The following is a 70857-nucleotide window of genomic DNA, read 5'->3' as shown; positions in this document are numbered from 1 at the left end:
ATACTATCAGGCCAATAAAAGCCTACATGAGAAATTTTTTGCATTTGGGTCACACAAGAAACTTTGAGCAACACTGTGGGGAGATACGGCATAGTAAATTTAAATATTTAATGGCTTTTATTATTGCATATATTGCATAACAATAAACTGCATCAAATTAAACAATTCTCTGAGCAAAATGACTAGAAGGAAAACCTCACCTCAAAAGAAAGAATCAGAAACAGTCCTCTCGCCCACAGAGTTACAAAATCTGGATTACAATTCAATGTCAGAAAGCCAATTCAGAAGCACTATTATACAGCTACTGGTGGCTCTAGAAAAAAGCATAAAGGACTCAAGAGATTTCATGACTGCAGATTTAGAGCTAATCAGGCAGAAATTAAAAATCAATTGAAAAAAAAAAATAAAAATCAATTGAATGAGATGCAATCCAAACTAGAAGTCCTAACAATGAGGGTGGAAGAACGAGTGAGTGACATAGAAGACAAGTTGATAGCAAAGAGAGAAACTGAGGAAAAAAGAGACAAACAATTAAAAGACCATGAAGATAGATTAAGGGAAATAAACGACAGCCTGAGGAAGAAAAACTTACGTTCAATTGGTGTTCCCGAGGGTGCCGAAAGGGCCAGAGGGCCAGAATATGTATTTGAACAAATTCTAGCTGAAAACTTTCCTAATCTGGGAAGGGAAACAGGCATTCAGATCCAGGAAATAGAGAGATCCCCCCCTAAAATCAATATAAACCGTTCAACACCTCGACATTTAATAGTGAAGCTTGCAAATTCCAAAGATAAAGAGAAGATCCCTAAAGCAGCAAGAGACAAGAAATCCCTGACTTTTATGGGGAGGAGCATTAGGGTAACAGCAGACCTCTCCACAGAGACCTGGCCGGTCAGAAAAGGCTGGCAGGATATATTCAGGGTCCTAAATGAGAAGAAAATGCAACCAAGAATACTTTATCCAGCAAGGCTCTCATTCAAAATGGAAGGAGAGATAAAGAGCTTCCAAGACAGGCAGCAACTGAAAGAATATGTGACCTCCAAACCAGCTCTGCAAGAAATTTTAAGGGGGATTCTTAAAATTCCTCTTTAAGAAGAAGTTCAGTGGACAATCCACAAAAACAAGGACTGAATAGATATCATGATGACACTAAACTCATATCTCTCAATAGTAACTCTGAATGTGAATGGGCTTAATGACCCCATCAAAAGGCGCAGGGTTTCAGACTGGATAAAAAAGCAGGACCCATCTATTTGCTGTCTACAAGAGACTCATTTTAGACAGAAGGACTCCTACAGCCTGAAAATAAAAGGTTGGAAAACCATTTACCATTCGAATGGTCCTCAAAAGAAAGCAGGGGTAGCCATCTTTATATCAGATAAACTAAAATATACCCCGAAGACTGTAGTGAGAGGTGAAGAGGGACACTATATCATACTTAAATGATCTATTCAACAAGAGAACTTAACAATCATCAATATATATGCCCCGAATGTGGGAGCTGCCAAATGTATCAATCAATTATTAACCAAAGTGAAGAAATACTTAGATAATAATACACTTATACTTGGTGACTTCAATCTAGCTCTTTCTATACTCGATAGGTCTTCTAAGCACAACATCTCCAAAGAAACGAGAGCTTTAAATGATACACTGGACCAGATGGATTTCACAGATATCTACAGAACTTTACATCCAAACTCAACTGAATACACATTCTTCTCAAGTGCACATGGAACTTTCTCTGGAATAGACCACATATTGGGTCACAAATCGGGTCTGAACTGATACCAAAAGATTGGGATCATCCCCTGCATATTCTCAGACCATAATGCCTTGAATTAGAACTAAATCACAACAAGAAGTTTGGAAGGACCTGAAACACGTGGAGGTTAAGGACCATCCTGCTAAAAGATGAAAGGGTCAACCAGGAAATTAAGGAAGAATTTAAAAGATTCATGGAAACTAATGAGAATGAAGATACAACCGTTCAAAATCTTTGGGATGCAGCAAAAGCAGTCCTAATGGGGAAATACATCGCAATACAAGCATCCATTCAAAAACTGGAAAGAACTCAAATACAAAAGCTAACCTTACACATAATGGAGCTAGAGAAAAAAACAGCAAATAGATCCTACACCCAGGAGAGAAGGGAGTTAATAAAGATTCGAGCAGAACTCAACGTAATCGAGACCAGAAGAACTGTGGAACACATCAACAGAACCAGGAGTTGGTTCTTTGAAATAATTAATAAGGTAGATAAACCATTAGCCAGCCTTATTAAAAAGAAGAGAGGGAAGACTCAAATTAATAAAATCATGAATGAGAAAGGAGAGATCATTACCAACACCAAGGAAATACAAACGATTTTAAAAACATATTATGAACAGCTATACGCCAATAAATTAGGCAATCTAGAAGAAATGGACGCATTCCTGGAAAGCCACAAACTACCAAAACTGGAACAGGAAGAAATAGAAAACCTTAACAGGCCAATAACCAGGGAGGAAATTGAAACAGTCATCAAAAACCTCCCAAGACACAAAAGTCCAGGGCCAGATGGCTTCCCTGGGGAATTTTATCAAACGTTTAAAGAAGAAACCATACCTATTCTACGAAAGCTGTTTGGAAAGATAGAAAGAGATGGAGTACTTCCAAACTCGTTCTATGAGGCCAGCATCACCTTAATTCCAAAACCAGACAAAGACCCCACCAAAAAGGAGAATTACAGACCAATATCCCTGATGAACATGGATGCAAAAATTCTCAACAAGATACTAGCCAATAGGATCCAACAGTACATTAAGAAAATTATTCACCATGACCAAGTAGGATTTATCCCCGGGACACAAGGCTGGTTCAACACCCGTAAAACAATCAATGTGATTCATCATATCAGCAAGAGAAAAACCAAGAACCATATGATCCTCTCATTAGATGCAGAGAAAGCATTTGACAAAATACAGCATCCATTCCTGATCAAAACTCTTCAGAGTGTAGGGATGGAGGGAACATTCCTCAACATCTTAAAAGGCATCTATGAAAAGCCCACAGCAAATATCATTCTCAATGGGGAAGCACTGGGAGCCTTTCCCCTAAGATCAGGAACAAGACAGGGATGTCCACTCTCACCACTGCTCTTCAACATAGTACTGGAAGTCCTAGCCTTAGCAATCAGACAACAAAAAGACATTAAACACCTGCACCCCGATGTTTCTAGCAGCAATGTCCACAATAGCCAAACTGTGGGAGGAGCCTCGGTGTCCATCAAAAGATGAATGGATAAAGAAGATGTGGTTTATGTATACAATGGAATATTACTCAGCCATTAGAAACGACAAATACCCACCATTTGCTTCAACGTGGATGGAACTGGAGGGTATTATGCTGAGTGAAGTAAGTCAATCAGAGAAGGACAAACATTATATGGTCTCATTCATTTGGGGAATATAAATAATAGTAATAGGGAATAAAAGGGAAGGGAGAAGAAGTGTGTGGGTAATATCAGAGAGGGAGACAGAACATAAAGACTCCTAACTCTGGGAAATGAAGTAGGGGTGGTGGTAGGGGAGGAGGGTGGGGGGTGGGGGTGAATGGGTGACGGGCACTGAGGGGGGCACTTGACGGGATGAGCACTGGGTGTTATTCTGTATGTTGGCAAATTGAACACCAATAAAAAATAAATTTATTATAAAAAAATAATGATAGCTACAGTGAAGAATATCAACTCAATACATAAAATATGTGTATATATGAATTGTGTTTTTAAATATGGAAAATGTCTTGATTCCGAGAACCTTCCATTCTCTCACCCATTCCCCATGAAACAAGAATTCTCAAACTCTACTCTGGGCTAGTTTTCCTCTTCTCAGAGGAAGGTATTATTTTCACTTTTGAGGCTTGACACTCAAAACTGAAAGTAATTGTGTGAATGTGACCATTTTTATGAATTACTTTCTTCCATGTGTTAACTGTTGCACAGATAAGGCCACAGCTTGGGCAAAATTCCTGGCTTTACAATGATTTCATAGAATACTGTTTTACTTATGGTCAAAGTTTGGCCTAGAAAACCTTCATCTACCTTCTTCATAGACTGTCAGCTCATGAGTCTTGCAACTCCAATGATCCTTTTTGCAAACAATGTGTGATTTATGACATTACACTCGTCCTTCAAGGGACGTCCACCTGGGATAATAAATATGTATGCTATTTGGGGGAAACTCCTTAGAAATACTTGTAGGTATTCACATGACACCATTACCTTTGCTTAATCCTACAGAAAAAGAGTGTGATGGATGAGTTTGTTGGTAGGATAACAGTGGCACAATCTGAGGCTCCTTTCCTGCCCAAGTTGTCAGACATTTACACATGTTGGAAGTCTCCATTCAGGCATTCAAACTGTTTAGACTAAGGCTTTCTCAGACCCAAATGGCAGAGAGATGATCAGGCTTGCGCTAGGCACTTTCTCTTTACCCTGCAGGATGGTCCTATAGCAAGGAGGCAGAGGTAAGAATGCTAAAGAGGAAGTGTGGAAACCCACTGTCTTTTTCTGTCTTTCTCACCCAGCTCACTCACTAGTAGTTCCACTTATGTCATCTGTATACAGTCTCTGTTTTGTAAAATGAAGTTGGGCTCTAGGATTTCTAAGGGCCATTCCAACTCTAAATTTCTTTTACGCTATATAACAAAGCAAATGTTAACTTTCTGGTTGTGTGCACTGTGGATGGGTGTCAGAGTGGGGTGAAATTGTCTGTATCATGGAACCCCAAGACCATACTCACAACTACATATGATCTAGTGGGTTGATCTTAACCAACCCTCAGGCTTATTCAGAAGCAGAGAAATGGTCCTGAAGATGAGAACCTATCTGGGATTTTAGTTTTCCTGTGAGATCTATAATATATCAAAGGAACTAAATCCATATTAACATGGAATAAATTGGGACTCTCTTCGCTGAGTGTAAAGTCTTTCATGGACCATGAGACCAGGAGATTCCATGGCTGAACCATGTGTAAGCAGGATGTTCTTCTGGAGATGCATTTCTTTTATATTTCTATTATATATAATATATATATTATACAATAAAAAGAAGGGCTCTTCATAGTTGAGACACATAGACAAGGCAAAAGAGCCTACTAATATGGAAAGCAAGATGCACTTTTTAAAACAGCTTAAAAGCTTACTAGATTCCAGCTTTCTCCTTGAAACTTCAGTTTGGAGGTTCAAAATTTCCAGTCAGAGGTATCTATACAATTTTTTATATCATTTCAAAATGAAAAATTGGATACTTTATTCAAAAAGAGGAGAAATGGTATCACTAGGTAATGTTTCTAGGGGAGTCATTTTTCTTTTTTTCTTCTTTTTCTAAAGATTTTATTTTATTTATTCATGACAGACACACACACACACACAGAGAGAGAGAGAGAGAGAGAGAGAGAGGCAGAGGGAGAAGCAGGATCCATGCAGGGAGCCCAAGGCAGGACTCGATTCCAGGACTCCAGGATCACGCCCTGAGCCAAAGGCAGGTGCTAAACTGCTGAGCCACCCAGGGATCCCAAGGGAGTCATTTTTCTAAAATGCTTTAACTCTCCAAGCGTATTAGTTTCATGTCTCTGAATTTAATTTTTTAAAGACTTTCTTCTTTTCAATCATTTCAACCATTTTCAAAGAAAAATAAGGCAGATGTACTGAGGCTTCCAGTGCAACTCCTGTCCCCAGACAGGCATGGCCTCTCCCATTCCCCAGGACACCTTTCACAATGGTGGAGCCTATACTGCCACATGATAGCACCCAAGCCCCACAATTTAATTAGGTTTCACTCTTGTACATTCTAATGGCATGAACAAATGTATGAGGCCTGTATCCACCACTGTAGTATCATCGAGAATAGGTCACTACACTCAACATCTCTGTGTTCTATTTATTCTTCCCACTCCACTCAACCTTTGGCAACCACAATCTTTTACTCCTTCCAGTGTTTTGCCTTTTCCAAAAGTCATAGAATCAGAATCATACCACAAGTAGCCATTTCAGATTGGCTGTTTGGACTTAATAAAATGCATACGAGATTCCCTTATTTCTTCATGGCTTGATAGGTCCTTTCTTTTTAGTAGTAAATCTTGTTCCATTGTTTGGATGCACCAAAATTTATTTATTCATTCCCTTATTGAAGGACTTACTGCTACTTCCAAGTTTTGGCAATTATGAATAAAATTGCTATAAAACACCTGTGTACAAGTCTGTGTTTGGACATATGTTTTTAACTCCTTTGAGTAAATACTCAGGAAGGCCACTGCTGGATCATACGGTAGAGTATGTTTAGTTGTGCGAGGAACTGCCAAACTGCTTTATTGAAATGCCCACGTATACACTTTCTTTTTGTACTAATTTCCCAACAAAATTTACTGCATTTCTTTGTTGCATGTCAGAGCCCCAAACAGACCAAAGCAGGCAGAGGCACAGCAGGTGGCCCTGCCCACAGCTCACCTTGCACACAGCCTGCTGTGACCCAGAACCTGAGACTGCATGTGTTTCTGCCTGTGTCCTGCTGCCCCAGGAACATGTGCTCAGGATCCTCCCACTTATGAGACTTGACTTATAAAAGACAAGTACAAAGCTAAAATTATTATGAATTTCAACCCAGTGATAGCATAGCATTAAACCAAGGCTGGGGTCCTTGGAAAGGGTGGGGGCTCTGTAACTGCACAGGTCACATACTCAGGAAGCTGCCTTTGCTCCCAGCTCCTGGAAATCTGCCCACTTACCTCCATCTGTTTTTTCTCCAGATGCCAGTCCTTCCTATCAATACCCTTTCCTTGGGAGAGGTGGGGCAAGTTGGCAGAAGAGTAAGAGTCCTCAAATCACCTGACCCCACCAACTTACCTGGATAACTTTCAAAACACCCTGAACACCTATGAACTTGACCTAAGATTTAAAGAGAGAACAGCCAGCATAGGAAAATGCTCTGCATCACTTGCCATCAGGGAAATAAAGAAAAGATCTTGAACCATGGCCACTTTTTAGTCTTTTGTCATATATATTTTTTATTCTGATGCTCTTGAAAAATGTGTTTCCTGATCAAAACTTCACAGCGTAGGGATAGAGTGAATATTCCTCAGTATCTTAAAAGCCATCTATGAAAAGCCAATAGCAAATATCATTCTCAATGGGGAACACTGGGAGCCTTTCCCTTAAGATCAGGAACATGACAGGGATGTCCATTCTCACCATTGTTATTCAATATAGTACTACAAGTCCTAGCCTCAGCAATCAGGCAACAAAAAGAAATAAAATGCATTCAAATTGGCAAAGAGATTTCAAACTCTCCCTCTTCGCAGATGATATGCTACTGTACACAGAAAACCCAAAAGATTCCACCCCAAGATTTCCAGAACTCATACAGCAATTCAGCAATATGGCAGGATGCAAAATCAATGCACAGAAATCAGGTCCTTTCTTATACAGTAACGGTGCGACTGAAGAAAGAGAAATTAAGGAATCAATCCCATTTACAATGCACTAAAAAGAAGATACCTAGGAATAAACCTAACCAAAGAGGTAAAGGATCTATACCCTAAAAACTACAGGACACTTCTGAAAGAAATTAAGGAAGACACAAAGAGATAGAAAAATATTCCATGCTCATGGATTGAAAGAATTAATATTGTGAAAATGTCAATGTTACCCAGGGCAATTTACACGTTTAATGCAATCCCTATCAAAATTCCATGGACTTTCTTCAGAGAGTTGGAACAACTTATTTTAAGATTTGTGTGGGATCAGAAAAGACCCTGAATTGTCAGTGGAATATTGAAAAAGAAAACCGGAGCTGGGGGCATCACGATGCCGGATTTCAAGTTGTACTACAAAGCTGCGGTCATCAAGACAGTGTGGTACTGGCACAAAACCAGACACACAGATCATTGGAACAGAATAGGGAACCCAGAAATGTGCCCTCAACTCTATGGTCAATTAATATTCAACAGAACAGGAAAGACTATCCACTGGAAAAAGGACAGTCTCTTCAATAAATGGTGCTGGGAAACTTGGACAGCCACGTGCAGAAGAATGAAACTAGACCGTTCTCTTACACCAGGCACAAAGATCAACTCAAAATATGTGAAAGATCTAAATGTGAGACAAGAATCCATGAAACTCCTAGAGCAGAACACAGGCAACACACACCCTTTTTGAACTTGGCCACAGCAACTTCTTGCAAGATACATCCACAAAGGCAAAAGAAACAAAAGCAAAAATGAACTATTGGGACTTCATCAAGATACAAAGCTTCTGCACAGCAAAAGAAACAGTCAACAAAACTAAAGACAACCTACAGAATGGGAGAAGATATTCGCAAATGACGTATCAGATAAAGGGCTAGTATCCAAGATCTATAAAGAATTTATTAAACCAATAGCAAAGAAACAAACAATCCAATCATGAAATGGGCAAAAGACATGAACAGAAATTTTACCAAAGAAGACATTCACATGGTCAACAAGCACATGAGAAAATACTCTGCATCACTTGCCATCGGGGAGATACAAATCAAAACCACAATGAGATACACCTCACCCCAGTGAGATTGGTGAAAATTAACAAGACAGGAAACTACAAATGTTGGAGAAGATGTGGAGAAAGGAGAACCCTCTTGCACTGTTGGTGGGAATGTGAACTGGTGCAGCCACTCTGGAAAACTGTGTGGAGGTTCCTCAAAGTGTTAAAAAATAGACCTGCCCTACGCCCCAGCAATTGCACTGCTGGGGATTTTCCCCAAAGCTACAGATGCAGTGAAAAGCTAGGACACCTGCACCCCAGTGTTATAGCAGCAATGTCCACAATAGCCAAACTGTGGGAGGAGCCTCGGTGTCCATCAAAAGATGAATGGATAGAGTAGATGTCGTCTATATATACACTGGAATATTATTCAGCCCTCAGAAAGGACGGATACCTACAAATTGCTTCGACGTGGATGGAAATGGAGGGTATTATGCTGAGTGAAGTAAGTCAATCAGAGAAGGGTATCATTATATGGTTTCACTCATATGGGGAATATAAGAAATAGTGAAAGGGATTATAGGGGAAAGGAGAGAAAATGAGTGGGAAAAATCAAAGAGGGTGACAAAACATGAGAAACTCCTAACTCTGGGAAATGAAGAAGGGGTAGTGGAAGGGGAGGCAGGCATTGGGATGGGGTGACTGGGTGATGGGCACTGAGGAGGGCACTTGCCAGGATGAGCCCTGGGTGTCATACACTATGTTGGCAAACTGAACTCCAATAAAAAAATATATTTAAAAATACATAACATAATAAAAGATCATGCTAGAATTTAATATGTGCTCTAAATGTGCCATATGCAAGTTTCAACTTTGGGTTTGGGTTCAGAAGGCTTTTTCTCTGGCTACAACAGAGAAGAGTTCCTTTAGGGGGTCCAGGAAGCTTTCTGCCCCCTTTTTCAAACTGGGAATGATCTTATAAAATCATGAGGAATAGATTCATTCAAATGCAAGGAAGAGCAATGTATTTTCGTGGAACAGAATGAAAATATCCATTAGCTCTTCCCCAGAAAGTGCTATTTTTTTATAAATTTATTTTTTATTGGTGTTCAATTTACCAACATACAGAATAACACCCAGTGCTCATCCCGTCAAGTGCCCCCCTCAGTGCCTGTCACCGTCACCCCCCCCACCTCCACTTCCACCACCCCTCATTCTTTTCCCAGAGTTAGGAGTCTCTCATGTTCTGTCTCCCTTTCTGATATTTCCGACTCATTTTTTTCTCCTTTCCCCTTTATTCCTTCACTATTTTTTATATTCCCAAAATGAATGAGACCATATGTTTGTCCTTCTCCGATTCACTTATTTCACTCAGCATAAAACCCTCCAGTTCCATCCACTTTGAAGCAAATGGTGGGTATTTGTCATTTCTAATGCCTGAGGAATATTCCATTGTATACATAAACCACATCTTCTTTATCCATTCATCTTTCCATGGACACCGAGGCTCCTTCCACAGTTTGTCTATTGTGGACATTGCTGCTAGAAACATCGGGGTGCAGGTGTCCCCGCGTTTCATTGAATGTGTACCTTTGGGGTAAATACCCAGCAGTGCAATTGCTGGGTCGACGGGCAGGTCTATTTTTAATTCTTTGAGGAACCTCCACACAGTTTTCCAGAGTGGCTGCACCAGTTCATATTCCCACCAACAGTACAAGAGGATTTCTCTTTCTCCACATCCTCTCCAACATTCCACAAAGTGCTATTTAGAAGTGACTGAAATTGATACTTTTGTCAGTGATACATGTCAACACATTGTATAAAGTGACCAATAGAAGTCATCCTGTCATCTCTGATTCAGTAATATAGGAATAATATGAGCTTATCCAAGTCAGTTATGCTCTAAAATCCTCCCTTTATCAGTGCATAAAATAATAGTATTTATTTACAGAATATTGTCTTACTGAAATAGAACATATATGTGATAAGAAAAGTAGAGTGCTTGATTCTCAATGAAATCATTTTATTATATTTTGCACTTCCAGGAATGATAAAGCTGAATGCAGACTTGAAAAAATATTGCATATATTATCTTTATATTTCTATAAAAACAACTACTCACAGGTGAGTAAAATTTCAGTCATCTCTATTTGTAGATGACCATTTTTTTAGTCTTTTCCATTTTAGTAATTTATACATAATTTGTATGCAGCTTGCCAGGAGGTTGTTTTCCCAGGGCATCGGATATAGGCATCTCTATCACTTGCTCCAATGCTTCCATGGTTGAGCTTTTTACCTGCAAAGAGCTTTCTGGAAAGTAAAAGGGCAAGATATGCAAGTATAATGAAAGTTCTGCTGAGCCTATTTTAGGAGAAAAAAATGCTGTAACATAAATCTGAAAATCTGAAAACGTGCGGCTCTGTGCAAGCACATGCCCTCCCCAGGGAAGTGCTGGTGCTGCAGGCCCAGCGGCAGTTTGGGGGCAAGCTGCAGATCACCAGGGAGCACTGTGCCTCCACCGCACACAGGTAGGTGGCTGAGTCTTCCAGCTGAGAGGCCGCGACGTGGAGGGTGCTGAACCGTTCCTTAGCATTCAGTGTGCAGTTTAGCCTTCCGCTCTGCATCATCCCTGAAGCTATATAAAACAGCCTGGTAAGGCTGCCGCCCCCGGGATTCTGTCGGAACCACTGCACATTGTCCGGAGTACTAGAATAATTGCACTTCAGAGTACAGCTGGCTCCCTCCTGCAGGCTCAGGGCTGAAGGGCTCTGCTCCACCTTCATCCCTGTCACTACTGCTTGAAAGAGAAAAACATACACAGATGATATCACTGGGGAGTTACCGATGCAGATTTTAAACCTGTAAAATATCCCAAGTCACAACCATGATGATGTAGGACCCTCTCAAACCTCAGTGTCAGCTCCACTCCCCACACACTGTGGACTGCAGATCGCTCCCCAGCCCTGGTCCCGATGCCCCCACTCACAGCAACCATGCACCCACAGGAGCCCCAGCACAGCTCCCCAGTATCTCCTCATGATTCCTTGTCCAGTTATTGGGGTGTCTTCACCCCTACTGTGCAGAGTGTAGAGTCTTGGGTCCAGAAAAACTGTGTTCTTACAGTCAATCTGTTCCACCACAATCACTGAGCACCAATCACACCTCAGTCTCCTCATTCACTGAACTCAAAACTCCACCCACAGTGCCTCAGTGACACCACACAGTGATGTCTTCAAAATTGTGCTTGCCAATGGTGCAGGCAGCTAGGGGCGATATTTCCAATATAGGAGGACAAGAGGGTTTTTTTTTTCATAAAACACTTTATGTAAGAAATGTTGGGGCTAGTGTGCGCAGAAAAGTGAATGATATTTCTAGAAGAGTTACACAGAACCTTGAAGAATCACAGGGAAGAATGACTCCATTCCCCAAATTGCAAAATTGACAGACAATGTGTGAACTCAATTATATAAAAACACTGATGTCAGGAAAACTATCTGAAAACATGCAGTGCATACTACAGAAATAACTGCAATTTCTCAAAATCAGGAGAGTTCTAGAAACCAAGACAGTCACCATCTGCATTAATAATGATTCAACCAGAATTTGCTGGTGAAAAATAGAATGTCTGCATATGTCCTCTGATTTAACTTCATCTCTCCACCTCTCCTCTGCAACTGGCAGACACCCTGCTCACCCACACAGCTGAGTCTGGACAAGTCACATGTTTCTGGTCAAAGTCATTTTTGTCTTCTCCCTTTCCTTCTATTTTTTGTTCCTCACTTTTTCCTCTTCTTCCCTTCATTCCTGTTCCCTCCACTCTCAGCAGAGATGTATGAAGAGATAGGATATCTGGAGTATTGAAATAGATTCAAGGCCAATATTTGAGGGATTGTTGATTTAAAAAATTGACAACAGGTAATGGGATGCTTTGTGTTGAGTTTTCATGGTCACAATGCCCAGAAAAATTCCTATCCTGGCATCTTTGAAGGATTATCTGCATAGTGGATTTATAGGATCATGGCTTCGAGATATCTGAAGTTGAAATGGCAGAACTAAAACCCTGAGATCAACTTTACACAAACCCTCTTCCCCCACGCCCCCACCTTTGCTATCTATAACTGGACTGGCTCAAATGATTTTTGTCTCTCTATGACTGCTCAACCCTTGCATCATCAAAAAGTCTTTGTATCTTGTAAAGCCTAGAGTGCCCCCTAGAGGACTGAAGTGGTCAGCCAGGAGCACTTCAGACCAAGTAGCAGACACAGAGCCCCTGCCCCATTCATTCCAAGCTTCCTGATGAAGGAAATGAAGATGGTCAGAAAAGAAGATACCTGTTTAGATTGAATGGGAATTAAAAGTGAACTTTATCCTACTTTAAAATGGAGTTGCATGGAAATTGATATCAAAAATAATTCGGTAAATCTCATCTCTTGATACTTGTTTGACTACTTTACCTGAGTGCAAAGTTCAAAGAAATCCTTAAATACTTATTGAGCTTTATTTTCAATGGGGTGTTTTGCTATTTGCTCAGAATATGTAAAAGTGTAATGGACTATTATTCAGCTATAAAAATAGAATGAAATATTGCCATTTGCAATGACATGCATGGAGATAGACTGTATAATGCTGAGAGAAATAAGTAAGTCAGAGAGAGAGAGAGACAAATACCATATATGTCATTCATGTGAAATTTAAGAAACAAACCAAAACATGCAATGCGAAAAAATAAGATAGAGAAATATAATAAAAAGCTTCTTAGTTAAAGAGATCAAACTGTGAGACAAGATTACATCAAAATCCTAGAGGAGAGCACAGGCAACACCCTCTTTGAACTTGGCCACAGTAACTTCTTGCAAGATACATCCACGAAGGCAAGAGAAACAAAAGCAAAAATGAACCATTGGGACTTCATCAAGATAAGAAGCTTTTGCACAGCAAAAGAAACAGTCAACAAAACTAAAAAATAACCTACAGAATGGGAGAAGATACTTACAAATGACGTATCAGATAAAGGACTAGTATCCAAGGTCTATAAAGAACTTATTAAACTCAACAGCAAAGAAACAAACAATCCAATCATGAAATGGGCAAAAGACATGAACAGAAATCTCACAGAGGAAGACATAGACATGGCCAACAAGCACATGAGAAAATGCTCCGCATCACTTGCCGTCAGGGAAATACAAATCAAAACCACAATGAGATACCACCTCACACCAGTGAGAATGGGGAAAATTAACAAGGCAGGAATCCACAAATGTGGGAGAGGATGTGGAGAAAGGGGAACCCTCTTGCACTGTTGTTGGGAATGTGAACTGGTGCAGCCACTCTGAAAAACTGTGTAGAGGTTCCTCAAAGAGTTAAAAATAGACCTGCCCTATGACCCAGCAATTGCACTGCTGGGGATTTACCCCAAAGATACAGATGCAGTGAAACGCCGGGAAACCTGTACCCCGATGTTTCTAGCAGCAATGGCCACAATAGCCAAACTGTGGGAGGAGCCTCGGTGTCCATCGAGACATGAATGGATAAAGAAGATGTGATCTATGTATACAATGGAATATTACTCAGCCATTAGAAGTGACAAGTACCCACCATTTGCTTCGACGTGGATGGAAATGGAGGGTATTATGCTGAGTGAAATAAGTCAATCGGAGAAGGACAAACATTATATGGTCTCATTCTTTTGGGGAATATAAAAAATAGTGAAAGGGAATAAAGGGGAAAGGAGAAAAAATGAGTGGGAAATATCAGAAAAGGAGACAGAACATGAGAGACTCTTAACTCTGGGAAACAAACAAGGGGTGGTGGAAAGGGAGGTGGGCGGGGGGTGGGGAGGACTGGGAGACGGGCACTGAGGGGGGCACTTGATGGGATGAGCACTGGGTGTTATGCTGTACGTTGGCAAATTGAACTCCATAAAATAAATTTAAAAATTAAAAAATGAACATTCTATGAAAAAAAAAGAGATCAAACTGATAGTTACCAGAAGGGACTGGGGTGGGGAGTGGGTTAAATAATGAGGAGATGAAGGCGTGCCCTTGTCTTGATGAGCACCAAGTGTTCTCTAGAAGTGTTGAATCACTATATTGTACACCTGAAATTAATATAACACTGTACGTTAACTAGAATTTAAATAAAAGCTATAAATGGATGTTGGATTTTTAAAAGAATATACAAAAAGTGATAACATACTAGTCTACAGTCTACAAGGGATGACAAAAATATACGTAAGTATAATAGAGTCAATGAGTAGGACCCTAAAAGGAGTGAAAACTAAAAGCCTTCTGATCCTAGAGGAGGGAAGAAAGCTTATACTTTGGATGGCTGGATAAAATCTTATGAAGAAGGTGACCATTCTCTTTTTTCCCTTTTTTGTGACAAGAATAGGAGAGAATATGCATAAACGTTTATGATGGCTTTTATGACTTTTTATTACTTTTAACCATAGGAGGAATTTGTGAATATATGAATTATTAACAGCATTATTACCTATAGACTAAAATCCCTTTTGACTACCACTCTCAATTCTGACCATTTCATCATTTAGTACCCTAATTCTTTCTTCACCTTGACAATTTGGAGTTGAAATTTCTCGGTATTTTACTAGATTTCAATCACCAGAAAATATACAGTATTTTGTTTAGACTTTGTTATAATACAAATACATACTTTGGGCATATTTTTTTCTGTAACTTGCTTTACTACTCAGTAGTAAATCTTGTAGGTCTTATTATTGTGTTAATCCATATATATCCATCTGTTCCATTATATATTGTGGATATACTTCCATTTTTACATCCTTTACTCTACTGAGTAATTGTTAAGATGATGTTTTAAATCTATGAAATACTATGCTACAACAAAAGGTTTCAATCATTCCTCACATGAGCACATTTCTCTAGGAACAGAAAGTAGGAAGAACTGAAGGAATAAGTCATGAGCCTACTAGGTGAAAACTGCTCCACAAAGAGGAAAGTCAGGGACAAAGGATGTGAGGACAAATGGAGACAAATCGTGTTCTGATTATTATATTGGATGTTTTTCCTTTACTATTATTTTTCTTAATGTGCATTGCAACTGTATTTCATCAGCTCTTTTGATGAACTTTTTCTGAAATTACTGTCTTGATATGTACCTAGTGTATAGTTTGCTCCAGTTAGACCTGAGCTTTTCTAGATGTAGTAAATCAGCAAGAGAGAAAGCATACCCAAGGAAAAACGGTGATATATTCAAGGAAAAATATTAGAGGATAAAATTAGACATAGAAAAAATGTACACAACTGCACACATGCAAACACACACAATTTAAGGATACTTGTCATTAGAACAGAAAGAGAATTCTCCAGTGCAACAGAAGACAGTCTAGAGAAGAAAAGAAAGAAACAGAAACGTATGGAGCAAAACTGAAATACTAGAAATCACTCCAAATAGATCAGTAATCAAAAAATTATTGGATCAAATCAAAATTTTAAAACTTGCTACTATTGCTTAAGAGACAAGCCTAAAAGAAAGCAGCCAAGAAAGGTGAGCACATAGGATGGGATTATCCTGCTGCCTCAGTACGCAAAGACTAAAATTTCCCCCTCACCCCACAAACCCACTCCACTCACCTAAGAGAGATTCCAAGGGATTCAGTTCTGCCAAAGAAGCAGTCAAAATGTCTGAGAGAACACCTAGTTAGCAAACTAAGGTAACTCGTACAAAAGGACGATCTAAGAAAGAAAAGATAGTGGTTAAAAAGTAGTATCCAACAGAAAAGAGAGGAGAATGGGGACAGAGGAAATACCAAGAAGAAAATGAGATTTATAGAAAAGAATGATAGTAAAATTAAGCAAATTCCACATCTTGATAAAGGATAAAAACAAGTGTGAATAACAGCTTCTACAGTTTCAACAGTTGTCTCTCAAATCTCCATTCTTTCACAACTGGGAATACTTTATGAACTACTGAAAATGCACATTTCTAACTCCTCTAAAAAGCACATTAAGTTGAGAAACCATCATCAAAATTCCGTATAATCTTTCTCTGCACAAGAAATCAAGCACTGGGTGTTATTCTATATATCAGCAAATTGAACACCAATAAAAAAATAAATTTATAAAAAAAAGAAATCAAGTGCAAATTTAAATCAAGGGATACTTCAACCGTCTTAAGACATCACATTTATTTACTAGGAGGGTCAATTTTAGTATCATATTAAATGAAACGTATCACAAAAAAGCAACCTTGGAGTCATACCTACACATACAAATAACTTAAACATTTTAACAGCCTATCTTTCATATACATGCCTTAGTGCATTATTTACTAAATAAAAGTGTTCTTTTGTCTTATATATTCCCTTAGCAATTATGTATGGAGGTCTAATAACCTAATAAAAGATCCCCAATAAATAACCTAATTTATGGCTCAAGGAACTAGGAAAAGAATAAAATAAGCTCAAGGCCTACCAAAGAAAGGAAATAGCAAAGATTACAGCAGAAAGAGCAAAACAATACAAAAAGTCACAAACTAAGAGTTTTTGTTTGCTTGCTTGTTTAGAAAAACAGGGTACACATAAGCTTTGGAGTGGGGGAGGGCAGAGGGAGAGAGAGCGTCTTAAGCTGGCTCCAACCCGAGCCCAGAACCTGACATGTGGCTCAATTTCATATATACAAATTGAAATCAAGATCTCAAAGAGTGGGATCCCTGGGTGGCGCAGCGGTTTGGCCCTGCCTTTGGCCCAGGGCGCAATCCTGGAGACCCGGGATCGAATCCCACGTCGGGCTCCCGGTGCATGGAGCCTGCTTCTCCCTCTGCCTGTGTCTCTGCCTCTCTCTCTCTATCTGTGACTATCATAAATAAATTTAAAAAAAAGATTTAAAAAAAATTTCAAAGAGTTATTAACTATTCCCGTTTTCATTGCAGCACTGTTCACAACAGCCAGGATGGGAAAACAGCTTGAATGTCCAACAACAGATGAATGGATAAAGAAAATGTGGTATATACGTAAGAGGGTCCTAGTCAGCCTTAAAAAGAAAAAAGAAAATCCTATGATACGCAACCACATGGATGAATCTTGAGGACATTATGTTAACTGAACTAAGCCAGTCACAGGAAGACAAATATTGCATGACTCCACTCTAATGTATCTCAAATAGTCAAATACATAGAATCAAAGAGTGAATCAAAGAAGAGGTTACCATGGGCTCTGGGGACAAGGTAAGGGAAAGTTATTGATCCAGCAAGATGAAAGAATAGAAAGTTGCTGTACAGTATTGTACCCATGGCCAAAAATCATGTATTGTACGCTTAGATTTTAAGAGGCGATATCTCATGGTAAGTGTTCCTTACATGATATAAATTCCTTCCTTTACCCCATGTTCATCTGTTTTGTTTCTTATATTCCATGAATGAGTGAAATCATATGGAATATGTCTTTCTCTGACTGACTTATTTTGCTTAGCATAATACCCTCTAGTTCCATCCACATCACTGCAAATGCCAATTTCATTGTTTTTAATTTCAGTAATATTACATTTTATATATATATATATATATATATATATATATATATATGATAAGGAAGATGTGGTATGTATATATATATACACATACCACATCTTCTTTATCCATTCATCCATCCATGGCTTTTTCCATACTTTAGCTATTGTGCATATTACTGCTATAAACATTGGGGTGCACATGCTCCTTTGAATCACTATTTTGTATCTTTTGGATAAATACTTAGTAGTGCAATTGAGGGTCCTAAGGTAACTCTATTTTTAAATTTTTCAGGAACCTCCATACTGTTTTCCAGAGTGGCTGCACCAATTTGCATTCCCACCAACAGCGTAAGAGGGTACACCTTTCTCTGCATCTTTACCAACATCTGTGGTTTCCTGAATCTTCATTTTAGCCATTCTGACTGGTGTGAGAGGGTATCTCATTGTGGTTCTGTATTGTGTTTCCCTGATGATGAGTGATGTTGAGAGTTTTTCATGTGTCTGTTAGCCATTTGTATATCTTCTTTGGAAAAATGTCTACTTACTCTTCTGCCCATCTCTTGGTCATATTTTTTGGGTTCTTTGGGTGTTGAGTTTGATAAATTGTTTATAGATAAGAGAAAAAAATTTATTCAGTGCTAAAAACAAATGAGCTATCAAGCCATGGGTTGACATGGAGGAAACTTACATACATATTTCTGAGTGAAAGAAGCCAATCTACAAAGGTTGCATTCTGTTTGATACCTAGTATGCGACATTCTGGAAAAGATAAAACTATGGAGAGAGTAAAAAAATCAGTGGTTTCCTGGGGTTATAGAGAGGAACTTAAGAACTTCCTTAAGTAAAGAAAAGTTAAACGGGTGAGCAAAAGTCAAAACACTCAGTATACACAACATTAGGGGAATTTTTTTCTCTTCTCTATTCCTGAAAGATCAATATCCAAATTCCTGCTAGATTTATAAAGTGATCTTTGCTTCTTATAAGGGGCCATGGAATGCATGGATGTTCTGTGACTCAGAAATTTGTCTCACTTTGTTCACTTATTTTACTTCTCTCCACCCCAGTACCTTCAACACATGGACACATGGGCACCTACAGGCATATATATGCACACATCCATGCACCAACGCTAGCAACACTATCACCTCATTTTATCCAAACTTATGTGGTGCTTCTTTTCCCTGACACTTTCCGGAGGGCACAGCACACATTGATGTGTTTCTACACTAGGACTGGTATTCTTCTTTATCTAGACTTTCATGCAAATTTACCTTTCTCCTTCTACAGCTCATTTTCTAAAATTGATTTGTATCACCGTCTGTTGATGGATTCCTTCCTTGTTTCATTTGTGTTTGTGGTTTTCTGCCCTTTGAGAAGTCTTTATTATCTTTTTAATAGTTTCTTTTTATTTTATTATTTTTATTTTTTATCTATGTAATTTTTTATTGGAGTTCGATTTGCCAACATATAGTATAACACCAGTGCTTATCTCATCAAGTGCCCCCATCAGCGCTCGTTAAACTAGTCTCCCCATTCCCCGGCCCACCACCCCTTCCACTACCACTTGCTCATGTCCCAGAGTTAGGAGTCTCTCATGTTCCATCATCCTCTCTGATTCTTCCCACTCATTTACTCTCCTTTCCCTATACTCCCTTTCCCTACTTTTTATATTCCCCGTATGAGTGAAACTGAATAATGATTGTCCTTCTCCGATTTACTTACTTCCCTCAACATAATACCCTCCAGTTCCATCCACATCAAAGCAAATTGTAGGTATTTGTCCTTTCTGAGGGCTGAGTAATATTCCATTATATATATAGATCATGTCTTCTCTATCCATTCATCTTTTGGTGGACACCGAGGCTCCTCCCACAGTTTGGCTATGTGGACATTGCTGCTGTAACTTTGGGTTGCAGGTGTCCTAACATTTCACTGCTTCTGTAGCTTTCGGGAAAATCCCCAGCAGTGCAATTGCTGGGTCATAGGGTAGCTCTATTTTTAACTCTTTGAGGAACCTCCACACAGTTTACCAGATGGCTACACCAGTTCACATTCCCACCAACAGTGCAAGAGCCTTCCCCTTTCTCCACATCTTCTCCAACATTTGTAGTTTCCTGTCTTGTTAATTTTCACCATTCTCACTGGGGTGAGGTGGTATCTCATTGTGGTTTTGATTTGTATCTCCCTGATGGCAAGTGATGCAGAGCATTTTTTCATGTGCTTGTTGGCCATGTGAATGTCTTCTTTGGTAAAATTTCTGTTCATGTCTTTTGCCCATTTCATGATTGGATTGTTTGTTTCTTTGCTATTGGTTTAATAAATTCTTTATAGATCTTGGATACTAGCCCTTTATCTGATACGTCATTTGCGAATATCTTCTCCCATTCTGTAGGTTGTCTTTAGTTTTGTTGACTGTTTCTTTTGCTGTGCAGAAGCTTTGTATCTTGATGAAGTCCCAATAGTTCATTTTTGCTTTTGTTTCTTTTGCCTTTGTGGATGTATCTTGCAAGAAGTTGCTGTGGCCAAGTTCAAAAAGGGTGTGTGTTGCCTGTGTTCTGCTCTAGGAGTTTCATGGATTCTTGTCTCACATTTAGATCTTTCACATATTTTGAGTTGATCTTTGTGCCTGGTGTAAGAGAACGGTCTAGTTTCATTCTTCTGCACGTGGCTGTCCAAGTTTCCCAGCACCATTTATTGAAGAGACTGTCCTTTTTCCAGTGGATAGTCTTTCCTGTTCTGTTGAATATTAATTGACCATAGAGTTGAGGGCACATTTCTGGGTTCCCTATTCTGTTCCAATGATCTGTGTGTCTGGTTTTGTGCCAGTACCACACTGTCTTGATGACCACAGCTTTGTAGTATAACTTGAAATCCGGCATTGTGATGCCCCCAGCTCCGGTTTTCTTTTAAAATATTCCACTGACAATTCGGGGTCTTTTCTGATTCCACACAAATCTTAAGATTATTTGTTCCAACTCTGTGAAGGATGTCCATGTTATTTTGATAGGGATTGCATTGAACGTGTCAATTGCCCTGGGAAGCATAGACATTTTCATAATATTAATTCCTCCAATCCATGAGCATGGAATATTTTTCCATCTCTTTTGTGTTCCCCCACTTCTTTCCGAAGTGTTTTGTAGTTTTTAGGGTATAGATTCTTTACCTCGTTGGTTAGGTGTATTCATAGTTATCTTATGCTTTTGGGTGCATAAAGTAAATGGGATTCACTCCTTAATTTCTCTTTCTTCAGTCTCTATGTTAGAATATGAAACTCAAACACTTGGAGGTTAAAGTGCATCCTACTAAAAGATGAATGGGTCAACAAGGAAATTAGAGAAGAATTAAAAAGATTCATGGAAACTAATGAAAATGAAGATGCAACCATTCAAAATCTTTGGGATACAGCAAAAGTGGCCCTAAGCGGGAAATACATCACAATACAAGCATCCCTCAAAAATTTGGAAAAAACTCAAATACACAAGTTAACCTCGTACCTAAAGGAACTGGAGAAAGAACAGCAAATAAAACCTACACCAAGCAGAAGAAGAGATATAATAAAGATTCAAACAGATCTCAGTGAAATACAGACCAGAAGACCTGTAGAACAGATCAACAAAACCAGGAGTTGTTCTTTGAAAGAATTAAGATAGATAAACCATTAGCCAACCTTATTAAAAAGAAAAAAGACTCAAATTAATAAAGTCATGAATGAAAGAGGAGAAATCACAGCCAATACAAAGGAAACACAAATGATTTTTTAAATGTATGAGCAGCTATATGCAATAAATTAGGCAATATAGAAGAAATGGATGCATTTCTGGAAAACCAGAAATTACAAAAGCTGGAACAGGAAGAAATAGGAAATCTGAACTGGCGAATAACCAGCGAGGAAATTGAAGCAGTCATCAAAACCACACAAGACACAAAAGTCCAGGGTCAGATGCCTTCCCAGGAAAATTCTATCAAACGTTTAAAGAAGAAATAATACCTATTCTACTAAAGCTGTTCCAAAGGATGGAAAACTTCCAAACTCATTTAATGAGGCCAGAATCACCTTGATTTCAAAACCAGACAAAGACCCCACCAAAAAGCAGAATTATAGACCAATATCCCTGATGAACACAGATGCAAAAATTCTCAACAAGATACTAGCCAATAGGACCCAACAATACATTAAGAAAATTATTTACCATGACCAAGTGGGATTTATCCCCGGGATGCAAGGCTGGTTCAACACTCGTAAAGCAATCAATGTGATTGATCATATCACCAAGAGAAAAAACAAGAACCATATGATCCTCTCAATAGATGCAGAGAAAGCATTTGACAAAATACAGCATCCATTCCTGATCCAAACTCTTCACAGGTAGGGATAGAGCAAATATTCCTCAGTATCTTAAAAGCCATCTATGAAAAGCCCACAGCAAATATCGTTCTCAATGGGGAAACACTGGGAGCCTTTCCCCTAAGATAAGGAACACGACAGGGATGTCTGCTCTCACCACTGTTATTCAACAGAGTACTAGAAGTCCTAGCCTCAGCAATCAGACAACAATAAGAAATAAAAGGCATTCCAATTGGCAAAGAAGAAGTCAAACTCTCTCTCTTTGCAGATGACGTGATACTGTACTTAGAAAACCCAAAAGACTCCACCCCAAGATTGCTAGAACTCATACAGCAATTCGGCAATGTGGCAGGATAGAAAATCAATGCACAGAAATCAGTGGCATTTTTAATAGAGTTTTAAACAAATCAATAGATAAGCATTAATCTCCCGTAGATATTTTTAAAGATTTTACTTCAAGTCATCTCATTACCCACCAAGGGACTGGAATTTACAAACCCGAGATTAAGAATTTCAGTTCTATTGACTGAGCCAGCCAGGCACGCTTAGTCTACCATTTTACCCAAATGTCTGAGAAAAATTCTTAATATATGTCCTTTGAATTATTTATAGTATATTTTCACATGCATTTTGGAAAAAAAATATATTTTAAACCAATTGAATAAAAAATTACTTGAAATCCAGAATATATAACTAATATATAAGGAAATGTATTAAGAGTCTGATCATAGCTCGTTCATAAAATCTACTGATAAGGAGAAAATAATTAAAAAGATCAAAGGGTACTTGGGTGGCAAGGTTGGCCAAGCACCTGACTCTTGATTTTGGCTCAAGTCATGATATCAGAGTGGTGAAATTGGTCTGGCTCGTGGCTGAGCTGAATGTGCTTTAGATCTCTTTCTCCCTCTGTCCCTCCCCATCCCACCACCCTCCCCCAGCTCCACTCTCTCACTCTCCATAGCTCTCTAAGATAAATAAATCTTTAAAAATATTTTTAAAATAAGATTGCAACAGTATTGGCAAAGCCTGGTAGTGCAATACATACATTGCTTTTTCTATTATTCCTTCCCAATCTTCACTTACTTCCATGCATTCTCCCAATCCCATGATTTGTGGCCCTCTGCGAGAGGTTGTAAAACAGGACTTAGAGAAATCTATAGGGTTTCCTTCCCACTGCAACCTGTCTATCTATATTGTTAAGAAGCATCAGCACAAGAGCATTTTCTCTCACCACATTTCCTGGGCACTGAAAAGTATCTCACCCGAGTACTTACTGCTAGAAAGTCAACTGGCCAGGACATAAGCCACTTCCTTCATTCTGTTTCTGCTCCCACCTCTTCATTTTGAATATCAGACTATGTCTATTACCTGGTTTCCTACAAAACAAAGCAGGGCAAAGGTCCATGGCCTCTCATTTTCATTGCTTGGGTATATGTGTTCCTCCTGCATTCTGCCCTTACCTTCTTTCTCTACTAAAACCTGCTTTAGGGACACCTGGGTGGCTCAGTGGTTGAGCATCTGCCTTCGGCTCAGGGCATGATCCCAGGGTCCTGGGATCAAATCTCACATCGGGCTTCCTGTGAGGAGCCTGCTTCTCCCTCTGCTTGTGTCTCTGCCTCTCTCTCTCTGTGTGTGTCTCTCATGAATAAATAAAGTCATTAAAAACATAAAAATAAAAACAGGACCTGGTTTGGGAGCTCTAGCTCTCCCATCACACTTCGTGCCATACTCTGTAAAACACTGGGCAGATGCTACCTTCTCAGGCACACTGTGTCTCTGGAAAAGTGTCATAAGGCACAGTGATACCCACCAGAGTGGCCTGAACAACTTGTGGGACTGGACATTCACAACAAGGATGAGCAAGAGACCACTTCATTGTTATGTGATTTTACCTTGAAATTGCTGACACCCTGACTGAGGAACTCTTGTCATCAAACTATTGTTAATGTCACAAATGAACAGCTGGGTGGGCAGTGTTACTTTGGTTCCTATGCTATACCTGTTTATATGATTTTTGCATCAACCAGATACTGAGAGACAAACAACCACAGACTGTGCTGGAACCAGAGTGGATCAGTCAGGGAGGCTCAGCGTCCACGCCCCTGCTCTGCTCAGAGTTTGCACCCAGCTCCCCCTGCAGTCCCAGTCACCGTGTCTCTCAGGGCACAGTAGTACACAGCTGAGTCTGACATTTGCACTGAGCTTTTCTTCAAGTGGAAGGATCTGGATGATCTGTCATTGGTGGCTTCGAGACCTTTGTTACTTCCCTTCTCCTTGTCTCTTGATGCTTTCAGGAGGAGTTGTGGACCTTCTCTCAGATACTGGACATACCAGAAAAGGGCAAGGTACCCTGATGCTGAATAATTACAGTTCACAGTCAGGAAAGCCTCTTCTGAAAGGGTCACCTGGCCTTCCATCTGGGTCACTAAGTCTCCGTGGGTTTGTCCTAGGAAAAAAGGAAAGAGATCTGTGTCACCTTGGGCATGAAGCTCTTGGATAAAATTAGTTAAAGGTTTTGCTGACACAATGGAAGAAAAGAATCCAAATTTTAAGAGACATTGCACTTACCAAGCACTAAGAGTAGGACAATCATGAAACCTGGAGAACACTTCATCTCTGGAGTGACACCCAAATAATCTTCTTTATTCGTAACGTGAGGAAACGCTGGAGTGAGAGAGAAATGATCAGTGGAAGCCCTCCATTCACACAGGAAATGAGTTTGTGCTAGGAAGCTGTACCCCCTGGTGGACAGGGCCTGAAATGGGGACACGTTGGCTAGAGACCCTAAACATGGAAAGAGACACTATCCAACTCTAGATTCCGTTATAAAACACAATCCCTCAGCAGAAGCAACATTAATACATCTTGACTATGTCAATTTACAAAATATCAAGTAGTCGGTGTCAGTCAATATGTTTTTTTAATTTTTTTAAAGGTTTACTTATTTATTTATTCATGATAGACAGAGAGAGAGAGAGAGAGAGGCAGAGACACAGGCAGAGGGAGAAGCAGGCTCCATGCCGGGAGCCCGACGTGGGACTCAATCCCGGGTCCCCAGGATCATCACGCCCTGGGCCAAAGGCAGGCGCCAAACCTCTGAGCCACCCAGGGATCCCCTCAATATGTTTTTAATATAGGTCACATCTTCCAAATGCTATAAGGAAACGTGGTTTCTTAACTTTCTAACTTTTCTTAACCCCTTTATGTATCTCCTGCATCCTAGTAGAAATGCACAGCAAAAACACAAATCATTTGATGTATTCAATGAAATTTTTTAAATTTTTCATAAAAATAATGTTTAAGATGCTTAGGTATGTCAATATCGAAAACAAAAATTTCCAACTAAGGTCCTTATGTAAGTACCTCTTTAAAAACATAAAGAGAAAGGGGAACCTGGTGGATCTGTGTAAAAGTGTCTGCCTTTGGCTCAGGTCATGATCCCAGGATCCTAGGATCAGTCCCGCATCAAGCTTCTCACAGGAAACCAGCTTCTCCCTCTGCTTATGTCTTTGCCCCTCTTTGCCTCTCATGAATAAATAAAATCTTTTAAAAAGCCCATAAAGACAAAACCATGGAAAAAGTAAAATAGACCATCATAGTTGAAGAAAATTTGGCACTAAATTCTGTAAAGAATCACTAGGAGTGATTGATTTGATGATCCATGAAACCAAGCTATGTAAGCCAAGATAGCTGCCTGGTGCAGCCAAATGATCTCTGATGACCAGTTGCTACAATCCACCAGAGATAACACATCACACTGGGGATGCAACATTAAACTAACACTAGTGGGGAGACTTTCCTAGGATGGCAGACAGTGAGGCTATTCATGCCTTCTGGGACTCAACAAAACCCAAAAATCTGGAAACATGGATAATGGTCCAGAATACTGTCCCAAGGAAACATTTGAGTGTCTCCAAAGGGATCTTCCACAAAGCTATTCCCTCCATGACCTATGAGTATGGACTGATACGAGTATTTTCTTTTCTACATGGATTGAACCACTCTCCTGTCAGAAAACTACAACAATCACAAGATTTAACTATCAACTGGATTCTGTGTTTACTGCCTATGCAATTTTAGTTAGTCCCGAGATAGCAGAGCAAATTTCTCTGGGACAGTTAGGTAAGGTTAGCCCTCACACAGAAATTTCATTTCTCCTATTACACCCCAATCCTCTGGAAAAGTAGAAACAATGAATGCACTATTACACTGAAATGAATAATTATAGCAGTTACCCTTCAACTACTGTGGCCTACTACCACCTTAGCCTTTGTGGCCTGTGTGTTTCCCTCACAAAGTCTGAGGCTGTCGCACTATGTACTGCTCACTGTGGCCCACATAACTCAGAATGTGCCACATCATATGTATTCCAATCTTCGCATATTGAACTAAGTAAGTAAACTCTTGACACTCTTCCTTTCGTCCTAGGCACAGATTGCCTCTGCCCATTCATTTAACCACCTTTACTTGACCTAAACCTTTGGTACTCTGAACAACCTCAGGAAAAGATTGCCATTGAGACTTGCAAATTGACCTTATATCTACATTTTATTACCAGTTAGGTAGATAAAGTACCAGAAATGGATCCATGGTTACATCAACTTTCTGACATCTTACATCCTTCATTGACCAGAATTGAAAAAGTTTCTCATATTAGAGATCCTAAACTGAAGTCCTCCAGAAATTCAGCAGAAATGGGCATTCCACAGGTGAGAGCACATGCAATATCCTAGAAAGAAACATGTAATTGCATGAAGCAGACAGTCCCACCCAAGGCCATTAAAAGAGAACTAATCTAGGTGTTTGGTACCACTGGTTGCAATATTTTTCTTTGCACTCTTTTGAGGTTATTTTTATCTTTTAGAAATGTTTTCCCACTCTAATGGTAAGATGTTAGATATTTCTGATTACTCTGAATTACTCACTAATAAAATAACTTGCATGGGTATGGCCTTTTATTGACACAATACTCACCCTAGTGCTATAGCTCAGCTCTGCACAGACATTGCCAGTGCAACAACGTTGAATGATTATTAGATATGCTATTTCATATCAACTCCTGCAGAAGCCAGATAATCACCATACCCTAATTGGTAGTGATTAGAGTGAATCTTCATCAATTAAATTACCCTTAAAATGTCAGAAGGTATCTATTGATAACAATTTAGGGTGATATCTGTGCAACAAAGCTTGTGTACAGAACATACTCAGCTTGATTATATGAGTTGATCCGAACTTCAACACCACCTCTGCATTACCAAATGCCGAATATATTTTGTAAAACTTGATTTATATCAAGTATCTCAAGGAATTTAAACACTTGAATAGTGAGACATTCCTATGAAAATAACTTCCAATCATCAGGGGTAGGAAACACTGAGAGGGGTGACAGGGATCATGCATGTGCCCTGTGGCATGTGGTTCCTCCAACCAAGACACGTAGTTCTCATAACTCTATGTGTTGTAGGCTTCCACCAAGATGACATTCTTAAAAACACAAAAAGAAGAATAGACCAATGTTTGGTTGGGAATATGGAAGCACGCATGTAAAGGCAAAGGAAAGGAACATAGGAGTTTTGGAGAGCGATGAAACTGGTCTGTAGATGATACTCAGATGGTTATAGGACCTATAAAATGTATTAAAATTCAAAAATCACAGCACTGTACACCAAAAAGAGTCAATTTTCCATATAATTATTTTTAAATTAAAAATTTAGGGGCATCAAGATGACTCAATTGGATAAGCTTCTGCCTTTGGCATGGGTCATATCATGAGGTCTCTGATCCAGCCCTGCATCAGCTCCCTACTCAGTGGGGAGTGTGCTTCTCCCTCTGCACCTCCAGCTGCTCCTGCTCTCTCTCTCCAAAAATAAATAAAATTTTCAAAAAGAAAGAAAAAGAAAGAAAGAAGAAAGAAAGAAAGAAAGAAAGAAAGAAAGAAAGAAAGAAACCACGTTCAATTAAGGTATTTAAAATTAATTAATTAATTTAATAAAAAATTTTGACACTGAGATCAAAATACCAAAATAGGAATTTTCTACCATCTCTGTCTGCACCCCAAAAAAACCCACTCTTTTTCAGAATTATATGCTAAACTGACATAGTGCCTATGAAAAAGCCCAGCTGAGAAAAACAGTACGCTGTGGAACAAAACACATCTAAATTGGACAGATTGACGAAGGCACGAAGAGCAGTTTCACTTTACCCTCATCAGCCCTGCCCATTAGCACAGCTGTCCACCAAGAGAAACTTTCAAGCCTGTGATTTCCCATGGAGGGAAAAGAGAACATGTGAGTGAGCACCTGGTTGCCCCAGCTCTGGAGGATGCTACCAAAGAGAACACTCTTTCCAGCCCCATCCAGAACACTGAGGCTGACTGCTCACCTGGGGGGGGGCACCTAGGGGGGCAGCACCCCGGGCTTCTGGAGGACAGTAAACCAACATGGACCCTACAAACCATGGCATGGCCTCCATGAGGAATCTGCCCACAAGCCACTGGAGATGGTCTGCCTGTAGACCCACACAAATGATCCATGGACACACACAACACGCAGTCACTCACCCATTCTTCACACACCCTATAGCCTGTCACCAGCACACACAGGAAGACAACAGTGAGCTTTTAGAAGTGGCTAGTGAGCGCTTCCAGAAAGCAGCCTCACTCCGTCAGACTGGGAGAAATCACACAAATTCAGTCACACCATCCTAGAGAAAGCAAACAAAAGGGAGACTGTCATCATCCAATTTGGCTTCAGAGGATCAAGAGAAGGCCTTAAAGTTTGTACTACATTGTCCTGAGGCAGGAGGAAACAAATGCACCAACCATGGTGAAGGTTTCAAGCCAGAATGTGTCTGGATCTGAGCCAGTACTCACTGCACACTCTGGAAAAAGTACTTTCATTCTTTCACTGAACGAATTCTCACCTACATATTTAAAATATTCAGTACTGAAATAACTGCATCCTCTCTTAATTCTAACTTAAGAAATTAAACCAATAATATAGAGGCATGATTCCCTCTGACTCCACTATCAAGCTTGGAGGAAATGGACCAATCAAGAGTCGCCTTGCTTCTACTGCACAGGAGCTCGTGGTATAAGGAGGGAAAGAATCCAGCCTATTGAGGTTTGGGGCTACAGTACTAACCTCCTTTGTTTAGGTGTTTTCCACCAATTTTAATGTGTGGACTTTCCAAGTAAAAGCAAGTCAGTTAGCAAATAATTCACAACAATAACTCAGCTAAGAGGTATCACTCTCCATGCAAATGCTAACAATATCCATCATTAGTTCAGAAAAGTTCGAGGGACCTTGAAAGGAGCCTACTCTTGAGCAGGGGTGGGAGAATGAGGCAATTAAATATCTACACCACTTCTTTCATACCTTTAACTTCTCTACAACATCAGAGAAATAACTTTTTTTAAAAAAAGAAGGTTGTGATTAGTAATATTTAATTCAGTCAAACATGAACAAGTGGCAGAGAGGTTTAGTATGTCATCCCTACATGAGCCATTAGTCCAAATGCCTCTGTGCAATCTACTAATAATAGTAAAGTGGCTGATACATGCATATAAAAGTTTTCCCATACAACTCAGAAAGAAAGGTTTTCATTATAATGAAAACAAAAAATTCCTAAATCGAGAATAAATTGAATTATCTTCAAACAAGCAGAGTATCATTAAGAGAGACATAAAAAGAAAATAAGAGACATCAAAATAGAAACAATATGTTCTAGGGGATCCCAGGGTGGGGTGGTTCCGTGGTTTAGTACTTGCGTTCGGTCTAGGGTGTGATCCTGGAGCCCAGGATCCAGTCCCACATCAGGCTCCCTGCATGGAGCCTATTTCTCCCTCTGCCTGTCTCTCTCTCTCTCTTTTTCTCTCCCTCTATAATGAATAAATAAATAAAATCTTTTAAAAAAACAAAGAAGCCGTATGTTCTAAAACAAATAATCACATATACACTTTAAGGACTTTTATTTTTCCTCGATAAATTTGTAAACTGACATCAATCATGAAGCTTAAATTAAAATTAAGTAGAAGAATTCTCTCTTCCTTCTTTCTTTAACATCTACTAATAATCAGTTATGTGGAAAAGTTTCTCCTAGGTACTGCAAATATAGCAGTGATTGAAATACAAAATTCTTTCTCCAAAATACTATGAGAGAGTTATTATGAATAGATACTTAAAGAATTTTGTAAACAAGAATAAGTGTCTGAGTTTTATCTGAGGCTCACATTGTCAAATCACTCCCTATCTTAATTTCCCTCAAACACACAAACAGTACATATCATCCCTGGCCTATAAGGTAAAATCAGAGACACAATTTCTGAAAAGAAAGTGACCAAAGTACATAGAGATGCTGTCAACTTTTGACCCAAATACAGAGGAACAAAATTAATACGAAACTGTACTTCATTCAAATAACTCACAGAGCAATTTTAAAGTACAGGTTAAATGAAAAATAAAAAATAAAAAAGCAGACATTTGAGGGAAAGAACTGATGAAGTGGGGAATGCTCAAATCAAAACACATAAAGCCAAAAAATCATGAATCTAATTCTAATGAGTATTTGTAGGGACTAAAAGGAATGTTAGCATTATTATTAGATAACAGATTTATCGCTTTCACATATCCACTGTCCATATTTCTTTCTTTGACACATAATGTTTTAGAATCATAAAAAAATTGTAAACGCTATTTTTGAAACACAATAGTTAGTTACTAGGACCTAGGAGTTATTCATAGGAGAGGAGTCTGAATAGCAAAGGTAAAGTCATCTTAAAACCTAAATTTCAAAAGAAAGCATTTCTAAATCATTTCAAGAATCCATTAAACAATAGTCATCCAACAAAATGCTCTAACCCTGTCTGGGTCATCTCCATCCTAATATCTTAAAACCTAATATGTTTTTAACGTCTAACACAAGTTTCCACATGCAGACAAACAATAGGACAAATGCTGTACTTGATGGTCTGTGCCAAAGGACAGGGGCTGCCCCAGTCACAGGGTTGAGTGGAGGCAGCAGGTGCCTCGGAAGCACAGTGTGCTCGCTGCACAGAAGTACACAGCTGAGTCTTCAGGCTGGGTGGCTGCGATGTGCAGGAGAGGTGTTGGGCCCCATCCTATTCAAGAAAACAGTGAGTCTTTGGTCTTCTTTTTCGGCCATAGAGGAACGAATGTCTATCATGAGCTGGGGACCTTCCCAAATTCTTGCTTATACCAAGGGAAGTAGTCTGAGCCACTGTCTGAATAACTCCAGTTGATGGCAGAGGTGTTTCCATCCTGGACACTCAGGTGAAGGATGCGGCTCCACATTCTCTCCTTGGCTGACCCCTATGCAGAAAGAAAAGGTCAGAACAAAGAGAGCAGATTCCAGGTTATTATGCTTCCGAATGCTCTTTTTCTACCCTAAATGGAGAAAACCTGAGTAAAACCAGTCTTGACTTCTGAAGAATATCCCCTAATATAATCTGTTTCCCATAAACGCTCAACTCACAGTTCATCTACAGCCACCAGAACATGATCAAAGCTCCCATGGATGTCTTCATGCCTCCTCCCAGTTATGATCAGCGTCAGCATTGCAGCCTCATAATCATACCCTATATAGCCCTTTCAGATGGGCTGTTTTTACTGAGTAAAATGCATATGAGGTTCCCCTATCTCTTCATGGTTTCATACCGCCTGTCTTTTTAGCATCAACCATATTCCATTTTTTAAATGTACCGCTATTTATTTATTCATTCACCTATTGAAGAACATGCTGCTTGCTTCCAAATTTTGGTAAAATAAAACTACTATAAAACTCCTGTGTACAAGTCTGTGTACATATAAATTTTCAACCTCTTTGGATAAATAAAAGGAAGGCCACTGCTGATTCATATGTTAAGAGTTTGTTTAGGGGATGCCTGGGTGGCTCAGGGATTAAGCATCTGCCCTTGGCCCAGGGCACGATCCTGGAGTCCCGGGATCGAGTCCCTCATCGGGCTCCCTGCATGGAGCCGGCTTCTTTCTCTGCCTGTGTCTCTGCCTCTCTCTCCCTCAGTGTGTCTCTCATGAATAAATAAATAAATAAAATGTTTTTTTAAAAAAAAAGACTGTGTTTAGTTGTGTAAGAAACTGCCAAATACCTTTATTGAAATGTCCATGTATACACTTTCCTTTGTAGTAATTTCCCAACAAACTTTACTACACCCCTTGCTGCATACCAAAGCCCCAGAGAGTCCAAAGCAGGCACAGGCACAGCAGGTGGTCCTGCCAACAGCTCACTTCACACACAGCCTGCTGTGACCCAGAACCTGAGCCTGCACGTGTTCCTGCCTGTGTCCTGCTGCCCTATGTATAGCTTCTGCTCAGGCACCTATTCCTCCCACTTCTGGGACTCACTCATTAAAGACAAGTACGAAGATAAAATCATTAGGAATTGCAACACATTCTTAGGATTTCACAGCATTCAATGAAGGGCAGGGGTCCTTGGGAGAGTTGCGGGCTCTGTGACTGTCAGGTCACATATTCGAGAAGCTACCTCTGCTCCCAGCTACTGCGAGTCTGTCCAGCTAACTCCATCTGATTTTTCACGGTCCCAGTCCTTCCTACCAATGTTCTGCATGAACATAAAAACCGGCACAGGCTGGAATTCAATTTCTGCTGTAATTGGACCACATGATAGGTTCAACTTTGAGTTTGGTCTCAGAAGTCTTTGTCTCTGGCTACAACAGAGAAGAGATTCCTCTGCACAGTCTTGGAAGCTTTCTGCTCCCTTTCCCAACCTGGGAATGATGTTACAAAATCATGAGTAATAGATTCATTCAAAACGTGAGGAAGAGCAATGTATTTTCATGGAACAGAATGAAAATCTCCACAAGCTCTTCTCCACAAGGTGGTCTTTAAAAATGCCTTAAAAGGATATACCGTGGTCAGTGATATATGTCCACACATTATATAAATTGATCAGTAGAAGTCATTTAGACTTGTGCTTCTATAGGGCATTCAATAACAGGTACTCAGAGGATAAGCTCTCCTGTCACCTCAGATTATTAACTTAGGAATAATATGAGCTCAACCAAGTCACTTACAGTCTAAAATCTTCCCTTTGTACCTGTATAAAATGAACTACTTCTTTACCAGGGATTATATTACTGAAACAGAAAATATATGTAGTGGGATAAGTAGAATTCCTGGACTTCAATAAAAATACATAATTCTATTTCTATTCCCAAGACTGAAAAAGCTAACAAAGACTTAAAAGAACATTGTACACATTCTCTTCACATTTCCTTGAACACGGACCACCTACAGGCTAAGAAACAATCTCGGTATTTCTATCTGTTGATGGGTATCATTTTTTTAAGCCTGTTCTATTTCTATTATTTTACAGGTACTTTAGGGGTAGTGCCAGAGATCTATTTATCAGGGCATTGGATGTGCGCCTCTCTATCATTTGCTTCAAGCTCCTTCATAGAGGTTTTTACCTACAAATAATTTTTCTGGAAAGAAAAAGGGCAAGGAAAGTAAGTGAAACAACAGCACTGATGCACCTAATATTAGGAGGAAAAAAGTATTGTAAGAGAAAGCTGAAATTGTAAAACTGCACAGGCTGCTGTGGGGGCAAATGCCCTCCCCAGGGAAGTGCTGGTGCTGCAGGCCCAGCGGCAGTTTGGGGGCAGGCTGCAGATCACCAGGGAGCACTGTGCCTCCACCGCACACAGGTAGGTGGCTGAGTCTTCCAGCTGAGAGGCCGCAACGTGGAGGGTGCTGAACAGTTCCTTAGCATTCAGTGTGCAGTTTAGCCTCCCGCTCTGCTTCATCCCTGAAGCTATGTAAAACAGCCTGGTGAGGCTTCCGCCCCCGGGATTCTGTCGGAACCACTGCACACTGTTCACTGCGCTAGAGTAATTGCACTTGAGGATAGAGCTGGCTCCCTCCTGCAGGCTCAGGGCTGAAGGGCTCTGCTCCACCTTCATCCCTGTCACTACTGCTAGAAAGAGAAAAACAAACACAAATGATATCACTGGAGAGCACTGATGCAGCTTTCAATCTCTAAACATCCCAAGAAACACCACTGAGCATATAGGACCCTCTAGCTCAGTGTCAGCTCCCTGGACCACTCCCCAGGCCCCATTCGGGATCGCCTCACTCACAGCAAACATGGACCCACAGGAGCCCCAGCAGAGCGTCCCAGTGTCTCTTCATGATTCCTTGTCTAGTCAATGAGGTGCCTTCACCCCTACTCTACAGAGTGTAGAATCCGGGTCCAGCGAAACTGTTCTTACACTCAATCTGTTCCACTAGAATCACGGGGCACCAATCACACCTCAGTCCCATCATTCACAAAACTCGAGACTCCTCCCACAGGGCCCCGGTGATACTGCACAGTAATGTCTTCAAAATTGCACTTGCCGGGGATCCCTGGGTGGCGCAGCGGTTTGGCGCCTGCCTTTGGCCCAGGGCGCGATCCTGGAGACCCGGGATCGAATCCCACGTCGGGCTCCCGGTGCATGGAGCCTGCTTCTCCCTCTGCCTATGTCTCTGCCTCTCTCTCTCTCTCTGTGATTATCATAAATTAAAAAAAAAATTGCACTTGCCAACACTGCCGAGGGAGAGGGGCAATATTTCCAGTATAGAAAGATATGAGTTCTTTTTCTTTTCATAAACACTTTACGTAAGAATGTATGGGTTAGTGTGTGAGGAAAGGTGGATGATATTTCTAGAAGTATCAGCGTCTCTGGGTTATGCAGAACCTTGATAAATCATAGGGAAGAGTGACTCCATTCCCAAAATTGCATCATTGGACAGACAATGTGAGAATTCAGTTATATAATAATAGTTGATCGTGGTGAACCATCTGATAGTTTGCATTGGGTATTGCAGAAATACCTACAATTTCCTGATATCAAGATAGTTCTAGAAACCAATAGAGACATTTCCCATCTGCATAGATAATGATTCCAAACAGAATTTGGTCAGTGAAAAATAAGATGTCTGCATAACGTCCTCTCTAATTTAATTTCCAGCTCTCTTAGTCTCCTGTGCAACTGGTGGACACCTGCTCACTTACACAGCTGAGTCTGGCCAAGTCACACATGGCCGGTCAAAGTCAACATTGTCCTCTACCTTTCCTTCTATTTCTGTTCCTTACTTTTTCCTCTCTTCTTCTTCTCTACATTCTTGTTCTCTCCACTCTCAGCATGGATGTACGAAGAGGGAGGATATCTGCGGTATTGAAAAAATTTCAATGGCAGTAATTTTCGGGGATTTTATTCATAACAATTGGCAGCTTGTAAACCATGTTTTCTATTGAGCTTCCATGGTGACATCACAATGCCCAGAAAAATCCTACCCTGTTCTGAGAATAATTACTTGGATATAGGGTCATGGCCTCGACATGTCTGAAGTTGAAATGGCAGAGCTGAAAACATGAGATGAACTGACACAGATTCCCTGCCCCACCCCCACCCCCACCCGCATTCTGCCACCTTTGCTATCCATAATGGACTGGCTCACTTGACTTCTGTTCTCTCCTTAACTAACATTCAACCCTGACCATCAGAAAGTCTTGATGTCTTGTACGGCCCGCAGTGCCCCCTAGAGGACTCAAACAGTCAGCAAAGACACCTCAGACCAGGCAATCAGCAGACACAGAGCCCCTGCCCCATTCATTCCAAGCTTCCTGATGAAGGAAACGCAGATGGTCAGAGAAGAAGATAACTGCTTAGATTGAATGGGGATTAAAAGTGAACCAAATCTCACTTTTATGTCTTCCTCTATTCATGTTTTTTGCCCATTTCATGATTGGATTGTTTGTTTCTTTGGTGTTGAGTTTAATAAGTTCTTTATAGATCTTGGAAACTAGCCCTCTATCTGATACGTCATTGGCAAATATCTTCTCCCATTCTGTAGGTTGTCTTTGAGTTTTGTTGACTGTATCCTTTGCTGTGCAAAAGCTCCTTGTCTTGATGAAGTCCCAATAGTTCATTTTTGCTTTTGTTTCTTTTGCCTTCGTGGATGTATCTTGCAAGAAGTTACTATAGCCGAGTTCAAAAAGGGTGTTGCCTGTGTTCTCCTCTAGGATTTTGATGGAATCTTGTTTCACATTTAGATCTTTCATCCATTTTGAGTTTATCTTTATGTATGGTGCAAGAGAGTGGTCTAGTTTCATTCTTCTGACTGTGGATGTCCAATTTTCCCAACACCATTGATTGAAGAGACTGTCTTTTTTCCAGTGGATAGTCTTTTCTCTTTTGTCGAATATTAGTTGACCATAAAGTTGAGGGTCCATTTCTGGATTCTCTATTCTGTTCCATTGATCTATGTGTCTGTTTTTGTGCCAGTACCACACTGTCTTGATGACCACAGCTTTGTAGTACAACCTGAAATCTGGCATTGTAATGCTCCCAGCTATGGTGTTCTTTTTTAAAATTCCCCTGGCTATTCAGGGTCTTTTCTGATTCCACACAAATCTTAAAATAATTTGTTCTAACTCTCTGAAGAAAGTCCGTGGTATTTTGATAGGGATTGCATTAAACGTGTCAATTGCCCTGGGTAACATTGACATTTTCACAATATTAATTCTGCCAATCCATGAGCATGGAATATTTTTCCATCTCTTTGTGTTTTCCTCAATTTCTTTCAGAAGTGTTCTGTAGTTTTTAGGGTGTAGATCCTTTACTTCTTTGGTTAGGTTTATTCCTAGGTATCTTATGCTTTTGGGTGCAATTGTAAATGGGATTGACTCCTTAATTTCTCTTTCTTCAGTCTCATTGTTAGTGTCTATAAATGCCACTGACTTCTGGGCATTGATTTTGTATCCTGCCACACTGAGAAATCTCACAGAGGAAGACATAGACATGGCCAACATGCACATGAGAATATGCTCCGCGTCACTTGCCATCAGGGAAATACAAATCAAAACCACAATGAGATACCACCTCACACCAGTGAGAATGGGGCAAATTAACAAGGCAGGAAACCACAAATGTTGGAGAGGATGCAGAGAAAAGGGAACCCTCTTGCACTGTTGGTGGGAATGTGAACTGGTGCAGCCACTCTGGAAAACTGTGTGGAGGTTCCTCAAAGAGTTAAAAATAGACCTGCCCTACAATCCAGCAATTGCACTGCTGGGGATTTACCCCAAAGTTACAGATGGAATGAAACGCCGGGACACATGCACCCCGATGTTTCTAGCAGCAATGTCCACAAAAGCCAAACTGTGGAAGGAGCCTCGGTGACCATTGAAAGATGAATGAATAAAGAAGATGTGATCTATGTATACAATGGAATAGTACTCAGCCGTTAGAAACGACAAATACCCAGCATTTGCTTCGACATGAATGGAACTGGAAGGTATTCTGCTGAGTGAAATAAATAAGTCAATCGGAGGACAAACATTGTATGATCTCATTCATTTGGGGAATATAAATAATAGTGAAAGGGAATAAAGGGAAAGGAAAAAAATAAGTGGGAAATATCAGTAAGGGAGACAGAACAGAGAAAACTCCTAACTCTGGGAAACGAACTAGGGGTTATGGAAGGGGAGGAGGGCAGGGGGTGGGATTGACTGGGTGGCGGGTACTTAGGGTGCACTTGACGGGATGAGCACTGGGTGTTATTATGTATGTTGGCAAATTGAACACCAATAAAAAATAAACTTATTATTAAATAAATAAATAAATAAATAAATAAATAAACACCAATAAAAATAAATTTATTATTTAAAAAAATTTTTAAAAAGTGAACCAAATCTTACTTTTAAAATAGAATTGTACAGAAACTGATATCGGAAACTAATTTAGTAAATCTCATCTTGCACTATTTGATTTCCTTACCTTGGTTCAAAAGAAATCCATAAATATTACTGAGCATTTAGTTTCAACACTGTAATTTCCTAGAGGTTCAGAACATATAAAATTGTAATGGAATATTGTTCAACCATATAAAATAATGGAATCTTGCCATTTGTCACAATGTGGTTGGTGGTAGAGAGTATAATGCTGAAATAAGTCAGTCAGAGAAAGACAAAGAACATGTGATTTACTCATGTGGAATTTAAGAAACAAACCAAACAAGCAAAGGGAAAATATAAGACAGAAGTGAATCAAGAAACACTCTTTATTAAACAGAACAAACTATGGTTACCAGATGGAGAGATCTGAGGAATGGGTTAAATAGGTGAGAGGATGAAGGAGTGCCCTTGTCCTAATGAGCACCAGGTAGGGTTAGGTTTAGGATTAGGAGTAGGGGTAGGGGTAGGGTGGGGGTAGGCTTAGGGGTAGGGGTAGATGTAGGGTTAGGGTTAGAGGTATGGGTACTGGTATAGTAGAGGTAGGGTAGAGGTAGCATTAGGAATATGGTTAGGGTTAGTGGTAGGGGTAGGGTTAGAGGTAGGGGTAAAGGTGCAGTTAGGTGTAGTAGTAGTGTTTGGGGTAGCATTAGTGTAAGGTTAGGGTTAGGAGTTGGAGTAGGAGTATGGTTACGGGTAGTGGTAGGGATAGGTGTAGAGTTAGGGGTAGAAATAGAAGTAGGAGTATGGGTGGGGGTGGGGTGGTGATAGGGTTAGAGTCAGGGGTAAGAGTAGATGTAGTGGTAGGGGTAGGAGTAGAGGTAGGGGTAGGGGTAATAGCGGTAAGAGTAGGGGTAGGGGTAGAGCTAAGTGTAGGAGTTGGGGTAAGGATAAGAGTAGAAATAGGGATAGGAATAGGCTTAGTAGGGGTAGGGTTAGGAGTATAGGTAGGGGTAGGGGAAGGGGTAGCAATAGAAGTAGGATTAGGGGTAGGGGTAGAGTTAGGGTTAAGGGTAGGGGAGGGGGTGGGGTAATGTTAGGGTTAGGGTTAAGGATAAGGTTAGAAGTAGGGTAAGTTGTTAATATGGTTGATAATGATCCATCAAGAGTCAAGGCTATGAAGAAGGGTGATGGTAGTGGTGGGGAGATGAAGATGATAGTAGTGGAAGAAGTCTTTGTGTCTGTTAGTGAATGGATATAAAAGATGTATATGTGTGTATAAATGGAATATTACTCGTCCTTAAAGAATGAGATCTTGCCATTTGCAACACCATCAATAGACCTAGAGGGTATTGTACTAAGTGAAATAAGTCAGAGAAAAACAAATACTATATGATTTCATTTATGTGTGGAATCTAAAAAATCAAATCAAATAAATGAACAAACAAAAGCAGAAGCAGACCTATAAATAACAGACAGATGGTTGCCAGAGGGGTGTGGGGAGCAGAGGGATAGAAAAAAATGGGTGAAGGGGCATGGGAGACATAGGCTTCCAGTTCTGGAATAAATCAATAATGGGAATAAAAGGTATAACATAGGGAATACTAGTATTGTGATAATGTTGTATCGTGACAGGTGGTAGCTACACTTGTGGTGGCATAACATAAGTGTAGAGGTGTTCAATCACTATGTTGTACACCTGAAACTAATATAATACAGTGTGTTAACTCTACTAAAAAAATAGTATAGTGTTGGTGAAGACGATAACAAGGACACGATTCCTTTGTGACAGTTCCTTGTCACAAAGGTCTACCCAACATGACAATTGGCTTCATCAAAGCCAGCAAGAGAGAGAGCTGATAGAGAACATCAGCTAGCAAGATGAAAATTACGATCTTCTAAAACTTACTTGTGAAAGTGACACCTAATCACTTTTACTACATTCTTTGAGTTAGAAGCAAGTTACAGGTTGCTAGGCTAGTCCATATTCCAGGGGAGAGAGATTCACAAAGGCATGAACACCAGGAAGAAACTGATGATGTCTGATCATTTGGGGGGCAGTTTAGAGTCTGCCCACTGCACTAACCCTCTGGCCAGATTCGGTGGCATGAGAGATCCCAGGATAAATCAGCAAAGAAACAGCATATGCAACTTAAAGAATTGTGAGGAAAAACAATGTCATTGAAGCCACTGAATTTGTTTTACAATGAAAGCATACTGAAGCCATTCAATTTCATATAAAAAATGGCATCCTGCTTTAACAAAAACCTAAAACATGTGGCACTGACTTTGATACTAAGAAGCAAACAGAGACTATAAAAATAGCTTTGGAAAACTGCTGGTGGAGGCTGAAAATTCCTTAAGAAAGCTGGAAGGAGAACAATGTTTCTTATGTGGTCCTGGAGTAATTGGAAAACACTTGCCTGTGGTGGGTAGAAAATAATGAACTTGTAGGTAGAGCTAAGGTGATTTCAGGCAGTATGCAGAATGTATCAATTGGCTCTTTATTTCTAATTTGTGGAATAAACTGAAGAGGAACTGCTCAGTTTGCAAATAGACTTTAGAGGAAATATAAGGTAACCAGGATTTTCTGGTGTGGAAAATAAAACTTTTTTTCTCATCTTCAGTTTCTTCAACCAGAAAAATTCCCTCTGAGTAAATTAAAACCTGGGTGGAAATTAAATACAGGGTACAACCACCAAAATGTGGTCTCAGGGTCAAGATCAAAAAAGGACATGGTAGACAAATCCAAATGCAAACTCCTGACACTGCACCCTTGGCCAAGTTAGTAAATCTAAAGTAATACACATTCCAAGTAAAATAGCAGGGAGCCCTCAAGTATTAAAGAATGCAATGAGGGTGTTTTCCATCCTATTCCTGATTTTTATTCACCAATTCATAGAGTTTGTGTAGTTTTATTAGGTAAATACTTCCACTATGGCCAATTTTAATCCATCAGTCTTTTAACAATGGTCTCTCAAAATTCCTGAGTATGTAACAATTAGGTCTTCTGAATCAATACTGTCTGAAACAAACATAACACTACAGCTCTTGGTTTTCTGCCATATTGAACTTCCTTCAGTATAAATTTGGTCCCTTGGTTGGAGGCAATGTTATGTGAACTTCTCCCAACAATGACATTGTGATATTGCAGGCAGAGAAGGCAAATCCTTACTAAGAATCTGTAACAGTCATAACCATGGAATTGGAGTTCTCTCTCACACATAAGCCAGTTTACCAACAGACCCGTGAATCAATCTGGTGGTACTAATATACTATATTGCCCAGAGCTATTGGCAGCCTCAGAGAATGCTAGAATGACCACTTTAAGGAGAAGCTAGGACACCAATGAGGATTGCCCTTTGAGTCTTAGGGGTGGTGTTTTTCAAGATATGATAAATATTTTGAACTTGGTTCAAAACCGTATGTGGCTATATCCACAAAAGGGAGGGTACATTTTTTCTGGGAACCAAGGAGTGAACACAAGAAGTGACCCTTTTTCCTAATAATTCTACTTGGACAATTTGTGCTTCCCGTCTTCCAAACTTCAGACTCTGATGGATTAGAAATCCTAGAAGGAAGATTTCTACCGGGAGACACAGTGTGGGTTCAACTAAGTCTAAAGCTATAGCTGGGGATCCCTGGGTGGCGCAGCGGTTTAGCGCCTGCCTTTGGCCCAGGGCGCGATCCTGGAGACCCGGGATCGAATCCCACGTCGGGCTCCCAGTGCATGGAGTCTGCTTCTCCCTCTGCCTGTGTCTCTGCCTCTCTCTCTCTCTCTCTCTCTCTCTCTCTCTCTCTCTGTGACTATCATAAATAAATAAAAATTTAAAAAAAACTTTAAAAATTAAAAAATAAATAAATAAATAAAGCTATAGCTGCTGCCTTATCACTTGGGATTCCTTACACCAGTATACTTGTAGACAAATAAAGGAGTTACCTAACCTGGGGAAGTGAAGCAATTGGACCTGCTTATCATGAATAATAGAGATGCTACCCTAGATAGATAAATAGATGATAGATAGATAGATAGATAGATGATAGATAGATAGATAGATAGATGATAGATTAGATAGATCAGATAGATAGAAGCCAGGAGGAGTTTGTCTGGAACTCAGGGAATTTATTTGTGTGGTAACTTTTGATGATTTCCTTCATGTTAATAATTGCAAATGGGTAACTTCAGAACCATGACTTGACAAAGATATGGTGACTAGATGCTCAGATCCATCCAGCACAAAAGTCTAGGTTACCAGGAATGCAGCCTATACCCATTGAAATTCTGGCAGAGGGTGAAGGGGTTCTAGAAGTGGTGGTGGAAGAGTGAGATAATGAATATCAAAGACCCAGACTCAGGACCAAATGACCAACTGCAGCTTGTCCCATGAACTTTCCTGTTGTGTTGTTTGTTTATTTATTCATAACTATGGGCATCATCCTAAAGAGCAGCTGTTTTAAGGGTAAGCTTACTGTGGGTCACAAGTGGATCTGAGAGGTCAAGGGATAGACCATAGCAGATGCTGTTGGTGCCCCACCCATATTCCTCTTTCAGATTGCATCACTTCAATGAGGCAGCTGACTTCAAATTTCCAATATCTGTCTTTTTTCCAGAAGACTTTATCCAAAACCATGTGAAGCTACTCTTCCTGTTTGCAGCACAGCCTGGGAGTCCAAAAAATTAATATCCCCTAGAAGCAGCTCTCCATTGATGATATGCCCCCCATTCTAGTGGAATAGCACTAAGACACATGTTCCTCATCATTTAACAGAGGTTCCCTACAAGGTTAAGCTCTAGTTTTCTAGAATTGGATGTCTCAATAATGACCTTTTTTTTTTTTTTTTGGACCATTTATTCCCTGTCTCTTTTTCTTACTCCCCTATCAATGTTTCAGTCACCTACCAGAGAAACAACTTGCATTTTTAATCCTTACATCAAGATCTGCTTCTGGGGGAAAGCTAAACCAAGACAAATGTATACAGTGGATATGGGGAAAAATAAGCAGATTCTAAAACTATTTTGAAAGTTGAGTCACTAACACTTGCAGATGGATTGAATACAGCAATGAAAGAAAGAGAGAAACAGGGTTTCAGGTCTAGTTTCCTGACATAAGCAAACGTGTAGAAAGTGGTGTCATTTACTAATATGGGGGGAGGGGCTAATAAGAGGTATAGAAAATCAAGAGTTTCATTTTGTTGACATTACATTTAGATTTCTATTAAACAACAAAGCAAAGATTTCAATTGCCACCAAGATGGAAAGTCAGAGTTACAACCTTGGGAAAAATTGTGACTTTGGGAAAATATAACTGGTTGCAAGAAGTTGGATGTTACCCTATAACTTTCTATGAACTTGAAATGTGGTTGGAGCAATGTTTGTCATTTCCTTCTGCCATGTGAACCAGTAATGTGCCAGTCAGCTGCTGCCCTACTAACCTGGTTCCCAGAATGAGGACACATGGAACAGTGCCCCAACCCTCAAAAGAGGTACTCCATGAGTGAGAAGTTTCTCTATTGTTATAAGCCATTAAGAATGTAGGATATTGTTACCACAGCAGAGACTGAATTATCCTGATTGGTACAGAAATCCTTCCTTAATTGCAAAAAGGAGTAAGAAGGAAATGAGGGACATAATTTAAGGTAGTTTTGGGATCTGATGTTGAAAAAATAAATAATTTTACATGTACTGGTACCTCAGAAGGAAAAACAGTATAAGCACTATTTCCTTTCCCCAAAAACAACTGCTAGAAAATGCTGTCTAGTACTGTTTGTCCAGCTCGCTTAGCAGGAATGTGACCTTTACCTGGATTGACATCCCAGAGTGTATGCAATCAAATGTAAAAAATCCATTATTGTGTCAATTCTCATTTGGTTGTTTAACAGAGAATGCAGGTCACACACAAACCCCTGAACCATTGTGCTGTAATTTCCTTATATACTAGATGTTTTGCTCTAGTTTACTGTCTACTTTTGGTTTGTTTCTGTTCACATTAAAGTCTTCATTTCTGCTGATAGGCAGGTGGAGACAGGTAGGGAATGAAGGTCTCCAGGCAGATTCTCCAGGCACATCCGTTCACAACTAATTGAGAACCAGTTGTATTTCTCCAAGTACGTAAATGGGTGATTGCCTAGTAAGGGTGAGTACCCATAGCCACCCTCCCCTTCAGACTAATCTTGCTGCAGCTGCTTGCTGAAGTTTAAAATTCATTTACTGGGGATCCCTGGGTGGCGCAGCGGTTTGGCGCCTGCCTTTGGCCCAGGGCGCGATCCTGGAGACCCGGGATCGAATCCCACGTCGGGCTCCCGGTGCATGGAGCCTGCTTCTCCCTCTGCCTGTGTCTCTGTGCCTCTCTCTCTCTCTCTCTGTGACTATCATAAATAAATTTAAAAAAATTAAAAAAATAAATAAATAAAATAAAATTCATTTACTGGAGACACAACCTGCTTTTCCCAGGCTGGAGAAAAGGTTTCAATTGCAAATATCCATTGGAGGGAGAGGAGGAATGTGTGGAGAAAGAAGGTATATAACTCAGGTGTAACCAGGAAAACAACTCCCTTTATGCTTTTACAACAGCCAAATGGTTGCATAAGAGGTGTAAATCCAGAGATTAGTGAGAGCAGAAAGTCACTGGTTCTGCTAGCTGATTGAACTAAAGGAAGAGGCAGAGTTTGTGAAGCCTAGGGACCAACATCACCTCTGTGAAATTCAAACCATAGGGCCACATTTGCTGGGACTGGAGCCATAGAGCAAACTAACCACTGCCAGAGAGACTGCCTAGGGCAGACAGGAAGAGGAAGAAACACCTTACTTCTCCCATCCGCCAATCTATAACATTGGCTAAACCAGTTGGAAGTTAAAATGGAAGTCTGGAGAAAGCAGCTTGCAGTTGTCAAACCTCTTGCAATACAGAGCAGAACAGAGAAAAAGCAAAATATGAATTGATGCTAAAACAGACACCGGACTGATACAAGAAGGTATGGCAGATAGGATTTGGGGTCGGTGTCTAAATACAGTTCCTTCCTTGACAGCTATGCATATGCCATCCCCATCACACTACCTCCTGACTTCCCTTCCCTAACATTGACCTAGCTGTGGGGTCTGAAGAGGTTAATAGATCCTATTGTATGATCCATATTTCCTGCCCATAGTGATTGGGCAAATGAATGACATCTGACCAAGCTGAGGCACTCAGACATCACGAGAATTTTCCATACTGAAGCTAATGGAGAAGGGTCGGCTCTGGTTGTAGAGCTGTAAGCATGGATGTCTGTGTGTACCCCTTGTCCTTGACCTCTGATGTGTGAAGAAAGTGATGTTAGTAGGACAGAACATAGCCAAGTTGATGTGGAGAGGGAAGCAAAGATAAAGAGAAGAGAGAGAGAAAGAAAGAAAGAAAGAAAGAAAGAAAGAAAGAAAGAAAGAAAGAAAGAAAGAAAGAAAGAAAGGTTCTGAAAGAGTAGAAAAACATTCCAGTGGATTTAGGAATCATTAAGGAGAACTACCTCTGCTCTACTCTACTTCTCCTCATGCTATATAACATGGCTGCTTAAGCCAACAGATTTTCCTTCTGACTTAATGTATTAGATTTCCATCCCTTATAACTAAAACAGAGATGTTCTGAGCAAGGAAAAAAAACCCCAGATTGACATCATGCTAAAACTTTTGCTAAGGAAAAAGAAAAGGTGAGAGGGGAAGGAAGTACAGGTGACCTCGCTGAACACGACATGGGCATCAGCAAACTGGTGGATGGGATATTGATGTACAGATGCATGATTTTACCAAGAATGTCCTGTTTACTCACAGATATAGATAACTAATCAGATAAGCTAAAGTCATGAGGTGGAGCTTTCGGGAAATTCTTTTAAAAAGAGGAAAGGCTGATTGATGACAGGCTTCTTTAGCCCTACACTCACCCATCACCCAGCCACACTCATACTCTCTTCCTTCTCCCTGCCACACCAACAAGTGGCTGCCATCTTAAAGTCGTGAATTTGAGGACCTTTCCCTAAAGATCAGCAGAGCTGACAGATGAAAGGAAACTAAGTCCTTAGTGACAGTGTGGGGTCACTGTACAGCCTGAAGCTGCTTACATCTTATTACCTGAAAGAAAAATGTTGTGGTTTTTTTTTCTTTTACTCTTTTGTGTTACTTAAGCCACCATTTTCAAGTTCTAACTATTCGGAGCTGATAAGAATCCCTAAATTAATAAGAATCCATCTCTGCCTTCTTATTAGAGGCCTTTTTCCCAAATGAAAATCTTGAGTTTCAGCTTCTCTATGAGACCTTAGGAGGGGTGCCTGGCTGGCACAGTCCAAATTCTTGTTACTCTTGATCTCAGGCTTGTGAATTTGAGCACCATGTTGGGTGTAAAGATTACTTAAATAAATAAGTAAAAACAAAACAAAAAGAACCTTAGGAGGAGGCATCAGTGCCCATGCCTTCTTTATGGCCAGGGTGAACCCAGGATATGTGAAAATCCTGATCCTACTGTGGGTCACAGGCCAGAGCCAGGAGCTGGCAAGGGGCACTTGACCAGAGAAGCTGGTGGTTGGGGACTGCAGGATCTGAAGCCTGGGGAGGTGAGACACACAGATGCCTCTTCGGTTCTCCAAAGTCTGAAAGCATCAAGAGGTACCCAACACAGTGTCACTTGTTCACCTATAGCCCCAAAGCCTGCCCCTTCCTCACATGAAGAAGAGCTCTTTGCTTCTCTAGTCCCAAACTAGCCAAGGGACTTACAAATGCGGGGGTTTCTTTGCATTGTCCATCTATGATCAGCTCTTCCTTCCTGTAATGGTTAATTTTATGTGTCAGCTTGACTGGTCCACAGGGTGCCCAGATATTTGGTTAAGCATTATTCTGGGTACATCTATGAGGGTGTTTCTGGATGAGACTAGCATTTGAATTGGTAGACTGAATAAAGCAGATTGCTGACTCCACCGGGGGTAGACTTCATCCAATCCACTGAAGGGCTGTGTACAATAAAGGGTTGAGTAAGAAAGAATTCTGATTTTCTACATGACTATCTTCAAGAGGGAATATCAGTCTTCTGCCTTCAGTCTTGGACTCTGACTGGAGTTTATACCACCTGTTCTGGTATTTAGGCCTTCAAAATCAGATTGGAACTAAACCATTGTCTTTCCTGGGTCTCCAGCTGATCTTGGACTTCTCAACCTCCATAATCACAGAAGTGAATTCCTTTTTTTTTTTTTTTAATTTTTTTAAACTTTTATTTATTTATGATAGGCACACAGTGAGAGAGAGAGAGAGACAGAGACACAGGCAGAGGGAGAAGCAGGCTCCATGCACCGGGAGCCCGACGTGGGACTCGATCCCGGGTCTCCAGGACCGCGCCCTGGGCCAAAGGCAGGCGCCAAACCACTGCACCACCCAGGGATCCCAGAAGTGAATTCCTTATATTAATTTGTATATATAGAATGTCTCTATATCCTATTGATATATATGTCCTATTGACCAATAAACACTCCCAAGACAAAGGCCCCTATCAGAAGGAGAATGGCAGCTGTACTTTCAAGGCCAGCAGCAGAGAGGGTGCTAGTTTTCACCAAAACCCCAGCCTTTGATGAATCAGATTTCAAATCTGAATGAGGGCTGCAGGTCCTAGAACTAGGTGTATATATTTTCAGTCTCATAAGGATTCAGAACTTTTATGTTTAGGGAATTGGTAAAATAAAAATCCTTAGAAAACTACAGTCAGGTAACATTCATTCCCAGTGCAATGTCCCTTGATGGCTCTACTAGACACAGAACAGAGGGAGGGGATGCTACTAGAGGAAGTAGGGGACTGAAGACTGTCGTTTAAAGAGCAAGACCAGGGCAGCCCCGGTGGCTCAGCGGTTTGGTGCCGTCTTCAGCCCAGGGTGGGATCCTGGAGACCCAGGATCGAGTCCCATGTTGGGATCCCTGCATGGAGCCTGCTTCTCCCTCCCTCTGCCTGCCTCTCTGCCTCTCTGCCTCTCTCTCTCATTAATGAATAAATAAAATCTTTAAATAAATAAATAAATAAATAAATAAATAAATAAATAACAAGCAAGACCAGCTGGGAGCTGTTTTAATGCTTCTGCTTATAATAAAGGAATGAAGTTCCGGAAAATTGCTTCTCTGTGCAAAAAGATGAGTAGCTGTAAGCTTGGAGGGGTGACAGAGAGGAGTGCAAAATGGTTTATTGGTGTCACATAAAAATATCAAAGATCCTTGGCAGCTGTTGTCATTATTTTGCAAATCATGCAGCATGAATGGAGAATTCTTCCTGGGCCTTTATCATTTATTTTTCTTTTCTTTTTGGGTGAAAGTAGGAGAAGCAATGGGCAGGCAGGAGGAAATTTAATTCTCTGTAATCAACAGTGGAGAGGTCATGGTTCTCCCACCAGAACAAGCCTCACTCCTGGGGTCCTTCAGGAGAGTCCCCCTCCCAGGGCTCTCAATGTGGAGCTCAATATACCAGGAAGAGTCATCCCATGGAAAAGATCAAAGCTTTGCTCACTAGGGCTTTATACAAAGCAGACTGACCTCTCTTCCACTATCATTTTCCTAGGACATTCATAGCATTGAACATCACAGAACAAAGCTGTGTCCCTGCCCCAGGACCTTGGCAGCCAGCCATTCTGGCAGACCCTTGGCAGATCAATCCCTCTGAGAGCTTCCTGAAAGAGGCCAGAAAAAAAGGAAGCCCTAAGGACAAGGCCTGCTGTTCAGCAGCAGCCCCTGTCCCTGTCCCTAAGCTCAGAGGTGTCTGCAGTGATAATGGGATGATCTGAACATCTGTTTGACTTCATGGTACTAAGACTGACTGTAAACCCAGGGGAATCCCATCACAGTTTAGATTCCTCAAAGCAGACTCTGACACGGAGAAGAACAGGCAGGATGTTATTAGGAGAAACTGTAGGAATCAACATCTACTGGAAGAGGGGAGAAAGGATCAGGATTAGGGAGAGGGAAACACTGGGCTAGGCTGCAGAGGCCTCAGTCAGCCTTGCAGGGAACTCTGCAGCTGTGGTCCTGCAGAGATGCTCCTGGTAGGATGAAGGCCTGGGGGATATGGGTTGCTCTGGGAAGGCATGTAACCTTGTGCAAGGCTGTTTTCCTCAAGATAACTCCCCTAGAGGGACAGTTTGGGCAATCCTACAGTTCCTTTCCAACCCTTCATTGCTGATTTGCACATGGCAGGATCAGTCCACCTCCCCTAAGCCCTAGCTCCTAGGATTCTATGAATATTCTCTAGGGCTCCAACAGTGTGTCCAGGACTGCTCTGTTACAGTGACTACACTCCAGACTTGGGCTAAAGCATCTTAGATAAACTATGTTCTATAGAAGTGAATTTTGATGAAAGAATAGAGAGCAGAGATCACTAGCTGAGGAAGGCATGATGATGTTCTGAAAGTAAGCATTGCCTTGCATAGGTACTTTTTAATTGTTAAAAACATTCTGCTTAATCCCTATCAAAATACCATGGACTTTCTTCAGAGAGTTAGAACAAATTATTTTAAGATTTGTGTGGAATCAGAAAAGACCCCGAATAGCCAGGGGAATTTTAAAAAAGAAAACCATATCTGGGGGCATCACAATGCCAGATTTCAGGTTGTACTACAAAGCTGTGGTCATCAAGACAGTGTGGTACTGGCACAAAAACAGACACATAGATCAATGGAACAGAATAGAGAACCCAGAAGTGGACCCTGAACTTTATGGTCAACTAATATTCGATAAAGGAGGAAAGACTATCCACTGGAAGAAAGACAGTCTCTTCAATAAATGGTGCTTGGAAAATTGGACATCCACATGCAGAAGAATGAAACTAGACCACTCTCTTTCACCATACACAAGGATAAACTCAAAATGGATGAAAGATCTAAATGTGAGACAAGATTCCATCAAAATCCTAGAGGAGAACACAGGCAACACCCTTTTTGAACTCGGCCACAGTAACTTCTTGCAAGATACATCCACGAAGGCAAAAGAAACAAAAGCAAAAATGAACTATTGGGACTTCATCAAGATAAGAAGCTTTTGCACAGCAAAGGATACAGTCAACAAAACTCAAAGACAACCTACAGAATGGGAGATGATATTTGCCAATGACATATCAGATAAAGGGCTAGTTTCCAAGATCTATAAAGAACTTATTAAACTCAACACCAAAGAAACAAACAATCCAATCATGAAATGGGCAAAAGACATGAAGAGAAATCTCACAGAGGAAGACATAGACATGGCCAACATGCATATGAGAAAATGCTCTGCATCACTTGCCATCAGGGAAATACAAATCAAAACCACAATGAGATACCACCTCACACCAGTGAGAATGGGGCAAATTAACAAGGCAGGAAACCACAAATGTTGGAGAGGATGTGGAGAAAAGGGGAACCCTCTTACACTGTTGGTGGGAATGTGAACTGGTGCAGCCACTCTGGAAAACTGTGTAGAGGTTCCTCAAAGAGTTAAAAATAGACCTGCCCTATGACCCAGCAATTGCACTGTTGGGGATTTACCCCAAAGATTCAGATGCAATGAAACGCCGGGACACCTGCACCCCGATGTTTCTAGCAGCAATGTCCACAATAGCCAAACTGTGGAAGGAGCCTCGGTGTCCATCGAAAGATGAGTGGATAAAGAAGATGCGGTTTATGTATACAATGGAATATTACTCAGCTATTAGAAATGACAAATACCCACCATTTGCTTCAACGTGGATGGAACTGGAGGGTATTATGCTGAGTGAAGTAAGTCAGTCAGAGAAGGACAAACATTATATGTTCTCATTCATGTGGGGAATATAAATAATAGTGAAAGGGAATATAAGGGAAGGGAGAAGAAGTGTGTGGGAAATATCAGAAAGGGAGACAGAACGTAAAGACTGCTAACTCTTGGAAACGAACTAGGGGTGGTGGAAGGGGAGGAGGGCGGGGAGTGGGAGTGAATGGGTGACGGGCACTGTGGGTTATTCTGTATGTTGGTAAATTTCACAATAAAAAATAAATTTAAAAAAATTCTGCTTTACTTTTAATACACATGAGTAAGATAGATAAATTCCTCCAATCTTCTAGTCAATCTAGGTAAGATTCATTTGTTCTCTGGACATTTCACCTTCTTTCTGGGCAGTGCTTAGTAGACAAACTTTGTATTGGACACATGTCCAGTTGTTAGTCCTGATTATAGTTCATCCTCTCAAAACCTTTCCTCACCCACTGGCTCTACTGGGTTTGTGATCTCCAGGATGGTGAGTACTAGCCTCACAGGCCTGTGAGCTGGGTCAGTCACTACCTCTGGTCCAGTCTGCATGGGCCCTTGAGGGCTGAGTCTGTTGGGACTGGGACCTACAGCAGAATACTTATGCTTTAGAAAAGACCCAGTGTTGCTTCCCCTTTGAGCCAGAAGCAGGCAGTAAGTAAGCAGAGGAATCCCCTCCGCAGAGAGGACAATAAACCTCAAGTTGAAAGAAGAGAGCCCTGTGGCCTGGAATTTGGGAAATGGACAGCTGTTGACCTGGCCACTTCTCAGACAAGGAGTTGTGGAGCTGAGCACTCCAGGAGATTCACCCTTAGCTGAAGCAGAGTGGGCATCAGCTTCTTCTCACCAGGAAAGCCCAGTTCCTTGGGCTGGCAGGGCCTGAAGAAACCCTCTTCATAATACTCCCAAGCTGGTGATCTCATCTTATGCTCAGAACCATACCCAGGAAGTTTACTGTTATTTTCATACTCAGCACCACAGCTCTGAATTACAATTCTTATTCACCAGGGATGGGGGACGGGCAGGGATGGGAGAGGCAGGGAAGGCCATCTGTCCTGCTGCCCTCACCAGCATTCCTCTACTGGTTTGTTGTGTTCAGGCCCCAGCCTAGCTGGAGAGCAACTTTACTCCTTCTTGCCACCACTCCTTATAGAAGAGGTAAGGCCTGCAGGCCTGGCTGTTCCACCTCTCACTGCTCAGCCACTGGGGCTTGGCACTTTCTAGTCATAGGCACCTCTCTTCTGTGAGAGAGGAGTCATATCGATGAGGAGCCTTTACTGTGAACATTAGAGAAAAGGGGGCCAAACTCTCATAAGTGAGGAGTGTTGTAAAACAAAGTCCCCAAGTGAGCCTCAGCAGAGAGGTAGGCCTGACCCCTGGGCAGACTAGCATAACCCCCACAATGCTTCAGCAAGGCAGAGGATGTCTGAGTGAGAATCTGGGGAAAGGGAGGGGGAGGATGGGGAAATGGTGAGGATGGAATAGATAGGGCGATGGGGAAGATGATGAGGATGGAGAGGATGGGGAATAGGGGAAGGGAAAATGAGGAGGATGGTGAAAATAGAGTGGATGGTAAGGATGGGGAGGATGGAATGTAGGGAGAGTGAAGGAATACAGGAGGAGGCAGATGAGGGAAGGGCAGATGGGGAGGATGGGAAGGATACGGGTATTGGGAGAAAGGGACACATGGGAAGTATGGGTAATGGAGGGATGGAGAGGATAAAGGAATGGGGAATATGAGGTGAAGGGGAAAGATGGAGAAAATGACATGTACTCGTTTTCTAGTCCAGGTCTATGGACACATGGATGACTCCAGGGAGAGTCTGAAAGATGATGAAGGGGCCATTTTCCAGGAGCTCTGTGAGGCCCAGTAACCCAAGCAGCACAATTCCAGGGCTCCATTAGTTTCCTATTGCTGCTAGAACAAACAACCACAGTGTATTAAAGCAACATAGGTTTATTATTTTACCATTTTAGAGGTTAGAAGTCCAAAATGGATCTTACTGGGCTAAAATCAACATGTTGACAGAGATTTGTTCCTTTTGGAGGCTCTAAGGGAAAATCCATTTCTTGCCTTTCCCAGATTCTAAGAGCTGCCTGTATTTCCAGCTTCTAGAGGCTTATGGTCACATCACTCAAACCTTTGCTCCCATAGTCATATCTCTTCTGACTCTGCTCCTCTGTCTTCAACTTATAAGGACTCTTGTGGTTACACTGGACCCAACAGGACAATAGACTCTTAATTTAGCCACATCTGCAAAGTCCCTTTTGCCATGTAAGGCAACATAGTCACAGGTTCTGGGGATTAGGATGTGGGTATCTTTGGGGATCTTTATTCAGACTATTGCAGAAGACTCATGACCGCAGAGTGTGAGCAAGAATCTTCTCCCAGGTTCTTCTTGGTGTATAGCAGGTCTAGCATAAGTGAGTCCACAGAAAGCACAGCCCAACCTGCTCCAGGGAAGCAAAACCTGTATCCTAGCCAATAACCATCTCTCCATGTTGTTTTGTTTAAACATCTCACCTTCTGTGAGACAGACTATCAACCACAGAAGTTCTTTTTATAGGTCTCCCTTGCAACAAGAGCAGGAGCATGTAACCAAGTTCTGGTCAAGAAATGTGGAAATTTCTGGAGTCTTTGGATATTTTCTTCTCCAAATAAGAGAGATGACTGGGGAGTCCCTTATTCTTTCCTGTTTGTAGGTGCTCTGTCTAAGAACATTATACCTAGATCTTGGCAGCCATTTTGCAATCATGGTGGGGAACAATAAGAGAGCCATGAGAGGCCTCTGAGCTATTGAAAATCCACTCAAATGTCCTGCCTTTGTACTTACTGTAATTATAGAAAAGTAAATTCTTAATCTTTAAGCCACTGCTATCCCAAGAAATTTTACTTGCAACCAAATGCTTTCTAAGTGAGCAGAGGGTAGGGCTGCTACCTAGGATGGCAGCAGCAGTGGCATTGGGAGCCCTCACCCTCAAATAGATCTGTGGAAGGAGCATAGGGATGCAAGGCTGGTGTATAAGAATATTGAACTAGTTTACTAGAGCTGTGTGACAAATTAACTACAAACTGAGTGGCTTATAACAACACAAATTTATTCTCTCACAGTTCTGGAGGCCAGAAGTCCAAAATTCATAGGTGTCAGCAGGGCCATGCACCTTCAAAGTCTGTAGGGAAGGATATAATCTCTGCTTCTTCAGCTTCTGGTGGCCCTGAATATCCCTTGCTTGTGGAGCACCACTGAAATCTCTGACCCGTCTTCACATCTTCTTTTCCACGTGTGTCTCTTCTTATAAGAACACGAGTCATTGGATTTAAGGCCCACTCTAATTCAGTACGATATCATAATTACATGTGCAATGACTCTATTTACAAGTAAGGTCACATTCTGAGATTTAGATAAACATGAGTTTGGGAGAACACTATTCAACTCTACCAACATGAATGATAATTTTCAGATTGCTATGAGGCATACCTCAGGTATTTTCCAAACTACTTGGAGAGGAAAGTTTTCAGAGGTAAGGTCCTTCACAGGGCCAGTAAAGTCTAACTATTGTTTTGCAATCCCACTCTAACCTGAGAGCCATGAGACTTGGAAAAACTCAGGCTCCCAGTGCACTGAATTGCAAGGCAGGCATGTTTTCAGGACTAATAAAAACCTGGAAATGCCAGTGAGATCACAGAGTCATAATTTCTGCTCAGTCACACAGAAGCAAACCAAACAACAAAGGACCAGAGCCTCCAGGCATTAGCACAGAGTTAATGGCACAAAGAGATCTGGAAGGATTGCTGATGAATATTATTCTCAATGAGCCGGCATGAATCTACATGTACGAGGCACTGTGTGGAACAGTGCTGGGCTCATCCTCTCTCCTCCCCAGCCCCAGCAGTGACCAGGGAAAGGAGTATATGGAAAAGAAAGCTGCCTTGGGTCCACTGACAGAAAAGAACACAGAGTTTGTGTCATAGCAGAAATACACTCACCATGATTCAAGGCTGTGAATGAAAAGCCTTCTGCCCCCACCTGTGCAATATAGTAGTGGGTCTGGGAAACTTCCAAAGGCCCAGAGCTTCCAGAACTACTGTGGAAATAGCCAGGGTCAGAAGATTCTGGAGAATGAGAGTTGACATCACCCAACATGAGCACGTTCAACCACAGCTGGAAGAAAGTAGGCCATAGGCCAAAGTCATCAAGCTGGTCATCTGCAGGACCAAGGCTGGAGTCTTCATCCTTTGTGGAGCCAGGACCACTTGGCATACTGCTTCCTCTTTGAAAGAAAGATTAACCTGCCCAGCTCTGTAAAGAGCCAAGGCTGGGTAACAGTCCTCAGAGTCCTCTATGTGTCCTTCAGAAACTAACACCCAAAATGATCATGAACTTCCTGGAGGTACTAGTCAAGTATCCCTCTTGTTGATAAGCAGGAAACTGGAGGGACTTTTGCAAAGATCCACTGTCACTGTGGTCTGAACACCCAAATGCAAGATCAGCCAAAGCCAAAGAAATAGTAAAAAACCTTCATCAGTAATGTTCTCGAATAAATGAGCCAGTTCACAGAAAGGCAGGAGGCTCAGTTCTATCCAGACACCTGGGGAAAGCTGGGTCTTGAGGAGCAGTACCTGTTGGGTGGGAGAGTTTCATCTAGCTTTCTTATCTCAAATGGACAGTTTTAACCTCAAGAGGAACTTAAATTCAAGACACAGTCCAAGAGCAATGAACTGCTTTAATTCTCTTCACGATTTACCCTGTGTGATTCACTGACCTGAATGTTAGGAAGTCAAAGGCAAGGTGCAATGGTGTGGTTTTCCTACTCTCAGACATGTATGCCCAGACACCTTGCTGGACTCCTGCCCTGCCCCACCACTGCTGGCTCCCACCCAGAGCCCAAAGTATCCCCAAGGGACAATGGGGATACCTGGGGTGTATCCCGGTATATACATGATATATACATATATCATGTATATGTATATACATATATATACATATATCATGTATATGTATATACATATATTTTTTCATATACTATTAACCTTACAGAGATATTGGAGGAATAAATTCTCCTATCTTAGAGTAAGGAAACCTTGAAGTCATTCTTGTTCATCATTAATTCAATATATTAACAAAAGGTGCAGACACCGAGCTATGGTAGCCCTTGCCCTCACAGAGACTTCAGTTAAGGAAAAGATGATATAATACAATAGCAAATGGAAAATTGTGATTGTGGTGCTGGTCATGAAAGTAGAATGTCAGCAAGCTTCTCTAAAGGAGCTCGTGGGGGTCTGCAGCAGGGGATTTGATCCAGTCAAGAAAGTTGAAGTGACCTTGATTTGAAACCAGAATGATGAGTTAAGAGATGACTTGGCCAACAAGGGAGGGAAGAACACTGTTTCATCAGAGGAACAGCACATACAACATCTTCACCTTCCCCAGATGAAGAATGGTAAATACAAAGGTCAGTGAAGGGCAGTGCAGCTAGAGGACACAAGCAGTGGAGGTGGGCCTTTTGTTAAACATAATGTCTTTGCCTATGAGGCAGCAATAGAAAACCAATGGGAAGCTTATTAATTAGGTGATACAATCATCCTCATGCTTCAAATTAATCATTCTGGCTATAAAATGAAGGAAATATTACAGGCAGGGGCAGTGTGGGAGCAGAGGACCTGTGAAGAGTCCATGTGATAGGGGATTTGAACTGGGTATCACAAAGGTAGCAAGTGGCAAAGCCTGGTCTCAAGCCCAAGCCTGAGATTGATGCACTGCACTGAGCTTCATGGCTAGCATGTCTTAACCACTCCGAGAACTGCATGTTCATTCCTTGAGGCTTGTAAGGCTTTCTTGAAAGGCTCTCTGACACTGTGTTTACCAAGACACAAAGAATGTCCAAAGATTGTCAAGTTTGTGCCTTTTCAGAGAGGAGCTCTGAAAGAAAGATCCCAAAGTTTGATGACATTTCCCAGCTTATGATCTCCAGACCAGACCCTCTGGGGGTCAGCTCTCTGCCACCATCCTAAGAAGACTATGCAAAAGTAGGCCTCAGTGAGCCACTGTTCCCTCAGTCCCTGGAGGAGAAGACATGGTTTTCACGTGAGGCATCGTCTGGCCAGACAACTCAATTACTCAAGTTTTAGGCAAAGTTGGAAATTTCCGGTGCTAAGTGGGTTCAGAGATGTTGGTAACAAAGCTACAGTACAAATGTTATGCTATAAAAAGCATTTAGAAATGCTATTTAGAAATGTTAGTTGGTCTCCCTCTGCCTGCGTCTCTGCCTCTCTCTCTCTCTCTCTCTGTGACTATCATAAATAAATAAAAATTAAAAAAAAAAAAAAAAAGAGGGGATCCCTGGGTGGCGCAGCGGTTTGGCGCCTGCCTTTGGCCCAGGGCGCGATCCTGGAGACCCGGGATCGAATCCCACATCAGGCTCCCGGTGCATGGAGCCTGCTTCTCCCTCTGCCTGCGTCTCTGCCTCTCTCTCTCTCTCTCTCTGTGACTATCATAAATAAATAAAAATTAAAAAAAAAAAAAAAGAAATGTTAGTTGGTTACAGTGTCATAATTTTTACACACATGTAAATAAGGTTAATGAATTTTATTTCACACAGATGATTTAAACTATAAAACAATAAAATTGCTTTTCAGGTAATACTTTGGGGCCAAATCAAATAAAATTTCAAGTCATTATAACTTTAGAAAAAGAAACTAATTTGAATTTATGATTTAGGTCCAAACACTGCTTCAATAAAGGGAAAATATTTCATTACAAGGATTTGGGGGGGGTTTTGTGTTTTTTGTTCTTTGTTTTTTATTTATGATAGTCATACAGAAAGAGAGAGAGAGAGAGAGGCAGAGACACAGGCAGAGGGAGAAGCAGGCTCCATGCACCGGGAGCCTGACGTGGGATTCGATCCCGGGTCTCCAGGATCGCGCCCTAGGCCAAAGGCAGGCGCCAAACCGTTGCGCCACCCAGGGATCCCCATTACAAGGATTTGTAAGTATTCTGTACTTCTTGTTATATAAGTAGCAACAAATTGATAAACAGCAACCTATTGTCAGCTCATTAGAATATCCTTATGACTGCCAGTAGTTAAGGTGGCACCAATTTAGAATTCTGGTTCCACACACTTTCTGCAGCCTTATTTCTTTGCCCTTTGAGGTGAACCGTGTTGGTAACCCACTCAATCCCCATGAATCTTGTTTTATTGGCTTAGTGTGCCCATACCTTATGTTGCAGACTTTGGTACCAAAAGTTCCCGCCTGCAATGGTCTTGAGGCACTTTTCTGGGGGGCTCTGGGGCCACCTTGACCACTCAGCCAGCCAAGGGTGTCTGGAAGGTTTATTCTCCAGCTCTCACCCCCAGGATCTGTGGCCAATGGCTGGTGTGAGGGTCCTTTGCCTCAAGGCGGGACAAGCTCTGAGGTGTCATTTATGCTTCAGAACTCCCCACAGGATGGGTCCAGGATTAGGCTTCCCCTGAGATCATAGCTGAGCTTGACTTCTGTACTAGGTAGGGTTCCCTTGATGTAGAGCCTGAAAAGGAAGGTCTCATGCAAATCTTTTCTTAGGTGAAACTTGTAGGGAATGGGGTGTTACAGAAAAAGTTATTGTGACATTTGTTGAAACAGTAAAGACTAGTCATAGTCTTCTGTGTCACCAGACTAGTCACCAGACTGGTGACAGGACTATTGCAGTAAGGTAGGGAGTTGGGCTCAACTCTAAATACAAGTGGGGACTCACAGCCAACAAGCGAAGAGTGGAGGGCTCCACGGTGGACAACTGCAAAGAGAAGACATAGAGGGTTACGGGGATTCATGTAGACTGACATGATTCATGCTGAAGGCAGCTCAGACTGGATGCTCTTCTATGGGTCTTTGCTTAGTACCACATGCTTCCATTCCTAGGCCCACATTCCACTTCCCTTCTGTGTTCTCATAGAAACAACTTCTACTAAATCACTAATGCTTAACAGTTATCTCTAATGCTACCTTATAGATAATTGGCTCCCCAGTAGTGATGGCTACCTTACTGTTACAGAGTACCTGCCAAGTGGCAGCACAAGATGCATAAGCACAAACAGTACATAAATCCCAGGAGGTGGACACATGTGTGCATGTACATACACACATGCATGCACTCATGAACACGCAGTTCATTCCTGGGAGAGACAGCAAACATACCTACATGGTACAGGTGATGCTTCTCTAAGTCATATCCTATGGCCGTATGAAAAGGTTACTGTGAAGTCAATACAAGAGTCTAATACCTCTTGCTTTAAGACCTGTCCCCAAGCATAGGGGCTAAAGCATCTGGGGCTACTCTACATAGGTACCAGGTAGCAGGCAGCTTTACAGTCACCTGTCACATTTATGTTTCCCTTGATTTACCAGGACCCTGTGAAAGGTTTGGGTAGCACAGGGACAGGACTAATGAGAACCACAGGAAGATCTGAAAGGAAGGAGGCCTCTATGATTAGGAAGTATAAGGAAACTCCCAGGTGGAGGGCCAGCCATGTGTTGGTTGAAGCCCCAGCCTGGTTAGTGACTGGTGTCAAGGGGATGGTAGATCCTTCTGGTGATGGCACATGGAGTTGTCATGCTGACTCTATAAGTAGCCAGATGAAAGCCTGGAACTGCTGAGATCCACTGTATTAGGAAATTTTTTTTAAGATTTTATTTATTTATTCATGAGAGACACACACAGAGAGGCAGAAACAGGCAGAGGGAGAAGCAGGCTCCCTGCAGGGAGCTTGACGTGGGACTCTATCACAGGACCCCGGGATCATGCCCTGAGCCAAAGGGAGGCGTCCAACCACTGAGGCACCCAGGTGCTCCTGTATCAGGAAAACTTGCTTGAGAGTGATACCAGTCCAAAAGGAAACAAAGCTGTGAATTAGAGGCAAAAGGTAAGAGATGGTATATCACATCTGTTTAGCATCTCAATTCAGTCATATCTGAAACCTGAAAATTCTTTGTTGCTGAGCCAATTCGTCCTTTTTAGCTTGAGCCAGTCTAAGAAAGCTTGTCACTTCCTACAGAGATAGTAAATAGAGGCAGAGAACCTTGTGGGAACAAGTGGAAACCTAGTCCCAGATCACTAAGCTAATGACTGGTTCTTTGTGCCCTTAGCTCATAACTGGTACCTGTAATGTGAAAGTTACCTGAAGATATGTGGCTTCCTCCTAAACCTATAAATACCCCTTTATGCTGCTCACATTTTACCATTTGGCAAAGGCCCCTTGATTGAAGAGTACCTCCTGGAGCAAACATTCTAACCTAAGCTTTCGTTTGAGTGCATACTTTGTAGTGGAGGTTGGAGAGAACTGAGGTCTGGAGAGCTGGCTCTGTCAAACCTGGCCAGGCATAGGAAGCTGTTGGTGCACCCTTGATTACTGGGGAGACCACTGTCTACTCAGTCACCTTGAATAAAAGGACAGGACTCCAAGTCTGCTCCTTGGGAGTGGAGAGAAGAGGTAAGCAAGTAGAGTTACAATAGCAGGCATTAGCACATGCCTAAACAAAGCCACTTTTCATCTGAGAGGCTCAGAGGCCAACAGGAACCAGATGATGTTCAAAAGAGAACTCTGCAGCATCACTAATACTGTGCCAGTAGTTACCAGGTGAAAATCGGGCATTTGCTGACATGCTGATTTCACAGAGAAAAAGGCATTTGCATTTTCTCTTACTACTGAGGGGTGCCAATTCCCTCCCTGCAACTAGAAAAAAGTTGCAATCCTTAGTAGCTCTTCACTGATGGGCTTGAATCCCTTACCAGGTCTCCCCTACCCACAGCCTCCCTTTTGTGTATTAGAAAAAAAAATCTACGAGAAAAAAGAAATCTGGAAGCTGGTTCATCGAGGGGCTGCAAAGTAGCTGAAATTTTGCCTCATTTGTGCAAACCCTTCTCAGGCTAGAAACAGGGCTAGATCAGAACTTCAGTCAATACACCTGGCATACAGCCCGTCAGGCTGGGCTCTACCCATTAAAATTTAAATAAAATAAATATAACACATATGATTTTGCTTCTTGACATTCAGTGCAAGAAATATAGGCACTACATGTCTGTTTTAGCCTAAATAAATGAATCTGGCTCATTTATTGTCTCCTATCCACTTTGTCATCAACTTTTGTGGCTGGGCTATAGCACCTCCCACCTCTGTAGTTCAGGAACCCTCACACTTTCAAATGTCTTCAGTCTTTGGGGCTGTCAGTTTCCAGGCTCCCAGCCGACCCACGGCCCGTGGCCTGTGTGGTCCAGTCCAAAGCTGTGCTTCTAATCTCTCCCCACCAAGCCCATCTCAGGCCCTCTCAGACTCAGCATACCCAATATCTGGGAAGCTTTTCTAAGAATGCTAAGAAGCTGTCATCTACCCAGCATCTCGGGGTATGTACAAGGCAGTAAAGGTCTCCTTCCACCATCCTGAACCCCCCAAATCCTGTTTTCCCTTCCTGCCCTCAGGGAGGCTCATTGCCCCCACCTTTATTAGGTCATTTCCTCTGTTTAAAATCCCCTTAATGGGGGACTGAGCATTGACAGGGGGAGGGCACAGGGGCATCTTTTGAGTACTGAAATGTCCCCATCTCTATTTGAGTGATGGGTATACAGACACAAGTGTGTACAAATGGGAGATTCAAGGCACTTGAATTCAGTATCAGTGCACTCAACACACATTACTTCTCAGTTTAAAAATGTACTACTGCTCCTCGCCCCCAAAATTTGTTAGCTTAGACTGAAGGTGGCAAATAGCCAATGCATGGCCTCACAAAAGGTAATTTCATAGGTTCACCCTAGTAGTTTTGGCTAGGTCTGCAGAGTGTGTGCTTTTAACATAAATGTTTTCATCCTTTAAAAAATAAAATTTTGCTTTTCCGCCGCCATCATGGGTCGCATGCACGCTCCCGGGAAGGGCCTGTCCCAGTCGGCTCTGCCCTACCGCCGCAGCGTCCCCACCTGGCTGAAGCTGACGTCCGACGACGTGAAGGAGCAGATCTACAAACTGGCCAAGAAGGGTCTGACTCCCTCGCAGATCGGTGTGATCCTGAGAGACTCCCATGGTGTTGCACAAGTACGTTTTGTGACAGGCAATAAAATCTTGAGAATTCTTAAGTCCAAGGGACTTGCACCTGATCTCCCTGAGGATCTGTACCATTTGATTAAGAAAGCTGTTGCTGTTCGAAAGCATCTTGAGAGGAACAGAAAGGATAAGGATGCCAAATTCTGACTGATTCTGATTGAGAGCCGTATTCACCGATTGGCTCGATATTATAAGACCAAAAGAGTCCTCCCTCCCAATTGGAAATACGAGTCATCCACAGCCTCTGCCCTGGTCGCATAAATTTGGCTATGTACTCAAGCAATAAAATCATTGTCTACTAGAAAAAAAAAAAAGAAAATTTTACATAAAATTCTAGATTTCTGGTTTCAGTTAGAAGCGTAGGGGGCACTGGATCTCCAATGATATGTATTTGATTTTGAGCCATGTACTCAGACATTGAAACACATAATCAAAGGCTCTTCAAGAAGTATTGGGACTAGTTTTCAGAAATACACTGGAGTGTAGGGCAGGGACGGGGATTCCTCTTATTCCTTTGTGAAATAATTATCACAGTAGAAAACAAGACTATGTTTCTATCAGGTTTCCCTGCTGTATCAAATAAACAAAGTTGTCAAAGTAAAAAATGCATATCTATACATCTATATATATCTATTTAGTTATCCAAACATATATACGTTTTCCTTCTTTTATTTCACTTAAATTTGTAGTCATTGATTCCTGTTCTACTATTTTTCCCTCCATTTATTAGGTTGCTATTAATTTCTTATAACAATTTACAAATATTCTACTACTCTAAGAACCATTGAAATCACAGTTGGGAACCTCAATAATTTCACCAAGGCAGAAGCTATTAAATACAAACATTGACAAAAGTTTTTAATGCTGCAAAAATCATGAAAAATGCCAAAGTAAGCTCATTGCTGCTGCAGATTTAATTTGTCCTCTTCTTAAAAGCTAGAAATCTGCTCTCTGTCCAGTAGGACCTGAACAAGCCTTAAATGAGGACCATTGGTGGCCACATCAGGCTGAGTCCTCCCATCCCCAAAGCCCAGTATGGGGATCCCTGGGTGGCGCAGCGGTTTGGCGCCTGCCTTTGGCCCAGGGCACGATCCTGGAGACCCGGGATCGAGTCCCACATCGGGCTCCCGGTGCATGGAGCCTGCTTCTCCCTCTGCCTGTGTCTCTGCCTCTTTCTCTCTCTCTCTCTGTGACTATCATAAATAAATAAATTAAAAAAAAAAAAAAGAAGAACAAAGCCCAGTATGGAAGAGGAGTAGGCAACCCTGAAGGAGCAGAGGATGGAAAGCTCTGCTAATTTTTCTCATCTCATTTCAAGCTCAGAACTGAAATGGACAGAATAGTTAACCCCACAGCCTGCAGACTCCACTATTGATAACAATGAAAACAAAGCTATCTTATATACTTGTTCTGTTTTGCACTTTTCAAAATCATTTCCTTATAGGTACTCTGAAACCCCAAGAAGTGAAGAAGCTGCCCTTGAAATTTGAATGCCGAGGGCCCCAGAAAAGGAACAGTTCAAGGTTGCTCTGCAACTCGCCATCAAATCTAGAACAAGAACCAGGGTCTCTAGGCCCCTGCTACCTCTTCTTTCTAGATCCGGGACACATCTCAGTGCTGCCAGAGCCAACACCTCATCTCACTACTGGCTGAATGAGAGAATGAGACACTCTCTACCCTGTCTTTTGACTTGTTTGCTTACCCAAACCAGCCATTAGGGACAAAGTTGCTCAACCAAAATCAGGTCTAGTTAACTAATTCTGGACATTTTGTTTATCATATCAGTTAGGAATCTATCACTCACATCATACAAGCGATCAGACTTTAGTGCAGTAGTTGTTCCAGAGTTGAGAGAATCTGATAGAGTTAAGGGAGCTAACAAAGTGATTGTTACCTTTACAGTAGAGGCAGCCAGGACCTGGTAATCACAGGCCTGAAGGGATGAGCAGAGGAAAGAGTGCTACTGGGATCCAGCATGAGCTGAAGCAGCCACTATCAGAGACATGGTGCAGAAGCACAAGGAAACAGAAAAGAAATACCCTGACTTGAACTTGAACCTTTCCACATTTTGATCCCCTGACAGTGGCTCCCCGTGGCACTTCACAGCAATCAGCCTCCTGGGGTGAAAAAGCAGAGTGGAGGATGAATGTTATGTGGGAAGGGGCGAGGACACAAAATTAGCAGCACACTATACTCTCAGAGTTTCAGTTTCCTCATCTGTAAAATCAGGTGATGTCTATCTCATAGCCCTCTTCTGAGGATAAAAACTAACATATGTGAGGTACACAACACATAATTATTCAAAAATATAAACATCCTCAACATCATGATCTATACTTCTCCTCAACACTGTTGTTTTGCTCCCAATAGCATATATTCCCCTGGTTGGAAATGTCTGCAAAGATTGTCTCATCCTCCCAGGCTCCATTCTTCCACAAAAGGATGGTTGTCATTCTGGAATGCAACAAGTGCCTGCAAGTGCCCTCTGCTGTTTGATTACTTCCAGTGGTAAAGGACTCACAAATATTTCTGTCTCTTTTACTGTCAAACCACATAAAACTCAGAAAAGTATTTATCTATAATTGGGACAAAAGACCTTCCTATAGACTTTCCCTAAGAGGCCTGAATTTTGGAGTCACCAGAAAGTAGAGCTGCTTAAAAATAAATTAATTAAATAAAAATTTTTTAATTTTTTAAAAATTTTATGTGCACTAACCAATTAGTGCACATAAAATGAACAAATTTCTAAGAGACACAACTACCAAACTCCTATAGCTATCTAAGCTCATTTAAGAATAAATACATAAGCTAAATTAAATCATGAAAGTAAATCTATAGTTTAAATTCTTTCTATAAATAATACCATAGCACTTGATAACTTTACTGCTTCACTGTGAATTCTACCTAATATTCAACTACATATTCATAACAATTCTACACAGTTCTTTCAAAAAATAGAAAAGAGGACAGGGGGCGTCTGGGTGGCATAGTTTGTTAAGCATCCAACTCTTGATTTCAGCACAGGGCTTAATCTCAGGGTTGTGAGACTAAGCCCTGTGTCAGGCTCCACACTGAGCATGGAGCCTGCTTAAGATTCTCTCTCTCCTTCTCCCTCTGCCTCTCACCATCCCACTCACACTTCTCTCTCTCCAAAACAAAAATTTTAATTTTAAAAATTTAAAAATAGAAAAGAAAGGAGCACTTCCCAACAAGTTTTATGAGGCCAGGATTTCCCTAATAGCAGAATTAGAAAAGGACATTTTAACTGCATATCCATAACTCTCACAACCATAGAAACAATTTCAGAAATTAAATCTAGAAAAAAGAAAATAAGAAAATGAATCTAGCAATGTATTTAAAAATAATAAAATATGACAAATTGAGATTTAATTCAGGAAATTTGAGGTTGGTTTAATATCAAAAGTCAACTAACATTATCATAACCTTATTAACATACTAAAAGAGAAAAATATATAATAATATAACTACATGCAGAGAAGAAAATTAATTGAAAAAATTCAACAACAATTCAAGATAATTCTCAGTTAATCAGAAATAGAATAAAACTTCCTTAATTTGGGAAAATGGCAAGGTTGTTTGTATTTAATGCTTTAAGTCAATATTACACTGGAAATTCTAGCCAATGGAATAAGGCAGGGAAAAGAAATAAACATCTGGTCTGGAAAGGAAGAAATAAAACCATCATTATCAGAAGATAAGAGGATGTCAACTATATAGAAAATTATAAGAAATCTATGTACACAAAATTTACTAGAACCAATAAGTAGTTTTGCAAGGTCAAAGGACATAAATTATATATTTTTTAAATTGTATTTATTTATGCTAGAAGCAATACTTGGAAATTATAATTTGAGAAGCAATAGCCCTTCACATTTATTGTCAATTGATTTTTTATAAAGGTGTCAAGACAATTTAATGGTGAAAGAATAGCTTCTAAAACAAATGGTGCTAAAACAACTGGTTATCTAGATGTGAAACAAATAATTTGAACCCCTATCTCATATTATATACAAACATAACTCAAAATGAATCAAAGACCTAAGAGAGCTAAAACTATCAAACATTTAGAAGAAAATACAGGCATAAGATGTCATGACCTTGAAAAAGCCATGACCATGGCCTCATACTTATGAAACCCAAGGGCACAAGAACCAATAAATTAGACATCATCAAAATTAAAAATTGCTGTGCCTCAAAAGACACCATCAAAAAAAGTGAAAAGGCAACACACAAAAGAGGAGAAAGTACTTGTTAATCATATATGTGACAAGTGATTTATATCTAGAACATACAAATAACTTCCAAAACTCAATAATAAAAAGACAGTTCAATTTTTAAAAATGAGTAAAGGGTGGTGCAGTCAATAAAGCATCCAACTCTTGGTTTTGGCTCAGGTCATGATCTCAGAATCATGAGACTGAGTCCTGTGTCAGAGTCCATGCTTAGCATGGAGTCTGCTTAAGACCTTCTCCCTCTCTCTTGCCCCTCCCCACTCTGGCTGACTCTCTCTGAAATAAATCAATCAATCAATCTTTTAAAAAAATGAGTAAAGGATCTGGGGGCACCTGGGTGACTCAGTCAGTGAAGTGTCAGACTCCTAATTTTGGCTCAGGTCATGATCTTAGGGTTGTGAGATTGAGCCTCACATCAGGCTCCATGTTGGGCATGGAGTCTGTTTAAGTTTCTCTCTTTCCCTCTGCCCCTCCCCCTCTCCAAAAATAAATGAATAGATAAATAAAAAAATGAGTAAAGGATCCAAATACCCACTTCTCATAAGAAGAGAATGAGGGAATGCCATTTCCCATAAGAAGATATATAAATGGCCAATAAACATGGAGAATTGCTCAGTATCACTATCATCCAGGAAATCCAAATCAGTGAGAAGCAAGGAATGAAACACAATGGAATACCGCTTCACATCCACTAGGATGGCTATGATTAAAAGGCCACATAAGGACAAAATGTTGATGAGGATATTAAAAAAGTAGAAACCTTCATATTATGCTGATAGGAACGTAAATGGTACAGCAACATGGAAAACAATCTAGTAGTTCCTAAAAAGTTAAGCACAGTTACCATCTGACCCAGCAATTTCACTCCCTGGTATATACTAAAGAGAAACCAAAACAAATGTTCACATAAAATGAGTAGGAAAAAACAGAGGGTGACAAAACATGAGAGACTCCTAACTCTGGGAAACGAACAAGGAGTAGTGGAAGAGGAGATGGGCGGGGGGATGGTGTGACTGGGTGATGGGCATAAAGGGGGGCACTTGATGGGATGAGCACTGGGTGTTATATGTTGGCAAATAAAACTCCAATAAAAAATATACAAAAAAGACCATATACACAAAAGTATATAATGATGTAAAAATATTGGAGTTCAGAGCTGAGAGCCAAGAAAGAATTCTTGAGATGTTTTCAATGCAAAAAGATGGTTTTACCTCTGGGCAGAAATAGCTGCACTTGGGTCATGAGGAGTAGCTGATTATATACTTTCAAGCTGGGAGCAGGTTAGGGATGGCAAGAATCTCTAAGGAATTTTGGAAGCAAGGTTTCCAGGACTTTGAGGGGGCAAGCTTTTGTTAGAAAAAGGTCATTTAAAAAAAAAAGAAAAAGAAAAAGGTCATTTGTTACTATCCAGTAAACCCTCAATCATGAGACCCTTCAAATGTGTACCAGGGAGCCATATGCTTGGAGAATGATCGCTAATATGTATCTTGGGGAGTAGAGATAAAGGAAGTCTCAAAAGGAATTTTTGTATGTTAAAGTAGACTTACAGGTTCCAGGGAGTCAGGCTAAGACACTTTTGCTCTTAGCTAAGTGTCAACATTGAGGCAGCTGAGCTCCCAGAGGAGCTGTTTCAAGGACTTGTCAGTGGGCTGTAGGCAGCAAGGAAATTTAATTTTTGGTTTTTCTGTTGTTTCCCACAGCAGTAATAGCATTATTGCATTATAGTATTACATTTATAATCAAAATGTATAAATAAAATATATACCCATACAATATAAACATAAAAAAACAGGTAAAAGTCTTTTCAACAGCATTCAAAAACAGAAATATTCAGAGTTAAATGTATTAAAGTATGTGCAAGATTTGTAAAAACAAAAACAAAACACAAAACCCTACAAAATATTAAGAAAAAATTTAAAAGACCTAAATAATAGCTATATTGATATACCATTTCATAGAAAACAAGAGCCAGTATTATTAAAATGTCAGCTCCTATCCAAAAAGATACAGGTGCAACACAATCTTATTGAAGATCTCATTAGGATTTTTTTTAATTTTTATTTATTTATGATAGTCACACACAGAAAGAGAGAGAGAGAGAGAGGCAGAGACACAGGCAGAGGGAGAAACAGGCTCCATGCACTGGGAGCCCGACGTGGGACTCGATCCTGGGTCTCCAGGATCGCGCCCTGGGCCAAAGGCAGGCGCTAAACCGCTGCACCACCCAGAGATCCCTCATTAGGATTTTTTAATAGCAATTAAGGAGCTCATTCTAAAATTTGCATGGAAATGCAAAAGACAGAGACTGGGGAAAACTATTCTGGAAAACAAACAAAAAGTTAAAAGACATTTACTAACTGATTTCAAAACTTTAATACATCAAGAAAATGGTTGTGTTGGTCAAGGATTAACTTCATAAAGAACCAAGGGAATTGTTTGGAGTGAACACAGTGTCCTCTCTTGATTTGAATAGACGTATACATCTTACAGACCTCATAAATTTAGAAACTTAAAATTGATGCATTTTATTGTATGTAAATTATACCACAATAATGATTAACTCTTGTTAAACAAATGTATTCAATGAACTTGAGAGTATGTTAGCACAGCAGAAGAAAGGTTTGTTAAACTTAAAGCAGATCAACAGAAATAATCTAAACAGAGGCACAGAGAGAAAAATAATTGAAGATGGAAAAAAATACTAAGAAGAGCATCTGTAATCAGTACAGAAACATCCAGTTATATAAAATACAAGTGGAGCTCCAGAAAGAAATAAGAGATAAAATGGGGAAGAAATGTATTTGAAAAACTAATGGCCATTTTCCCCAAATTTGATGAAATACCTCAACCCACAAGCCCAAGAAGCTCAATAAAACCCAAGAAAGGTAAAGGCAAAGAGAATCATAGCTAGACTCATTATTTTCACACTATTGAAAATAAACTATTCAGTGAAAATAGTCATATTACGTATAGTGGGGAAATGATAAGAATTATGACTCATCAAAAATAATGAAAGTAAAAGACACCTTTAAATTATGAAGGGAAGAATACTAAATTTTTAACCAAGAATTCTATGTTCAGGAAAAATATTTTTCAAAAATAAACATGAGGGGCACCTGGGCAGTTCTGTTGGTTAAGTGTCTGACTCTTGGTTTTGGTTCAAGTCATGATCTCAGGGTTCTGAGATAGAGCTCCATGTTGAGCTCCATGCTCAGCGCAGAATCTGTTTGTCCCTCTCCCTCTGCTCCCCATGCTCCCTTCTCTCTGGTAAAAATAAATAAAATCTTAAAGGAAATAAATATAAAATAGACATTTTCAGATATACAAAAGCTAAGAGAATGACTCAATTACCAGTAAACCTAAACGACAACAAAATGAAAGAAAATCTTCCGGTTTAGGGAAATGATACCAAATGGAAACTCTGACCTACAGGAGAGGGTGTAACACTAGATAAAGTAAATGAATTAGGTTTGATTTGAGGAGAAATATATGACATGTTCTTCTGTGTGGGAGGTTATACCTTAAACAGCCAATGCAACTAGAGGCCTCTTTGTGGTGGTTGGCCTCCTGTTTTGGGCTTCTGCTGGAGAAGCTCTTCAAAACTCCATTAGTAGAATTTCCCCAAAACAAATCTATGGATTTCCTTGGGAGATGATGGCATGAGCAGAAAAAGTTGCTACAGTTATCTGGTTTTGAAAAACTTTACACTCTCTTAAAAAAAAACTAACAGCTATATAGAAGGATAAATACTTTGCTTTACAACTCATTAAACTAAAGAAAGACGGGATCCCAGCGGTTTGGCGCCTGCCTTTGGCCCAGGGCGTGATCCTGGAGACCCGGGATCGAATCCCACATCGGGCTCCCGGTGCATGGAGCCTGCTTCTCCCTCTGCCTGTGTCTCTGCCTCTCTCTCTTTCTCTCTGTGTGACTATCATAAATAAATAAAAATTAAAAAAAATTAAAAAATAAAAAATAAAAAAAAATAAACTAAAGAAAGAGATATGATAGCCTAGAGTCACCATCAAAAGGTGCCATACTTCATAAAGACCCATCATAAACATAAAGTATAAAGGTAATCAGTGAAAACCATGGAAACTACATGAGTTGCTGATATTCAAGAAGCAAACATTGCTAGAACAGAAATCATAATCCATTAAAAAATCAGTGGCTAAAAAAAAAAAAAAAAAAAAAAAATCAGTGGCTTTTCCAAATAGATCATTGGGCAGAGCATCTTTCCCACATGGTCCCTCACCAAAAGATATCATTTATCTCCAAGGAGATCTTCACTCCCAGAACTTGTTTAACTTCTCCAGTTCAACATTTCTTTTGCTGGGGAAATCACAAAATAAAGGTATCTTATTTTCTTGATCTGGTTTTCAAAAGTATGCATGGACACCCCCCTATTTCCACTGCAATAATACCTTCTACTGAGGGATTTTTCTGGCTTGCCACATCCTTCACTGATAATAAGAATACTGTGTCCTCCAAGGTATGGAGGTCATTTTCCCCTCTCACATGCTAGATTTTACCCCACCACTCTGCCGTCCTGAAAATAATACTAGGTTACCCTTAGCGTTGAATTTCAGTCTTCAGGGCAGCCCGGTTGGCTCAGCGGTTTAGCGCCGCCTTCCGCCCAGGGCATGATCCTGGAGTTCCTGGATCGAGTCCCACGTCAGGCTCCCTGCATGGAGCCTGCTTCTCCCTCTGCCTGTGTCACTGCCTCTCTCTGTGTGTCTCTCATAAATA

At 40.8% G+C, this 70857-nt stretch overlaps 1 protein-coding gene, 1 long non-coding RNA gene and 3 gene segments (V, D, J or C); 1 reads left to right on the top strand and 4 right to left on the bottom strand.

Moving 5' to 3' along the window:
* Positions 1–10538: 10538 nt before the first annotated feature.
* LOC112657761 (T cell receptor alpha variable 22-like) lies at positions 10539–11854 on the bottom strand. The segment is given in 2 exon segments: positions 10539–11290; positions 11483–11854. Coding segments are annotated over 2 exon segments (618 nt in total).
* Positions 11855–24241: 12387 nt separating this feature from the next.
* LOC112657954 (T cell receptor alpha variable 9-2-like) lies at positions 24242–25034 on the bottom strand. The segment is given in 2 exon segments: positions 24242–24775; positions 24898–25034. Coding segments are annotated over 2 exon segments (381 nt in total).
* Positions 25035–30284: 5250 nt separating this feature from the next.
* LOC118355445 (uncharacterized) lies at positions 30285–32086 on the bottom strand. Its single transcript, XR_004817858.2, has 2 exons — positions 31825–32086; positions 30285–31661 (listed from the first exon to the last, which is right to left on the bottom strand). It is a non-coding gene; the product is annotated as an uncharacterized LOC118355445 (long non-coding RNA).
* Positions 32087–32090: 4 nt separating this feature from the next.
* On the bottom strand, positions 32091–34621 carry LOC112657953 (T cell receptor alpha variable 22-like). The segment is given in 2 exon segments: positions 32091–34299; positions 34466–34621. Coding segments are annotated over 2 exon segments (483 nt in total).
* A 27019-nt stretch (positions 34622–61640) lies between these two features.
* LOC112657537 (40S ribosomal protein S13) lies at positions 61641–62177 on the top strand. The gene is given in 1 exon segment (XM_025443586.3): positions 61641–62177. A coding segment is annotated over 1 exon segment (456 nt). The 5' UTR covers positions 61641–61663; the 3' UTR covers positions 62120–62177.
* The last annotated feature ends 8680 nt before the right edge of the window (positions 62178–70857 follow it).

This window comes from Canis lupus, chromosome 8 (assembly GCF_003254725.2).
Source record: "Canis lupus dingo isolate Sandy chromosome 8, ASM325472v2, whole genome shotgun sequence".
Classification (NCBI taxonomy): domain Eukaryota; kingdom Metazoa; phylum Chordata; class Mammalia; order Carnivora; family Canidae; genus Canis; species Canis lupus.
Note: the sequence above shows the minus strand (reverse complement) of the source record. Positions and strands in the feature narration are given on the sequence as shown.